The 59584-nt window shown below is 51.7% G+C and overlaps 2 protein-coding genes and 1 long non-coding RNA gene across 7 annotated transcripts; 2 read left to right on the top strand and 1 right to left on the bottom strand.

Annotated features, from left to right (window-relative positions):
• Positions 1-2129: 2129 nt before the first annotated feature.
• Positions 2130-7951, top strand: Dynlt1 (dynein light chain Tctex-type 1). Its single transcript, XM_005065920.4, has 5 exons — positions 2130-2235; positions 4178-4219; positions 6410-6533; positions 7038-7115; positions 7540-7951. The coding sequence occupies exons 1-5, from the start codon at positions 2209-2211 to the stop codon at positions 7608-7610; spliced, it is 342 nt and encodes a 113-aa protein (XP_005065977.1). The 5' UTR covers positions 2130-2208; the 3' UTR covers positions 7611-7951.
• A 2799-nt stretch (positions 7952-10750) lies between these two features.
• Tmem181 (transmembrane protein 181) lies at positions 10751-59369 on the bottom strand. Of its 5 annotated transcripts, none has more exons than XM_040758152.1 (17): positions 59185-59361; positions 39778-39881; positions 33068-33123; positions 30654-30744; positions 29119-29240; positions 24051-24161; positions 23137-23217; positions 21504-21603; positions 20872-21002; positions 20612-20703; positions 19301-19358; positions 17805-17907; positions 17397-17448; positions 15067-15149; positions 13980-14069; positions 13632-13698; positions 10751-12862 (listed from the first exon to the last, which is right to left on the bottom strand). In XM_040758152.1, the coding sequence occupies exons 1-17, from the start codon at positions 59313-59315 to the stop codon at positions 12784-12786; spliced, it is 1551 nt and encodes a 516-aa protein (XP_040614086.1). In that variant the 5' UTR covers positions 59316-59361; the 3' UTR covers positions 10751-12783. The 5 variants fall into 5 exon arrangements, with proteins under 5 accessions (XP_040614086.1, XP_040614088.1, XP_040614087.1 ...); XM_040758154.1 differs by lacking the exon at positions 59185-59361 and adding an exon at positions 47709-47836; XM_040758153.1 differs by lacking the exon at positions 59185-59361 and adding an exon at positions 46997-47347.
• Positions 13513-14378, top strand: LOC121144450. Its single transcript, XR_005881802.1, has 2 exons — positions 13513-14028; positions 14136-14378. It is a non-coding gene; the product is annotated as an uncharacterized LOC121144450 (long non-coding RNA).
• Positions 59370-59584: the final 215 nt, after the last annotated feature.

Below are 59584 nucleotides of genomic sequence, written 5' to 3'. Positions count from 1 at the left end.
AAGAACACCAAAGCAATATTGGGGCGTTTAAAAGCTCACTTACGCTCTAGCCAGCAACTGAGAGAAAAGGCTGGAGAGAAGAAAAATAATAGTTACCCTTTTCTGAGCCAGAACCCAGGGAAACAAGCAGACTCAGATGAACCTCGTTGAGGTGTGGCTCCTAGGGACTGCGGTTGTGGTTGTTTTTTAAATGATACCTGTTTTTTTTGTTTGTTTGTTTTTTGTTTTTTGTGGTTTTTACGAGACAGGGTTTCTCTGTATTGTTTTGGAGGCTGTCGGTCCAGACCGGCCTGGAACTCTGGCTGCCTCTGCCTCCCGAGTGCTGGGATTAAAGGTGTGCGCCACCACCGCCCGGCCTCTGTGCAGTTTTAAAGTCTATCCTGGCACTCGTTCTGAAGGCCAGACTGGCCTTGAACTCACAGAGATCCACCTGTCCCCCACCCCCAAGTGCTGGAATTAAAGGCATGTACCATCACCGCCTGGCTGATCTATTTTGCAAAGTGATTTTTTTACATGGGGTGAGTGATATGGATTTAATTTTGTTCTTTTTTTCCAATCATTAGGGAGCTGTACTGCTGTCAGTTTATTCCCGAGTCTTTTATTTTTTAGAATTTATTTATTATGTTTACAGTGTTCTTAAGATTTATTTATTAGGTATACAGTGTTCTGTCTGAATGTATCCCCTCAGGCCAGAGGGCACCAGATCTCATTACAGATGGTTGTGAGCCACCATGTGGTTGCTGGGAATTGAACTCAGGACCTCTGGTAGAGCAGTCAGTGTTTTTAACCTCTGAGCCATCTCTCCAGGCCGGGAGTCTTTTATTTTATTCACTTATGTGTACATATTTGTGGTATTCTTCTATGGCTATGTAGCATAACTTTAAATCAGGTATCACAACACCTCCAGAGTGGTCTTTTAAAAGCTCAGTATTGCTTTGGCTATGTTTTGTTTTATTTTTTTCCTCCAGAGAAATTTGTTTTTTCTATTTCTGTGACAAATGCCATTGGGATTTTGATGGAGATTTATATAGATCTCGTTCATTATTAGTAAAGTCATTTCCACAATATTAACTCTGGAAACCCGTGAGCATGAGGGCCCTTCCATCTTGTGCCTGCACTCTGTTTCTTCAGTGTTTAAAAATTCTCCTTGTATGCTAACCACGTCAGCATCGCTGCTCTTGGCAGGACAGAAGGGGACAGAGGGCAGTATCTTTGGAAATGTTAGCTTCTTCCTGAAGGACTCCAGTTAGACCCAAATGAAACACCCACATTCTGCTAACTCAGCAGTAATCCGAGTGACAGACACCAACCTTGAGCCCGAGGATAGACAAAAGGGTCACTGAAGGATCCAAGGGAGCCTTTCCCGAGCCTTTAAAACCCCGCTGTTTCCATGGGGTTCCTACGGCTGGCTTTGGGAAAGTCAGGGGTGACCCCTTCAGTTTTAAGTGCATGATAAAAACAGAACACACCCACGCCAAAGTCAAAGCTTCAAGCATCCGGTCCATGCAGGCGGGAGCACACACCTCAGTCCAAGTAGAGAGCTCAGAACAACATCTCGATGCCATGGGTACAAGTAGGCACCTAATGCACTCTGGTTAAGAAAGCTAGGGAGTGGACTTGGTTTTACAAAACGTTCGGCATAAAACGTTTTAAAAAGTGGTTCTTAAAAGGAAAAACTCTCATCGACTGCATATGGAAAGCCTAACGCCTTCAAACTTTGGTTCAGATGGAGTATCTGGAACCTAGGTCCTCAAGGGGAAGCAACCGGTGCTCCTCCGTACTGGGACGGTCGCGTCATTTTACAATTTGTTCCTAGTTGTCAGGGCTTGTTTGAAAGTTTCAATCCATTTCTACAGTACGAGCGGGAGGGCGGGCCAGGACCGTGCTTTCCGACTTAGTCTGGCTTTTGGACCTTCCTTTGGTTTGGGTTGCCAAACTGCTCTGACAGTTTGCTTTGGAAACCGCCTTCCGCAGGATTGAGATCTAGGCCCGCGGCTTGGAGACCCGGGAGGAGCAGCAGGCGGGGCCCGGGAGGTGGTGGGAGGAGCCGCGCAATAGGCGGAGCCCCTAGTGGGTGGGGCCGGGCCCTAGAGCGTGGGTGGCGGTTGGTAGTGGTCAGCCTGGCGCGGGGGCGGGGAGTGGGCGGGGCCTGAGCGCGCCTGCGCAGTCCACTCTACTCGGCGGCGGCGGAGACGCGCAGAAGGAAAGATGGAAGACTTCCAGGCTTCCGAGGAGGTAACGTCTGGGCTGGGTCACGGGAGGGTGGCGGCCGAGATCCAGGCGTGGCGCGGCCCCGCCTGGGGAGCCGCAGCTGCTTCTGCCCACGGCCACGCGGCCCGAGGCTGATGAACCTGGGTGGCGGTTCCCAGCGGGCCACTCCGAGGCTGCCCCGCGTGGGCGGTGCCCGCGGTCGGCGGGGCTGGTGGGCTCTTGGGGCTCAGGTGCCCCGCCCGGAGGGTGACATCACTCCGCCCCGTTTGCGCTGCTGCGGACCCCTGCCGAGGCCCAGGTGGGAAAGGAGGGGTCCTGCAGTGGCGTGCTTGATGACACGGGCGCGCAGGGCCAGTTCCCGGCCCCCGAGGTGGGGGTCTGCTGTCCCCGCTGTCTCTGCCAAGTGCAGACGCGCAGACAGAACCTGCCTTTGTCTCGGTGCCGCACCTTGTCCTCCAGTGCGGCGCTGCCTCCCCACACTGGGTACACTGCATTTCAGTCTAAGATAGTAATGAGATCGCTCATTCTTGTATGTGGGGGGGGGGGAGAATGCCAGCCTCTTAGTGCTCTGGACACTTTTCTTGACGATGTGTTGTCAAAATGGCCTTTCCTTCGTCTCCACACGCATTCAGGAAACAGCTGAACGGACCGACCCAGATATAGTTGCTCATTTTTTTTCTTCCTGAATCATTTTTGTTGAAGCTCAATAAAATACCATCTATTACACAGTTTGTCAAAAAATAAAAACACTTCCTCTTTTGACATTTCTAAGGTGTAGTTCAACTACGGATATTCTGAGGGAAGAGTAAGCCATTTGCATTTATCGGAGACTTTCAGTTTTGGTCTAATTTCTCAACACAAAAACTTTATGGCAATGTCATTCTGTTTGAACGCTGGTGGGGACCAAGTGAATAATCTCAAGGCACGATTCGGAAGCAGCTAGCAAAGGGGGCTGTACCCAGATATCAAACTGACATTTATGTTGTAGTCACAGCCAGTCGAACTTTATGAAAAGGAAATGGCCCCGGGAGGAGAAACCCCCTAAAACTCCGCTCTTGGAGCCGCTGACGCTGCCCACTGGGTTCAGTACAGTTTCTCTTCTGCCTTTTTTGTACTTTAACTGTATGGAAAGTTGTGCAAGGACTTCGGTTTGTGGTTTAGGATCACTGTAGTCACTGGAAGAGTCTTTCAACTGGCTCCAAGACATCACAGGTTTTCACTAGTTCAGGGATTTGGTTTTGTTTCCAAATGACTTTGGTCTGGTCATCTCTTGTTCGTCCTGGAGAGAAAGGGGCAAGGCCCACAGTGGTCAGCAGCCAGGAGCCATCTTCAAGGAAACAGGGCTGCCTGCCTCTCTACCAGGAAGGCAGGGGCCTGGGGGCTGCCAGTGCTAAGGACAGCCCAGAACTTAAGAATAGTTTGTTCTCACATAAGCAGCACACGGGCAGGCTAGTGCCTGGCTAATATTTTCAGGACCTCCTTACACCCACTCAAATCCACTGTTATGTTAAAAGTAAGAAAACTCCATGCTCTGCCTTGCCAGCAGCCCACAGGGTAGAGAAAAGTGATGTTAGCACACCAGCCTCCTACACGATGAAGGTCCTAATCCGTTTACATCAGGGAAGAGAATGTCCCATCTCTAAAATGGATTGCTTACATTTCTTTAGCTTGTTTGTATGGAAGTCGAGTAACTCATACCCTAGCGCCTGTACTGCTAACGGTCCCGACAGCCGGCTGCAAGGGAAGGAGAGAGGGATGTCGTGTGCAGTGAAGCTTGGGCTGCAGGGTGATTTGAACAGTGGTGGCCTGCACGTTGGCCCTGCAGAGAGCTGGCCCTGTGGTACTCAGCTGCTGCACACCTCGGGCTCTGAGTGGTGCGGTCCTCTGCATGGTCGACACGTGCGTTATCTCACGGTGGAGAAAGATTTTCTTCAACCAGACTTACCTACATTTTCTCCCTTAACAGACTGCATTTGTTGTTGATGAAGTGAGCAACATTGTAAAGGAGGTAAGAGGAGACACGCTGTTTTCCAGTGTTTGGGTGATGGCAGTGTCTTACAGTTAATGTTGCTGTAATGAACCGCCGTGACCAAAGCAACGGGGAGGAAAGGGTGTCCACACGTCCACATCCCTGTTCATCACTGAAGGAAGTCAGGACAGGAACTCAAACAGGGCGGGAACCCGGGGGCAGGAGCTGATGCAGAGGCTGTGGAGGCTGCTCACTGACTTGCTCTTTCCTTTCTCAGCCTGCTTTCTTACAGAACCCAGGACCACCAGCCCAGGGATGGCTCCACCCACAATGGGCTGGGCTCTCCCCCTTCAATCACTATTTAAGAAAATGCCCTACAGGTTTTCCTATAGCCTTTTGGAGGCGTTTTCTTAATTGAGATCCCTTCCTCTCAGATGACTTTAGTTTGTGTCAGGTTGACATAAAACTAGCCAGGACAGCATGTATGAGGGAAATGCCATATGAGTCAAAATGGGAAAAATTGCAACAGCTATTGAGCCTCTGTGTTTTGGCATTGTAAACATTTTTACTTACAAATAAGTAAAAATCACTCCCATATCATATACATTTTGTATACTAAACCAGGAAATCTTACATGGCGTTAGAAGGTGTTAAGGCAGATTCTGTGACCTTGTAGCATACAGAAGACTCATGACACAGGGATAAATGTCTCCAGTGTCTGATGAAAAAGAGCAACTGCAGAGAAAATGCAACAATTTGCCACAATTCAGGACCTGGCGATACAGTTAGGGGTTTATTCATAGAGTTTTCTTATGTTCTTAAACACTTGTGAGAAGTATCCAAAACCAAAATGATTCCTCTTTTACGAACACTGCTCAGCACTGGGTGTGATGTTTGCCTTTTATCGTTTCCAGTGCAGTGTTTCCTGTGGAGCAGGTGGGGTGGAAAGTTGTAGGCTAGCCCAGAGCTGGGGGTAGAGCGGGCTCCTCAGGGGTGAGTTTTGCCTCTTGTTTCTGTATCCACTTAGTCAGTTAGCAGGCAGCAGGTGCCGGAAGGACGCGGTAGCAGCCCACAGGGAGGTGGGAGGTGACTCAGCTTTTTGGCCTTGGCGCTAGGTTTGCTCTGTCCTCACACTGTTTAAAAGTGCTCTAAGTGGAATATGAGTGGGTTCAAAATAGAGGTTTCCTCTCTCCCTAAAAACCGAATTTCACAGTGCATAGAGAGGGCTGTCCTTCCTCCTTTGACGGTATTGTGTCTTGACCAACGCAAGACCCCTGGTCCTCAGCCCACAGTGTACTCTCAGCCTGGAGTTAGGCAGAGAATATGGGGCAACTAGGAGCTGTGTCGCCGTGACTGCTCAGAGCCCCAAGTCTGCAGCTGCAAATCATGGCTTATCCATTGTAGGTTTTTATCCCCCAGAAGCCCAGTTGCTGCACCCAGCCTGCAGTGGCAGACCCTGTTCCCTCGCCACTGTGCAGCGAGGGCCCCGACCTCGTGTCTGAAAATAAATCACAACCCCCAGTGAATGCTCTCTACGTTAGCCTGTCATAAAATCTTCATTTTCTGGCTCCTAGCAGGTTATGGGGGCCGGGGGGAGATGCCCAGAGATGCACTGACTGCTGGGGGTGGGGCTGCTGGGAGACCCAGGGAGTCTCTGCATGGGAGGCTCTTGGCCCTAAGTGTAGCAGGGACAGACAGTGAGCTCCGCTCTGCTCCGCAGAGGCCCTGGGCGTGTGTGTGGTGACACGGCCCATAAAACGAGGGCTGAAAGCGCCAGGAGACTGCCTGGTTGTATATTGCCAGTTGTCCAAACAGCCAGTAAAATGTCATCTCATACACGCTGCTAAATCATATATGTTATGGTTTGATGAAAATGTCTACTATACTTTTAAAAAATTGGCAAAAATAAAGTATTTTCAGCCTCCATAAGAAAAAGGGCTGCTTATCTCTAGATATTAACAGTAGCGTGAACATCCATTTGTTTAGTTGAAATGTGGAACACATTAGACAGACTGTAAAACACAGATCTCCAGCCAATGTAAACATAGCTGAGACAGGGTAATGCTGTGAAGAAAGCCATTCTTGCAAACCCCTGAGAGAAAGCATAAGCCCGCATCCTCCGAGGGTCTGCCTTTAGCTCCCAGGGTGGGCCACGGGCCATTTTGGGTGGCTGGTGGGTGGTTGTGGTATCTGGTCTCTCTCCGTGACCTCTTGTGATTTTTCCCCTAGGCTATAGAAAGTGCCATCGGTGGCAACGCCTACCAGCACAGCAAAGTCAATCAGTGGACCACAAATGTTGTAGAGCAGACTTTGAGCCACCTCACCAAGCTGGGAAAACCATTTAAATACATTGGTAATGTATCTTCTTCCTGTGTGTTTTGATACCATTCTTTAAATACTGATCAGAGGTGTCTGGTGGCAGAAGAATGCTAATTTAGCAATTTTTACATAAGCTCCAACGAAGCTCCTGCCAGAACCAGGTCACTCGTGTAACTATGCTCTTCCAGGACAGGCCTCTCGGGTAGTGACTGAACCATGCTCTTCCGGGACCAGGCCTCTGGGGTAGTGACTGAACCATGCTCTTCCGGGACCAGGCCTCTGGGGTAGTGACTGAACCATGCTCTTTGCCCATCAGGCTGATACCACCGTCGCAAGGTTCACGTCAAACAGGAATTTACAGGATTTCTGATCAGACATGTTTAGAATATGTTAAGATAAAGGGAATAATGTAATTTGTCACAGGCTGAGACAAGACAGTCTGCCCTTATAATTTAGAACATCAGCCATGTGATCTGCCTACAAAGCAGGCAAAGTGAATTATGTTGCTAAGTTTCTAACGAGATGTGTTTACTTGAAGTGACCTGTGTGATCATGCAGAAGAACGGAGCTGGGTTACACACTGCAAGTTCCTGCTTCTGGGACAGCTCTACGGACGGTAGGGTTTCCACCCTCTTAGGAAATGCTATGCCCATTCTCTTCAGCCTTCCCACAGCTCCCTGGCCCAGAGATTGGCAGTCCTAAGGAACAGTGTTCTGTGATGTGTATGCTTAGATGTCTCATATTCCCCCATGCATTTCTGTAAAAGTTACCATTGCCTGGTGCAGTGTGCGCACCTTTAATTCCAGATCTAGAGAGGCAGAGGCAGGCAGATCTCTGAGTTGGAGGCCAGCCTGGTCTACATAGTGAGGCCCTATCTTAAAAACAAAACAAAACCCAACATTCTGTAGACACTCGCCCGTTTATCTGTAAGTAGAGCCAGGCAGGGAAGTCACTGTTTGTATGTGTCTGTCAGAGGCAGGCACCGGAGCGCTGCATCCCCTGGGCTCCCTCATTCCCGGTGCCTGTCTGTCTCCCCACAGGGAGCTGCACGGTGCGATGGGAGAACAAGACCATGTACTGCATCGTCAGCGCCTTCGGGCTGTCCATCTGACCTCCTCGCCAGCCTGCGGCTCCGCCTTTCCGTTTCATCCTAACCACCAGCTATGAATCGGGTGATCACCTTCCTCCTCCTTGTGTTGTGTGGCACTCTCAAATGTAGAGAAATAAACCAGATGACTCCGTGGTCACAGGAGCACAATGTCAGGCAGTGGAGCAGCCAGCCACCTGTCACCCGAGGCTGGTGGTGCCACTTGTCTTAACTGTCTCTTCTCAAAGGTGCTAAAAACCGACGTCTGCGAGGAGGAAACTTTCTCTACTTCCTGAAATGATTCAGATACACTAATTTTCCATACTTTATACTTTTGTTAGAATAATAAATTATTCAAAATTAAAGTTTCTGTGTTCGTTGTAGTCTGAAGCATCACACATGAATCTGTTACTGCCTTCAGAATTTTGTTTTTAAAGGTTGTTTTCAGTCGGTGACTGCCCTGGCTGATGGCTTCACGATAGTGCAAGCTCAGGAGCTTTGCTGGTCATGGATCCGTTTCTTTGATGATGAAGCATGGTATACTGGCAGGGCTGGAGAGGTCATGAACCTCAGAGGCATATTAGACACATGTGACATGATAAGCCTCCCTCAAAGGCCTGGAACAATGGCAGATGTCTCTACCCCATTGGTTTGTTTAATTTTGTTTGTTTTTCAAGACAGGGTTTCTCTGTTGTTTTGGAGGCTGTCCTGGAACTCGCTCTGTAGACCAGGCTGGTCTCGAACTCACAGAGATCCGCATGCATCTGCCTCCTGAGTGCTGGGATTAAAGGCGTGCGCCCTTAAATTACATTTATTTGTGTGTGACAGTGAGTAAGAACACGAGTGCCGTGACACACTGTGGAGGACAAAGGACAGCTCGGGGAGTTGGTTCTTTCTCCATCCCTGGCCCCAAGGACGGAACTCAGGCTTGGAGGCAAGCCCCTTTCCCTGCTGTCTCACTTGGTGGCAAGCCCCTGTCCCTGCTGGGCTGTCTCACTGACCAATCAGTTTAGTTTCATTGCGCTGGTCATCTCAGGGCACAAACCAGGAAGAAAAACAGCATAGGAGAAAAAAAACTCCGTGGATTCTTTCCCCAGCTATTGGTGAACAGAAAATGTCTTAGTAGAGGGCGAAAAAACAACAAAAATATAGCACTGTCTTGGTCTCTCGAGTGGAACTGTGTTGGTTTTTACCTGTGGGAGTAGGCGCCCAGGCGTGTGCGATCCTTCATGCTAGTCCCTGCTTTTCAGAAGGGAAGGGTACAAGCTGGCCCAGCCAGTAAGCTCCAGCTCCTGCGTGCTCGGCCCAGCGCCATTACACTGCAGCCTTCAATCCATGGGCTCCAATTTTCACCGCAGCCAGGTGTTTAGTATTGGAGTTCAGAAGACACTGTTAGAAGTACTGTGTTCATAACAAGTGATGCGGTTGCGTGCAGCTTATCCAATGAATTCCAAGTCATGAATCCTAGTGGGAGGGGACCCCAAAGAGCAGGCTGTCTGTTGACTGCTTTGGGGTTCTTGTGGGCCACAGCAGACACTAGGATTGGCATCACCGCTTGCTTGGTGTGTGCGTACATCGGTCTGTGTAGAAGTGCACACTCATGGATGTGTCTCCTGTGCTGTCCTTCTCCAGCTTATTTTCTGAGATGCCTCCCGCTGCACGTGGATCTCACTGCTTCAGCTAGTGCGGCTGCCCCTCAAAGCCCAGGGCCCACTGTCTCCTGTGCCCACTCTCGCGTGGGTACTGGGAATCCAAATTCACAAGCACTCTACCCACGAGCTGTCTCCCAGCGCCCTGAAGAATCCTCTTTGTATTCATGTAAAAAGCAAGTACTATGTAAAAGATGAAAAGTTAGAAATATACTAACGTTGATACACAAGGGGTGTTGTCAGAATGAAGTGGTTGCAGTTGAGTGTGAAATGTCCCTTACAGGCGCCCGTGTCAAACACGGTCCTCAGCTGGGAGCGCTATTTGGGGAGGTGCTGGGAACTTCAGGGGTGGAACCCACTGAAGGAAGCAGGTTACAGCCAGCAGGTCCTGGAGGGCAGGGCTAGGGTCTCCTGCTCTGTCCCATTCTGTCACTGCCTTGCTCCCTGGCCACCAGGAGGTGAGCCGCTTTGCCACACTCTTGGCTCTCCCCATCATAGGCCCATGGTGGCGTGAGCTAACCACAGACCCATGAGCTGAAGTAACTGTCCTGTGGGTCCTTCATCAGGTCTCGCAGCAATGAAAGGTCTAATACAGAAGCCATTCCCCAGACATGAGTCTGACTGCGTTTCCCACAAATAAGCATTTATTTGCACGTTGACTGCCTGTCCAGCGACACTGCTCCTAACTCATAGTTCCAGTTTCTTCTGGACTTAGAGCCTAGTGTTTTAACTTAACAACTATCTACAGACACTGTAAAAAAGGCAGTTTTCAGTAGCAGAAAGTCCTCTGTGCCACAGAATGGAATTACCCCTGTTCCATGTGTGTCACAGAATGGTATTAACACCTGTTCTGTGTCACAGGCTGTGTCATGAAGGGTATTACACTTTGAAGCACCAAAACACCAAGATAAACTTCAGCAAGGTGTCTGACTAAATCAGTTTCCCTTTGGTCTGAAAAATAGTTGCATCTCACTGCCCAAAGGAAATCTAACCACTAAGGCAACGGATTTCTAATTCCTCAAATATACAAATACAGACCAGGTGTTGGCTGTTCCCATGGAATACTCACAGGGAAGACCCTTTTAATTCTCTGTTCATGGTGCTCATGTGTTTCTTGTGAAGATCAGTGACCAAATGCTAACCCGTTCATCGTACCTGATGGTGCAGCACTTGAGGCCTGTTTTGTAAACTCCATCTGGGGTTGGCTTTACACATCTAAACTCACTGCAGTCCGGAACAGTACAGAGAACGCCTTTCGAGCCTCCAGTGTATCTTATATATCCCCTCTCTGGGCATCCCAATGGGGCTTGAAGGTACCATGACACTGCTACAAATATTGACAAGAAATCCAGCAGACTCACTATCCACAGGGACACAAGCTCTCTCAGGGGAAGCCACGAGACATGACTTCATTTTCCAGGTTCCCCTAGATTGAACCAATATCAAAAATACCCAAGGACAGTATTATTCAAACCATTACCCTGAAAGAACTTGTTAGCCCTTTGAATTTGTAACTTAAATTTATAAAACTTTAATTCCCTCAGAGCAAAACAAACAGTCTTCTCATTACTATCAAAAGTTCCTGGCAGAGTTTAGTGTTTGAACCTAATAAATACCCACAGCCTCAGTCCACACACCGAAGTCTCTAGATCTGTAAGCTGAGTTCACAAAGCTTATACTACATGATGTACACGACACTAGGGAAGAAAATGTGAAAACAATTTAATGACTACTTCCCCTTAAGTGCTTCTTGGTAATTCCTATTTCCAACAAAAAAATATTCCCGGATTTTAGTTTCACAGACAGGAGGATCAGCTTATAATTACAGTGCAGGACAGTTTTCAAAAGTCCTCAAGTCTGTACACAAATGCTTAAAATATCTTACACTGAATGATAAATAGCATTCTAAATCACAGAGAATTTCTAATAATGATTAAAAAGAAGTGAACTATCACATATTGGAACAGTACAAGTCCATGTCCATAAATGATAGCTGCAGTGGTCCATTAGAAGTTGTATGTGTTGGTAACAAAGAACCTTCCAGTATCTCTGAGAACACAGAATCAGAGTGATTGCAGCACTGCAAATGTAAAAATCATGTAAACGTGTTACCTTTCCAACTATTGTTTTCATTCAAATGTTTATGTGTGCAAATTTTTTTTTAAACAATGCACATGGAATCCATATTAAAGTACACTGAGGTTTAAGAAGACAGGCAGACAGAATGAAGAGTCTCTAGGCATCCCTGGGGTCCCGGCCCACCTGGGCAGTAGCCTGCAGCTCAGAGCAGATATCTGAGTCGGTGCATAGAGAAGGATCGTGGTGCTTCCTGAGCGGGGTCCACCGCTCTGGGCCTCGGGTTTACCAGGACAGAGGCAGGCAGGATGGCTACCGTTACCGGTGTTCACAAAGGTGTTACGTGTGGGGAGACTCCATGGAATGTGATGGAAGGCAGTGGCACTCAGGGCTTCCAATGCTGAATTTCACTAATGCGGGTGACATCCATTTTCCACAGGGCTCCAAGGACAACGACCTCCAAGTAAGTTCCTTTATCTGAAGTGTTTCCATAACCATTCAAAATGTTTAACTTTCTCTTCATTTTAGTGACAAATGTTAAACTGGAAACCTTTTTGACAATAAAGAATTTCTAATCTAGTAATATTTCGTGTAGTGTTCATTAAAAACAACAACAAAAAACCAAACCAGAGCTCTTTGAGGTCTCATACTCAGTGGAGTTGCAGAAACTTGGAACGGGAAGGGCCACCCTGTTTTCCACCCAGTCCTATAACATAGGCAGACACTTGCACACGGGCCCTCAAAAGCACCATGGCACAAGACCTTGCCCACAGGACTACTGGCTTGTAGACACCTTAGCTTCCTCCTGTCTGAGACACAGACAGACAGACAGACACACACACACCCACACACCCTGACTTCTGCTCAGGGGCAGTGGCAGACTGCACTTAGCCACCCACCATTCCTGAAAGCTCCATTGTAAGTGGTTCACCAAATGCAATGAAGGCCATCATCCCAGATGCCTGGGAGTCAGCATGGGCCCGCCATGTGTCTGTGGAGACGGTGGTCCCCACCGAGGCAGGTGCAGGCCCAGCTTCGCTTTGAGGGTAGAGCACTCAGGAAAGGGGGCATGGGGAAGAGGCTGCCACCCTGGGACCTCGGCCATCAATCAGGCCTCCCGCACACTCAGAGCTGGCAAACTGCTTTGTAAGAGGAAAAGTACATAATTCTTTTTATTAAACTGGGTAATTTCTCGTCCTCATCGCACACAGGCTCCTTCTCGTCCGGTGTCTCTGTGAAAGGGTTTGCCTTTGGCTTCTCCGCCAGCCGGCCTCCTCGTCAGTAGTGGAGCTGCCCCAGCAGCAAACTCCAACCAACCTTCAGTCCATTTGGTTTTTCTTTTAAAAATATGTAAACAAATAAGGAACAGGAAACCTCTGCTTCCAGGAGTCCAAACACACACAGAAGAAAGGCCCAGGACACGTCACTAGGGAAGGCCTCTGGCCCCCTAGCTGTCCCATCTGCTGCAGGGCTCAGTCACTGTCCGACTCTTCCTTGTACTTGGCCCGGATGGCCTGGCCGTTCTGCAGGGGCATTTCTTCGTAGTCGCTCCTGTTGTAAAAGAGACCTTTGACACTCTGACATTCTGGTAGCTCTTTTTGTGTGTGCATGTGTGAGGCCAGAGGGCAGCATTAGGTGTTTCTTTATTTGTCTCTTTATTGAGACAGGGTCTCTTCCGGAACTGGGAGCTCACTGAGCCCCAGAGAGCCTCCTGTCCCCAACCCCCAGTGCTGGGATTATAGGTGTGTACCACTGAGCACTGGGTCTGACTTTTGTTTGTGTTGTGTTTTGTGAGAGATCTCAGTATGTAGCCTTGGCTGGACTGTAACTCAAAGATCTGCCTGCCTCCGTCTCCTGGGTGCTAGGACTAAGGGCGTGAGCCACCACGCCCAGCTCAGAGTCTGGCATTCTGCATGGGTCCTTGGGATCTGGACTTGGGTCCTACGCTTACACGGCAGGGACTTACTCTGTTGCCTCTCCAGCAACACCTGGCAGCCCGTCCTTCACTGCACTTGGCTGCCGCGCTGCCGTACCGGATGAGCCCACCTTACAGCCTCTCTCTTAGGGTCTAGTCACCTGACATGTCGGCTCTTCCCAACTTGACTCCTGGCACCTATTAACTCAGACAAACCTGTTCTGTAGGAACCACACACTGCAGGCGTTCCACAAAAGGAAATGCCACTAAATCCATAGGAGGCACACAAAACAAAGCCACAAAACTCCTGACACTCCCAGTCAACATTCTGATGCCATGGAGACTATCATTTTTTCAGTAAGCAGATAGAGCTAGGCTGGAAGGCACAGGGTGACAGTCACTTACCCGTAAATCACATCGTCATCAGAATCGTTCAGCATGGAAAACGCAGGGTTGTCTTTTAGCTGGGACTCTGAAAATTCAACAAACGCCTTTTTAATGAGAGCATTTTGTGTTATTCGCCAGGGAGAGGTCTGAAGGAGTTAGACCCAAAGCCTCAAGTAGAGTCAGTAGTGGTGTGCTGTGAGACTGTGACATCATAGGTCAGCACAGCTGTGCCCTGAGTTCAACTTGAGGCTACCATCCACCTGCCTTCTCTCTGTCACGGGACCCTGTACCCGGGGAAAACATGAGCCAATGGAAACTCTTGCGTTTCAGCTATCTGGACGGCGACCCTGACCCGAGGTGGCTCACCATACAGAGCATTCTTGGATGGAGAGTACACGAAGGCCAGCGTGTACAGGTAAAAGTTCAGCAGGCCATAGAAAGACAGGAATTCCGCTGGTGGTGTTGGTCAAGGGTGAAGCGTGGGTTTGGACATGTAAGCCTCCGCCTCCTCCCATTTCCCAGAAGCCCTTTCCAGGATGAACCACTGACCAGCTTGAGGAGGGGTGGGAGTCCACAGCCCAGATGCCAGGATGCCTCAGTTCAAGTCATGGCCAGATGTCACAAGGACAGGAAGGGGACTGAGGTCTACTGACATAAGGAGATGCAGAACCGAAGCTCAGAATTCTACCTCCTCCACACTACAGACCCCCAAGTGCCTACGGAATCAGTGTAGAGCTTAGTCACAATAAAAAAGGCCATCATCAATCCCAAGACACACCTGTGTTCCATCTGCCTGACCACAGACAGGGGAGCCAGGGGAAACAAGACATGGCCTGGAGGTGGGCACAGTGGGCATCGAAGCTCTGGTGCTGAGTGAGCCTTCCCTGTACCAGACTCGCGAGCCAAGCTGTCACCATAGTGATGTCACCATAGTGATGCTGATGCTGGCATCTGGCTGCACCTGAGTGATGCTTAGACAATGCCATTGGCACAGAGGTGCACATAGGCCTCCAACCCTCAGTGCGCGCGCGCTCTCTCTCTCTCTCTCTCCTCTCTCTCTCTCCTCTCTCTCTCTGTCTCTCTCCTCTCTCTCTCTCTCCCTCTCTCCTCTCTCTCTCTGAGACTATCCCACTGAGAAGAAAGCAGCAAGGCCTTGAGGATGGTCTAGTGTGGTCATCAGCTTGGATCCAGGCTGTGCACACAGAGTGACTAACCTTGGGCACTGACTCAGCCCTGCTGTGTGTGAGCTTCCGGCCTAACAAGGAGGACGGATGAAACCCACCCTTCCCAGGGCCAACAGGGAGCCAAGAGGGAGGGCAAGGCAGGCCTGAGGCCTGCTGAGCACAGGTCGCTAAGGGGCTGACCCATCCATCCCCTGGTAAATGTCCAAAGTGAAGGTGTTAACCATGCACACAGGGCAGCCGGCAGGCCTGGCTCCCCAGGTCAAGGATATAGTTCTGGTAGTGAGCCGACAGCTCCGCTACAAAGTTGTCTTGCAACACTTGTGCTCCAAACCTTAGATAGAGGATGACGATGCTGGAAGAGAAGGGAACCACGGTGTAAAACACACAAGTTCTCTCCCCATTGGTACTTAACAGGAAACTCATACACATGCCTATGTGACCCCCACAGTTACGGCGGCTCCCAGGAAAAACACAACAGCCACTACATGCTGTCCAAACAACCAGAAGAGCAGCTCTGGCACCTACTGGATGGTTTTAATCTCTTGGAACTTACTCAGGAGTCTGGGGGAGGGCTTTGTGGATGGCAGCCACCTGTCCTGACGGTGGCTTCTCCTTGATGCCTGCTGACAGCCCTTGCCTGGTCCTGTCCTCAATACCAAAGGACCTGGAGGCCCAGACACTCCTCGGGTACACCTCCAAGGGAGTACTTCCCTGGTGTGGATGACCGCGTGTGTTCGGCAGGGTTCAGAGTGGCGGGGTTAATGGCTTCACCAGCCAGGACATTCATGGTGGAACTTTTGCTACCCAGACCGTTATATGACTTTTTATTTGTTTGTTTTGGTCTTTTGAGACAGGGTTCCTCTGTGTAGCTCTGGCTGTCCTGGAGTTTGTTCTGCAGACCAGGCTGGCCCCGAACTCAGAGATCTACCTGCCTCTGCCTCCCACATGCTGGCAGTAAAGGTGTGTGCCACCATAGCCTAGCTGTTATATAACTTTAACCAGGAGTCCTCTGACTTTGTGGACATGTGTGGCCACAGGTACCCTGAAGTAACTCCACAGAGATAACAGATGGAAACACAGTGCTACCTCACTCGAGAAATGAAGTCCTGGGGCTGGGAGAGGCTCTGGGCCTATCATGCCTGTCATGCTTACATGAGGACCTGACTTTAGATCCCCGGCGCCAGGTAAAAGCCGGGAGTGGTGGAGGGCATCTGTAAGCGCTTGGGAAGTGGGGTGGAGGAGTGCAGAGATGGTTGGATAGCCATCCTAACCAATCAGTGAGCTCGGGGTCCCGTGATGGCCCTGTCTCTAAAAACTAGGATGGAGAACTGGGCCAACAGGACGGCCCAGCAGGAAAGATGCCCGAGGCCACGCCCGGCAACTGAGTCTCATCCATGGACCACACTCTCGAGGAACGAGCAGCAGAGAATCCATTCCTGCGTCTTTTCCTCTGACCTCCACACACATGCGCACACCCCAACACACACAACACATTCACACACATGCGCACACCCCAACACACACAACACATCCACACACATGCGCACACCCCAACACAACACATCCACACACATGTGCACACCCCAACACACACAACACATCCACACACATGCGCACACCCCAATACACACAACACATCCACACAGATGCGCACACCCCAACACATACAACACATCCACACACGCGCGCACACCCCAACACACACAACACATCCACACACATGCGCACACCCCAACACACAACACATCCACACACACGCGCACACCCCAACACACACAACACATCCACACACATGCGCACACCCCAACACACACAACACATCCACACACATGTGCACACCCCAACACACACAACACATCCACACACATGCGTACACCCCAATACACACAACACATCCACACACATGCGCACACCCCAACACAACACATCCACACACATGTGCACACCCCAACACACACAACACATCCACACACATGCGCACACCCCAATACACACAACACATCCACACAGATGCGCACACCCCAACACATACAACACATCCACACACGCGCGCACACCCCAACACACACAACACATCCACACACATGCGCACACCCCAACACACACAACACATCCACACACACGCGCACACCCCAACACACACAACACATCCACACACATGCGCACACCCCAACACACACAACACATCCACACACATGCGCACACCCCAACACACACAACACATCCACACACACGCGCACACCCCAACACACACAACACATCCACACACACGCGCACACCCCAACACACACAACACATCCACACACATGCGCACACCCCAACACACACAACACATCCACACACATGCGCACACCCCAACACACACAACACATCCACACACGCGCGCACACCCCAACACACACAACACATCCACACACATGCGCACACCCCAACACACAACAACACATCAGAGAAGTAGTTGATATAGAAAATAGGTGGAAAATGAAAGAGGAAGACACACACACGTGTGCACACCCAGACACGCATGATGCATACCCAGGCACAGCCTGACAACAGATGCACACATGCACGCCGTCTCCCACACACAGTAAAGTCTTACCTAATAACAAGCACGACAAAGGTCAATGCAGTCAAAAACTTTAACCTGAGATCTGAAAAAAAGGAGATGCTTCCATTAACAAACTCCTCCTCACCTCAGAGTCTCAAAGACAAAAACAAAGCCACCAGGGGGCAGGCCCTCTCCCTTGCGTGCTCTATGCCTGATCTACCGTGGCTGGGGAAGACCACACACAGTGGGCCCTAAATGCTGTGGCTTGCCCAGCCGGTAGACAGGGCTATTTATGGTCATATAGGTCCCTGGCAGTTCTAGCCCCGAGGCACCATGGACCACTGCTTCTACTTGAAAGGCTTCTCTCCAAATTGCCGATCCTTCCCGAGGGTTCTCTAGGGCCTGCGGCTTTTGGGGGTGTGGCCCCTGCTGCCCCATGCTTCCCAGAGTGGCACTCACCCACATAAGGCATGTGACGGAGCTCGGAGCATGCCCGCACTATCAAGAACAGGAGGTATAAAACGTACAGAGCGGCCACCACCATGAAGAAGACCTTCATACCCTGTAATAAAGGAGACAGGAGAGGCTGAGACTAGGCAGTGGGGTGTGTGTCCGTCCGCACGCACAGGTGTGGAAGCCCAGTGGGATCAGAGGGGACGCAGGGCCTGAGGTCAGTCCACTGCCCCGGCACCAGGTCACTCAAACTCACACACCAGAGGGCGCTGGGCAACTGGTGGCGGCCACTGATGCCTTTGCCTGGGGTGGGGCCTGGTCCCTGCACTACTGAGGACAAAGGGTATGCTTGCTGATAGGATGTAGGGCTGGACCTGCCTTGTCCTCACACAAGCCTTGGCGTTGCTGAGAAAGGAGGGCTGAGTGGAAGCTTCTGGGAGAACTAAGGTCTGGAAGCATTCCTTTCCATTGCTTGAGGATGGGAGAGCCCTTGTCTGAGGGCCAGGCCAGCAGCTCTGATGAGAGGTGACATGCTCTCCTCATAGAGCCTTCTTGCCTATGAGGTTCTTCTGGGTGGGAGCTCGCCCCTTTCCTGACCTCCCTGACGCAGAGACCCTCTCTCATGGTGCAGCTGCAGGTCAGGGACCAGGGTTTTCTTTTGCTGTGCAAGGACCGTCAGCCTGCACTCAGTCGTCACAGGGGGAGGGGCAGGACGGCTGTGCCCAGCACCCAGCAGTCTCGGATCCCTGCTGTGTCCTTCAGTAAAGGATGTGGGCTGCTCTCTGTTCTTGAGTCTCACAGCTGCACTCCAGACCGTGTGGCTGGGAAGGGAAGGGCTCGCCAACAATTCAGGATGGGAGCCTGATCTGTGACATCTGGCCAAGAGCTCTGCATTCCTTATATGATGTGGGAGATTCCATTATTGACCCATTTTATAGATGAAGAGACAGCCACTGCTTGAGCCTGTAACGGCCTAGGCTGCATACCCTTGTACTGTGGCTCCTGACTCTGCCTCAGTTTGCCAGAAACGACGAGCCAGGCCCGACAAGCGCAATGGCAATGGCAGCCTAGTCCATCACCACCAATCCTCCAAATCTGCAAGTGCCACAGTCTTAGCTGACTCTCCTGTGAAAGGCCACAGCCGCTCCTTCCTGGACCCACCTCCCACCCAGAAAACCCCTTGAGGCTGTTGCCCTGCCTACAGCTGGCTTCAACACCCACCACCACCCCTCCGCCACCCAATAAGGACTCTCTATCTGAGCTAAGCTCCTCCCAGGGCGCTCCTCTGGTCTCCCCAGATCCTAGACCAGTCTCTTTTCCAGTCCAGCGCCCTCTCTGGCTGAGGTCCTCATGCCTGTGTGGCAAGTTCCTTCCACTCCTCAACTTCCGTATCCGTTTGTGAACAGCCTCTGAAGCTTGTACTAACGGCGTGAGCAGAGTTACAGAACCAGCCACTTCATAAAGAAGACCAACCAATGTGAGGCTTCACAAACAGTGCTTACCTGAAAGTTTCCCGTGTCAACGCGATACTGGTACATGGGGTCGTGTAGTTCATTAAATCTAAAAGGATGGTGTTAGAAACACAGACTAATAAGAAAGCTTACTTTGTGTTTCACACTTTTCCCGAGTCAGCGTTTTCTTTCTTCTTTTGGCTTGTAAAGGTACAGTAGTTGCTACCACCACTGGAGGATTTTTAAATAGCAACTCTGTATTTTACACTGCACTACGCTGGGCATAGGGGCACTCGCTCATCGGCAGGGTCAAGGTGTGGGATTTGTTTCTTACAGATATCCCTTACACAGTTAAAGAGCTATCTTCTATAAAAGATTTGCTTTTTTCTTTTTTCTTTTTGGTTTTTCGAGACAGGGTTTCTCTGGCTTTGGAGGCTGTCCTGGAACTCACTTGGTAGACCAGGCTGGTCTCTAACTCACAGAGATCTGCCTGCCTCTGCCTCCCGAGTGCTGGGATTAAAGGCGTGCGCCACCAACGCCCGGCTAAAAGACTTGCTTTTTAATTATGTGTGTGTGTGCCTGGGAGATGATATGTACACATAAGAGCAGGCCAGAGGAGCCAGAGGCGCAGGTTATAGGTGGTTGTGAGCCACCTGGTATGGGTGCTGGGAAGTGAACTTGGGTCCTCTGGAAGAGCAGGACACCAAGTGCCAAGCCATCTGTCGGGCTCCAGGAGCTATTTCAATGGCACACGTGGGCATGTGAGATAGATGGAGGCAGAGCAAGAAAAATAAAATAGAAAGCAGCATGCACTTGCATGCACTTCAGTTTCAGAGTGAGCGCTGGGAGCTAGGCTGGCAGGGAAGGAAGTGATTGGATGGCATGAAGGCTAGTGCCACTGTGGCACGATGAGGCATGAACTGTCGCAAGACCCACACTGCGCCAGGTACTGAGCAGAGTCTCTGGGGCATTCGGCAGTGACGCGTAGCTCTTGGAGCAGAGCTGTTTCTCAAAAGCCATACAAGCCTAGCCAGGCTCACGTGAGTCTAACCAGGGTCACGTGAGTCTAACCAGGGTCAAGCTGGAAGCTATGCAAGGGTAGACAGCCTGAAGATGCAGGTGGGGTCTCCAGTGTCTCTTCTGGGCAGTCCTGGGTACTGTCCCAGCAAACCAAGTCCTTTCTCGCTAAAGAAGTCTACGGTGACACAGGCTTTCTCACATTCCACCTCATACTAGGAAACCTTCTGATGCCAAGCCCAATTCCTTGGATCTGCTTGTCTGACTACAGGTGAGCCAGGGGAGACGCTATAGTCTGGAGGAGATCACAGGGGCGACCGTTCCTCACCCAGCCGCAATACTCACGTCTGCCATATTCCCAGTGTGACAGAAGCCAGCCACAACAGTCCAACGATGAAGAACTTAGGCAAATAGAAAGTTAAGCATTTTCTTTCTCCCTAAAAAAGAAAACAAAAACTAGGAGAAAAGTAAGAAACACAGCAAATAATGACCCCAAGCACTCCTACACAGCATGCCCCTGCTGTGCAGCGTAGGCTCGGAGAGTCTCAGGGCACCGCTCATCTGAAGGATGATTGGCATCAGGGGACGTCTGTGTGCCTGCTTACCTGGACCCGTATCCCATGGTACACGCACAGCCAGAAGAGCAGCAGGGCGCACAGGAACAGAGACTGGAAGAAGTCGTCCAGCATCCCCGGGAGCCAGCTGTTCACCAGGAAGGAGAGCGGGAAGAACGGGTCTGGAAGGCAGGAAACAAACATGGGCGGCCAGCACAGAACACTCCGCCTCTTTCAAGCTCAGAGCTCACTGCTGCGCTTGCTCCTGGTCAGAGCTGAAGGGCACGGGGCAAACCAAAGGCGAGCTTGTTTTCTGAATGTCTTAAACCACTGAGCAGATTGAACACAGTGGCCCTGACAGAGAGAGCGCCATCTGCTCCTTCCACAGCCTGAGAGCTCCCAGAGCGGCGGCTCAGGAAGCAGATGCTCTCTGGGATGAGGAAGAGATGACCGCACGCTCGCGCACAGACGGGCAGCTCGGTCCAGGCTCCCGCTACCCAGGCCGTGTGTGTCTGCTCAGTATCTAAGCATCTGCTATGGCTGTGGAGCACGGTGCCCGGGGGGCAGGGGTGTGCCACACACATCCCTCCAGGGACTCCCTGCGGACACTCCTGGCAACCTTCCAGGATGACCGCCAGCTCTGAGTCTGAAGGGGGAACGTGCGGGATGGAAACGGCACCCACCGTTGTAGAGCAGCAGCAGTGGCAGGAGCACAGACATCCACTTCTGCTCGATGCCCCAGTCTCTCATGGAGAACTTGCGCAGGGAGTGCGCGAACAGGCACTGCAAGGAAAATGGCCCTGTGACTGTCTGCTGGGCCCTGTCCCCCAGCAGGGTGAGCCTCACCCCCTCACGAGGTCAGTCTGATCCACGGGGTCAGTCACTGGCTGGTTAAAGTGACCACCGAGGTCCCACCAGCTATCCATGATAAAAACGTGTAATTGCTGCATGGGGCCACAGGTGACGGGCCGCATGCTGCTTCCGCAAGGCCGTGAATTCTCTGCAGACAGAAAACAGACCCACGCCTTGCTTTTCTGCTGGGCTGCTTCAGTCCGGCCTGTTCCCACACGGAGGCTCATAGGACCTCCCAGAGCACAAACACGTCTGTAGATGCCACCAGGTCACCTAACCAGCAGCACAGTTGACAGATGGCACCACGTCCTAAGGATATTGAGATCCCCAGGAAAAAGCCAAGAGGCAAAGCCATGCGGCAGTCAGAGGCTGTGCGTGTTTTCAAACACCTCCACTGTGTGTGGAGCCCTTGGGAGAGATGTCTTTAAACAGCTTTCAAACACTGCACAACGTGTTACACAGAGGCTATTTTCTTCACTGTTACCTAATATCAACTAATAACTTTCTGGGCCCCTAAAATTTCCTGGCTGGGGGCTGTTTTTCCCCAGAACAGATTATCTGCTGATGTTCAGGCCCTTCCCCATTTAAAAACAAACTTAGAGCTGTGATTACCAATCTTTGGGCCCCAAGAGAATCCAGATACCAGGTAGCCCTCAAAAATTTTTTTAAAAAATGGAGGATTTCTGAGAGACCAACTACGAGCCAGGGGTGCACTTCTTTCCCTATGGCGCCAGGCATGCAGGGCACAGCCACCCCAAGGCACCCGACTCACGGGTCTGCGCCCTGCATCTGCCCACACCCTCGGGGCACGCCTGTGTGCTGCCCTCCGCTCCGCTGCCAAGGTGCTTAGATGCCAGCCGAGAGGTCACCTCACACTGCAGATCTCATGCCATCCTCCTGTCAGCACGAGGGCACAGCAGCTAACAGCAGAGCGTGGCTGCTGGGAGTCAGCCAGGCACTAAGCAGACGCACTCTGTGTCGGATTTCTACATCCCTGTTCCTGCAGCTGGGCTTTGGGCCCCTCTGTCATTTAACATTTCCCCAAAGCCAGTGGAACCGGGGGAACCAATTCCAGGTCCCAAACGAACCAGCAGTTTCTGTTTGTAGAACCATTTCTCCGCAAGCTTTTCCTTCAAAAGTCCCCCAACTCAAACCTCCAGAATACTTTTCCAAACATAAAAAATCCAAGAGAAAGCTGCCGAGACTGTCCCTCCAACAAGGCCAACTCCTTCCCAGGGGGGTTAAATGACCCTATCCCTGGGCTCTAGCCCCAACCCTAGCCCTAACCCTAAGCCATACGTTACATTAAGGCGATGGGTATTTACTAGACTCCAGTGATCATCAATTCTTATGCTAACTACACAGACATACCCACGGAATGATTCTCCTCCATCCTTTCTGCAGCAAAGTGCCTCAGTGTACCCACACCACCTCACCCCACTCCTCCCGGCAGACGACACTTACGGTGACAATGAAGGTGAGAACCACAAACACAAACCGGAACCAGATCTCCAGCTGGGAAAACGCAGGGTTGTATGTTTTCCACTGGAAGAGGAAACAGAAAGGCGTGTGCAGGGTGAGGAGGGACGGGACAGGTTGGAACGGGACTGGGGTCTGTGTAACCTGTGCAAGACACCAAAAATCAGATCTACACCGGAAGGGAAAATACCTATCAGAAACAGTATCCCACGGGAGGGCACAGGGAGACACACTAACCATGAGTAACCATCACTGAGGGATTTCAAATGCTTTTTCCTTTTGTTTTCTCACAATGTCGTAAAATTTTAACAAATTTTATTTCAAAATTAAAGAACAGATAAAAAATCTGGGAGGTGGTGGCACACACCTTTAATCCTAGCACTCGGGATGCAGAGGCAGGCGGATCTCTATGAGTTCAAGGCCAGCCTGGTCCACAGAGTGAGTTCCAGGATAGCCAGGGCTACACAGGGAAACCCTGTCTCAGAAAACAAACAAAAGAACAAATAAAAAAATCTGAAATACTAAAGACTTCTGGAAACGGTTTTAAGTGGTGAATCTGGCAGATAAATTATTCTATAATTATTATAAGGACATCTGAATTTTAAACTTCCTATCAAAAGTCAGCCTTGCCAATCTCTGTGTGAAAAGAAGGCAGACTTGTGTAACTTGTAGGTGTGAGAAGTATTTCCTAAAATACCTTAAGGAAAGAATATAAATATGAATCTGCAGCCCTAATAGTCACGTGGGCCGTGCTGCCTGCGTGGGCCCTGGCTTCTCCAGTTTCTATGCTGTTAAGCTATTCTTGGTTCCACAGACTTAAAAAACAGGTTTTCCAAAAGAAACCATATGAGGCACAAATGTTCCCAACCACCTAACGAGGGAGCCACAGAGGTGCTCACCGTGAAGTTCATCTCCTTGACGGGCTGGTTCAGGTGTTCAAATCCCACGGTCACTGTGTACTGTGTGTAATTCAGATAGCCAAGGTGGGCCACGATGATCTCTGCACATTTCTGAAAGAGAGGAGGTTCATGTCGCAAAGGCAAGAGGAGCGGGACCGTCCCTCCCACAAACCCCAAGTGACTCGTTCCAACAGCAGCTGAGCAGAAGGCATCATCTCGGAACTCGCCCAATGCTCAGAGAAAGGCAGATGCCAGCGGAGGACGGTTCCTAGAAAGCAGGCGCCCAGTGGGCATTTCATGACTAGCAGTGACCATCCCACTGCGGATGACGAAAGACCAGGTATCACACACGCCTGGCTCGTCTGCAAATGTGCTGCCATGCAGGGAACTCCACACTTAGTCAGCAGAGCAGGCCTCAGAGCCTGCCTGGCCTGGGCCCACCCTGCGAGGCCGTGACCATGGGCAGTCTAGGAGTACCGTGTTTTCCTCTCCTCGATTCCAGCCTTCTGTTTCCTACGGACCTCCCTCCCGCATCCCTTCCCCACAACGAAAGCCAAGGTTGCAAGCAATGACAAGCGGGTCCTGTGGATGGCAGAGTGGACACTTCACGGGCTACTGAGTCCCGCTGCACGGCAAACCCTCCCCCAGGGGGACTGTCATCGCAGCTCTGCCCCGACCCTGCCACACGACCCTCAACTACTGCTCTATCATCCAGGCGGGTGGGCAGTCTGTCTCTCTGTCTCTCTGTCTCTGTCTCTGTCTCTTTCTCTCTCTCCCCCCTCTCTCTCTCGACAAGGTTTCTCTGTGTAGCCCTGGCTACCCAGGAACATGCTCTATAGACTAGGCTGGCCACGAACTCACAGAGATCTGCACGTCTGTTTCCTGAGTGCAGGAATTAAAGGTGTGAGGCACCACTGTCCAGCTGTTAGAGATAGTTCGATAGTTCTTACAAGTAAAAGAATCCTTTGCAATTTTCATGTTGAGTTTGTGTTGTGTGTGTGTGTGTGTGTGTGTGTGTGTGTTTCATTCACGTGCACATGCCCAAAAATGTCAGAAGAGGGCATCAAAGCCCTTGGAGCTTGAGTTATGGAGGTTGTGGACCACCTGATGTGGGTGCTGAGAAGTTGGGAAGTGAACTTGGGTCTCCGGGAGATCAGTAAATGACCTAAATGACCTTCACATGAACTCTCTCTCCAGAGGCTTTTTACTTGTTTGTTTGTATGTTTTTCGAGACAGGGTGTCTCTGTGACTTTGGAGGCTGTCCTGGCACTCACTCTGTAGACCAGGCTGGCCTCGAACTCACAGAGATCCACCTGCCTCTGCCTCCTAAGTGCTGGGGTTAAAGGTGTGTGCTGCCACCATCTGGCCATCTCTCTCTCTCTCTCTCTCTCTCTCTCTCTCTCTCTCTCTCTCTCTCTCTCTCTCTCTCTCTCTCTCTCTCTCTCTGGCAGAGGCATTCTTATTAGGAGTTATAGTTCAGTTCGTATGCACTGTCACAGACGACATAGTGAAGCCATCTGAGGATTTGTAGGCCATGCCAGAGGACCAAAGCCTCCTCCCCGTGGGGTGCGGGTGGTGTTGGTTTGTTTGATAGTTAGAAGCGAAGGCTGGGGAGGTGAGACAGCGCTGGCCAAGCGTGAGGACCAGGGTCGGGATCCCAAGCAAGCATGAGGACCAGGGTCGGGATCCCAAGCAAGCATGAGGACCAGGGTCGGGATCCCAAGCAAGCATGAGGACCAGGGTCGGGATCCCAAGCAAGCATGAGGACCAGGGTCGGGATCCCAAGCAAGCATGAGGACCAGGGTCGGGATCCCAAGCAAGCGTGAGGACCAGGGTCGGGATCCCAAGCAAGCATGAGGACCAGGGTCGGGATCCCAAGCAAGCGTGAGGACCAGGGTCAGGATCCCAAGCAAGCGTGAGGACCAGGGTCGGGATCCTTGCCTCCTGCGGTTCCAGACACTGGAGGAGACGGGATCCCTAAAGCAAGGCTGCCTATGGAGACTGAGCTCTGGGCTCAAGTGGAGGACCTAACTTAATACACAAGATGCTGAATGAGTGAGGGAGACGCCCGACACCCAACCATGTGTGCAAACACACACACTTCACACATACACACAAAATAAAAAGATTTCAAAAGTGCAAGAGGGTGGCAAATATCCAAGTCACATAAAAAGACCTTGTTTTCTTGGGTTGGGACAGTTTCCTTGCAGCATAAGGAAAGTGCCTCAGGAACAGAGGGGAGATGTTCTCAAACAGTGACCAGCATAAGCCAAGCAGGGTTACCCACATGGGCAGAAAGGCCCTGCAGAGGCGCTCTGAAGGTCTACTTTGAAGATAGCTGTGACGGGCATGTCCTGGGAGCAGCCATATAGCTCAGCCCCTAGACAGCCCACTCTCCTTGAAGCCAAGAACTGAACGTCCTGTGTGCTGGGAAACCCCTCAGACAGGCCAGCCAGGGTGACCAGTCACAGTGAGCAGCTGTGTACCACTCCGTGGCCGAGGGAGATCTCACTCATTCTGGCTAGGAAGAGGTCCCTGGGACTGTCACACATGGTCCTCATTACCTGGCAATACTGACCGAGTGCCTCCTGCACAGGGACGGTACGGACACGGGGGACCCTGATCCCCCACAGACAGGAATACCTTCCAGAAATTGGCTCAGGCTGCTTGCTTAGGTGGGAAGAGGGACACAGGGTGAGGGGGTGGCTATGGTTGCTGAGGTGACAGCCACCACTGTCACAACTCCACCGGACAGAGCCCAGCCCCCAGCACAGTTCGCTCTTCTACAGCTCAGCATCCTTAGGCTGGGGTTCTGACCCTTCGAGTCAGCAGAAAGGAACCGTGAGAAGGGACCAGTCACTGCACGGGAGTCCTTCCCTGCTCGGATCCGCAGAGTCCTCACTGTCAGTAACTGAGCTTCTGGGAGGGATCAGCAGAGTCCTCACTGTCAGTAACTCAGCAGGATGTATGTATTAAAGCCACACAGCCTCCTTCCGGATAAAAGAGCTCCAGCTCAGATCCTGTCCCTCCCACTTAGTATCTGTGTCAACCTGGACAATGGCTGTGACCTCTTGAAGTCTGTTTCTTCTTTTATAAAGTAGAACCTGGTAGTAGTTTCTACCCTGTGGACCTCCTGTGAGGATTTAATGAGAGGCACACAGAATGTACCCAGTGTGAAACCCTGCAACCCACTCCAACAATCCTTGTCTAGCTGGGCCTCTAATCAACACCCAGCCTGTTCTGACCCTCACCAAGTGCTCCTGGCTGCTGTAGGGATGGGGTCTGATTCTGAACAGAGTACAGCACGGATGAGTACAGGTGCCAGAGCTCATTCTTAGGCTAGATCCCCCAGCCACACACTACATCCCACAGCAGATCCTAAAGATGTGGTTGCTGACCCCAAAGGGCCTGGGAACTCTGTCCCCCATCTACAAAGGGATCAGAGCATCCAACACCCAGCATAAACCACCTAAAGCCACCATGACCAAGACTGATCCTGAACAGCAGCAGAGGGTCGGTCACCTGAGACCCGGCCCTCCACATCGCCCACCAACAGCATCATCAGGTATCACATGGGCTCAGGGTTTGTGGCAGACTGTGTGCCTGCTGCATATGTGTGTGTGTGCGTGGGTGTGTGCGCATGGGTGTGTGCATATGTGCGTGCATATGTGTGTGCATGTGTGTGAGTTCATATGTGTGTGCAGGTGCATGGGCAGGTGCGTGCACGTGCATGTGTGCGCATGTGTGTGCATGTGTGTGCGTGTGAGTGCATATGTGTGTGCACATATGCGTGTGTGTGCATGCATATATGTGTGTTTGCAAGTGTGTGTGCGTGCACATGTGTGTGCATGCATATGTGTGTGCATGTGTGTACGTGCATGTGTGCATGCGTATGTGTGCGTGTGTGTGTGATTACATGGAATTAAACACTTCTTGTAGCAATGGTGAAGAGAGACTACAGAATGGTGGTGGTGCGTGAGGGTGGAGGTCTTTGCCAACTACACATCAGCCAGGGGATTAATATTTAGGACAAAGAACCACAAAAACTAAACACCAAAACTCAAATCACCCAATCAGTAAATGGAACTAGAGAACTGAACACACACACAGTCTCACAGGAAGAAACATAGATGATCAACGCTTCAAAAAGTGCCCAGCATCCGTAGTCAGCACGGAAATGCAAATCAAAAGTGCTTTGAGATCCACCCTGTCCCTGTCATGGTGGCTATTATTAAGAAAACAAATCCCAGCTGATGCTGGTGAGGTGGGAGTGGAAAGAGGAACCGCATTCGCTGCCGGGAGGAGTGTAAACTGCAGCCACTGCTGACATCATGCTGACATCGGTGGGAAGGGTCCTCAAAACCCGGAAGCTAGAGCTGCCGTATGCCCGAGCTGTAGCAGCCCTGGGACATGCCGGCAGGACCTAAGTCAACACACCTTCGAGACATGGCACGTCATTTTTATTGACAGAGCTGGGAAATGAAACCAACCTAGGTGTCCATCAACAGATGACGAGAGAAAGACACCGCAGCACCTACACAAAACGGGATTTTACGTAACCGGAGGGAATGGAATCAGGAGACAGTGGGCAAGACTGGAAAGCAGTGTGCCACAAAACAAGTCAGATTAAAAGGGACACGTGGCATGCTTTACATGCAAAACCAGACTTAAACTTATGTATGGGAGTTTACACATGCATATCCGTGTGCGTTGTGTGTAGGTCAGAAAAGTAGAATGAGGGTCATGAGAGGAAGCAATCTTGAGAAGTGGGAAACAGGAGACAGGACACACTGTAAAAAGGAAGAAAGAGGGTCTAACAGGGGTGGGCGGCTGGGGGAAGGGATCCAGAGTAAAGGGGCCAATGGAAGGGAACGGATGAGAATCAAGTATAAGGGCACGCGTCGGCAGACTGCATGAGGAAACCCATTATCTGCATGCTAATCTAATTACTATTTTAAAACCCACTTTTTCAGCCTTCACCGAGCTGTGCCCGCTGCTGGACAAGCAGGTCTGTGGCAGCATTTGCAGCTGACCCATGCCTAGCTGTGGAGACATCAAACACACTCACCCCTGCACACGACAGCATCCTTGTCCGGTTGTGAACCTTGTTATGAACGTATATCGTGGTTCCATCTTGAGCCACACCGTTGACTTTCACAGTCATGGAAAAGCTGGTTTTAATAGACGTTTCTACAAGAGAAAGAAATTCAGTCTCCACATTGGGTGAGACCACACCAGGCACCTCCCAGCAGCAAAGGCACCGCTGGCAGACACATAGAGACCGCCCAGGAGCACGCTAGCTAAGGCTACATAACCCCCTGCATGTTTGAAAGTCTTGCATTGTACGGCAGAGCAAAGCCTTTGCCACCTCCCAACACTGCAGAAGGTCCTGTGTTATGTTAAACCTGCATTTCTGGTCATCCATTTCACTTCACGTCAGGGTGCATGGGTAGGAAATTAACCCTTTAATTCTCACATCCTTTATATACCAGGACAGAATCAGATCTCTATTTCTGATTAAAACTAGTCTAATTATATTTTTATTATAAAAAAGAGAACAGGGCTGGTGAGACAGTTCAGCGGGTAAAGAAGCCTGCGGCTAAACCTAGCTAACCACGGCGGTCCCACACGGCGGAAGGAGAGAACCAACTCCCTGAAGTTATCCTCTGACCTACTTTCTCTCTAATGGATAAATGCAATAGATTTTTAAAGAGGGAGAGAGAACTGTTTGGAGGGATGGCTCAGTGTTTAAGAGACCTTCCTGCTTAGGACTGGAATCCAGATTCGAGCAGCTGTACAAGTGTCCCACATGTGCCTGTAACCCTAGCCCCTTGCAGAGGAGATGGGGAGCTTTCTGGCTTCCAGTGCAGCCGAGAAAACATGAGCCCCAGGTTCAGGGAGAGGTCGTGGCTCAAAAGAACAGGCAGAGGGTGATGTAAGAACACAGGATGCTGTCTTTCGGCTTCTGCACCAACACACAGGAGTGCACCTCCCCACACACAAGTACTTAAACAAATAAAAATACAAACAAAAGCTTTCCCATCCCAATAACCACAGTTAACGTTTTTCTGTCCATCTTCTTCTAGGCCATCTTCTAAACTTGCTGCTTCTTACTTCTTTTACTATGGTCAGGGGATGGTCTTTAAATTCTTTCCTGGAGTAATGCTTGTGTCAGGGCAGACTCTGTCTGCGTGTGTCAAGGCTAGTCTTTGAAATCAAAGATGTCCCAGGGCTGGGCTTCTCACCCCCCCCCCCCCGCATGCTGTACACTGTACACGACATGCTCGGGGGCAGCCCTGGCCTCTCTCCATGTCAAATTGTCCCCACACATTACCAAGTATCCCCGGGGATCAAAAGCATGCCTTGGGGCATCGGGACGTGATTCTCCCTCATCTGCACTGAGCTCAGCTGTCCACACCCTACAGAGATGCACCCTGACGCCCACTGGGGCACGGCAGAGGGGCTTCGAGACTTTCCTAGTGTCAGCCCTGGCATCTTCCTGCACATGTCTGCAGCGTGTGCCCCGGGACCGTAAGTCTTTCTGCCTCTTCAGAACGAGTTTAGACCACACACGACACGGCGCTCTAAAGACCGCCCGCATACCTTCTGAGGGCTCCAGCTCCACCACGCACGTCAGCCACAGCTGTTGGTTATATGTAGACAGCGGGTTTGAACTTATCTGAATTGGCTTTAGCTGAAGCAGAAAAACAAAGGAAGTCATCTCATGCCCTGATCACAGAATCCCTGAGCACCTCATCTTCATGTATAAAACATGTTTGTTTCTTTGTTTTGTTTTGTTTTTCCAGACAGGGTTTCTCTGTGGCTTTGGAGGCTGTCCTGGAACTCACTCTGTAGACCAGGCTGCCCTCGAACTCACAGAGATCCGCCTGCCTCTGCCTCCCGAGTGCTGGGATTAAAGGCGTGAGCCACCAACGCCCTGCTTTATAAAACACGTTTTGCACCCAGCTGGGATCATGAGCCCTGAAAGAGATGAGTGGCCTCCTTTTGCACAACACAAGAATTGGCCTCCTAAAGAAAGGGCCAGCTGCACTACCCACACCCCTGCACTACAGTGCCCACACCCCTGCACTATAGTGCTCACACCCCTGCACTACAGTGCCCACACCCCTGCACTACAGTGCTCACACCCTGCACCACAGTGCTCACACCCTGCACTACAGTCTGCATAACCATGTCTGTAGTATCGGCGGCCTGGGAATGCCGCTGGCTGATGCTTGTTACTTCTAGGGTTGGAGAAGTCCTAGCCTGCCAGCAGAGGAAAGTGAGAGGACTCTGTGACAGTGGGCACGCTGCCTCTGCAGTGACTCCTGAAAACACGGCAGTCGTGACTCATGGCAGCCGCTGCGGGGAGCCGGGGAAGACGTCTGCCTGCACTTCCAGAGCCAGCGCTGTTTAGAGGCCTCAGCTGTGGATGTCTTGTCTTGTTTTCAGGGTCTGCAGCAAACTCTCTGGTATCACACGTGTGAAAGCCATGGGGAGTGGCAGCTTTGGGGGAGGGTACTATCTTTCTGAAAGCAAGATGCTCGCACAGCCCTGGGTTCCATGGATGGCTGTTACTGCCAGAGAGGGACCCTGAGAAGAGAGGCCAGGGCTCCATGATTGTAGGTTTGCTCATGGTGGTGCCTCTCCAAGCCAGGCCCTCTGCCCCAGAGCTCAAGACAACAATGGATACGAAGAAACCTCCAAGCCTGGCCACCCAGAGGTCGCTGTAAGGCAGTAGCAACAGCTAAAGGCACAGTTTTTCTCCTTGCCCATTTCAAAACCATAAGGAGAGCCAGGCATGGCAACATATTCCTTTAATTCCAGCTCTGGGGAGGCAGAGGCAGGAGGATGTCTGTGAGTTCGAGGCCAGCCTGGTCTACACATCAAGACCCAGGCTAACTGGGGCTACAAAGTGGGACCTTAACAACAAAACAAAACAAACAAACAAAAAACCAAAATATTGTAAGAGGAGACCGTAGAGGGTAGGCAGGAGAGAGGAAGGGAGGTCAAACAACCACCCTGAAACCGCACACAGCAGTAACCGCACACAGCAGTAACCGCACACAGCAGTAACCGCACGCAGCAGTAACGCACACAGCAGTAACCGCACACAGCATGGCGCTGTGAAAACGCCGCGGCACTTGCAGTTTGCAGAGACTGGGTATGGCTGACACACAGAGACCCTGCTGTCCACTTCTCCAGCTCAAAGAGCTGGTTTCCATGAAGGTGGTGGCGATAAATCAGGGTGCATTTAAAGGGGGAGCAGACTTTCATTTACGATGAGCTCATGCAGGGGATCCCAACCAGCAAAGAGAGCAGCTGCTATGGGAACCAATGCAGAACAAGTCCTGCCTTGGACAAACACAGCGAAAAAGTCCACAGAGCGCTTCGCCTGCAAGTGTGACAGCCTGAGTTCTGCCCTGGTGGCATCCACTGGGCTGGGTGCCACACAGCTGTAATCTCTACGCTGCGGAGGCAGAGACAGGAGGATTCCTCCTGGGCTCACCGGCCAGCAGCCTAGCTGGCAAGCCCAAGTCCAGGGAGGGACTCTTACCTCAACAAACAAACAAACAAATAAATAAATAAATGAAAGGTTGTCAGCTCCTGAGGACTAAACCCTGTGGTTGACCTCTGGCCTCCACGCACATGCACACACACGTATAAACACCCAAACTAAGCTTTGTAAAGGAAGGGTCCCACGCCTCAGTATCATTGTTAAAATGTGAGTGCACCAGGATTTTCTGACATGAGCAATCAGGACAGGTTACAGCAACTGGAAGCGAGCTGTAGTTCTTTCTCTTAGAGGGAACAGCAGCGTCCTCACACCACCACCCTTCCAATGACACCCAGGTCCCCAGAAGTGGGAATTCAGATGACGAGAGCCTGACCGTGAAATGAGAACTGTGTGTTGCTCGAGCAGGGTAAGGGCAGCCGACCCTCAGACCCTCCCCGCAGGGTCACATCTCAGTGACTCCAAGTCTATAACGAACCCCTGATGCTTATGTGCCTCTTACCTTTTTGCTATTATTCAGTGAAAAATTAGCAGCGGAAGTCTGGATCACTTTGGGTCCTAAGAGTAAAAAAGAAGAGAAGGGGAAGGGATCGGGGCGGTGAGCTTACTGATTTTGTTTTAAATGCAAGAAAGACTTACATAATAGACACAAATGATCTCTTGTGCTGGTCTTTTTTTTTTTTTAAAGAGATTTTTATCTGAGTAGGTAAAATACCCAAACGAGGAATAGATGTGCGTTCTGCTGGGAGACACAACTTCCATGCACACTAGGGCAGAGTGACCAACAGGCCATGTGGGATTTCCATAGACTCCCTCCCCAAGGCTCTCCTCTCCATTGGACTCTTTCTATTGTACATGGCCCCAGTGAAACTTCACTAAGAAATGAAGCTAACGATTTCATCCAATTAACCCAGTCTTCCAGAAATATTAATCAGAAGTGACAAAGTGACAGATACCCTAGCATAAGCTTCTTGAAATAGATGCTTTATTAAGTTCTTTCTTCCCCAACCTTACTGCGATTAAAGCACACAAAGAACTTACTACTTTAAGCATTTAAGAGTGCAATTCAGCAGGATCAAGCAGTGTGCAGACATGGCCATCCGTCTCTGTAACGCTTCCTGTAAAACCCAGTCTGCCCCAGCAGCCGCCGTGGCACTCCACCCTCTCTGCCCTGGGAACCCTCTGCGTGTACCTTGGGTGGATGGAATCACACAGGGTTTATCTGTTTGTGACTGGTCCTCTGCTGCAATGTGTCTAAACTGTCTAATTTTTTCCTTTTTACAATTTGTGTGTATGTGTGCCACAGTGTGCACACAGAGATCAGATGACAACTCAAGGTAGTTGGTGCCACTGGTTGTGTGACAGTTTCCAGCAGGGCATCTCTTTAAACAGAAAGGTGAACAACTCAAACAGCTTTAGGAAGTCCCTGAAACTAGCCAGATTCACTAGGCCCCGCCCCGCCAGAGTCAGAAAAAAAAAAAAAAGCCAAGTCCTCAGAGGAAGGGAAGCTGAGGTAAGAAGAGGCCAGCGAGGAGAACAGCTGCAGAGTCTGAGGCTGTGCAGTGTGCTCCAAGTTTCTCACTTTTTCATGACGCTGCCTTTGCTTATTTAGAAATCACAGGGAGAATGTGCTAATCATCGGATATTATTTAGAAATCACAGGGAGCATGTGCTAATCACCTGATATCATTTGTGTGGAATATTTGTTCTACCTTTTCTCTCCAACCCATCTGTTGTCTTTGGTTGGACAAGAAGGCTTCTATAGACGAAATACAGTCTGTGTCATATCTGTGTATGCAATCATATGTGTGCTTGTACGCACGTGTCATGGAGCATATGTGGTGTGTGTACACACAGAGGGGAGGTGCATATATCTATGAACATGTGTGTGTGTGCAGAGGCCAGAGAAGAGCGTCTCATGTCCGTCTCATGTCCTCCTCTGTCACACTTGACATTAGTCCTCTGAGGCAGGGTCTGCCTGAACCTGGAACTCACACTTTTCAGCTAGGATGGAAGCCAGCGGCCCCAGGGATCCTGTCTCCATCTCCCCACCCCCCACAGTGCTGGGGCTGCAGGTACACACTGGGATTTGAACTCAGCAAGCATTCTTAACCTCTGAGCCATCTCTCCGGGCCCTCATGCTATGTTTTAAACTATTCTACCTACTTCTGCCTTTTAAATGGAGAATTTAATCAACATACATTCAGTTACTGGTTAGGAGAGCTCAATTCTGCTTCCTCTAAGTCTCTGTTTACTATGCATTTGCTTCCCGTTAGTCTCACAGCTTTTTGTTCTTCGATTAACACCCATGAGTTGTATTCTGATTGGAGTTTATAACAGTTTAATATGGACGATACACAAAAACTCTTTTATCTTTTGACAACTGTGACAACACCATCTTTAGGAACACACACGCATATTGCACATTATGGAGAGGGGCATGCTGAGGCTCAAACCCATGGCCCTGAACATGCTAGGTAGTCAAATACTCTCTCACTGAGCTGCATTTACAGTTTTTGTTATTTTATATCCCAAGCATTAAAACACTGTTAATGACGTAGTCTCTTACGAAGGAAACAAGGTGTGGTCTTGCAAACTCACAGTAAGAGCAGCTTTTATATTGTGCACTTTTAAATGCCAGCCTCCAATACAGAAAACGGAAAGTGGCGTTCACACTGACGTGGGAATAACGTGAGCTTTTACAATTCAACAGTCACCTTTGCTGGACTACATGTGTTCCAACCTGCAGGCTCCCTTCCAGCAACCTGCAGCACAGAGCTGCTGGCAGCCACGCCCTCAGCCGTAGTTTGCCTGGGAATGTCCTACTCCGGCTCCCACATTTCCATCTAGAGACCCGGTCTCACTACGTAGCCTCGACTGACCAAGACCACACGATCCATCCTCCGATCCCAGACATCCAAGTTCCGGAAACACGGGCATGCGTCACCACACTCGGCCTCTCCCCCTCACTTTTGAAGAACATTTTTGCCAGGCGGGGTTCCTGGTTGAGAACTCTTTCAGCCTTTTGAATACATCGGTCTGTCTTTCTCCCCCAAACAGTTTAGGCAAGAGCTGGCAGTCTCACTGGGGACCCTCTGTCTGCAGTGAGTCCCCAGGGTTCCATCTGGTTCAGGCTCCCTACATAGTTCAGTTGCAGTGTCTTGGTATGAGACTAAATTTAGCCCCCTTGAGCTCATTAAGCTTTCTGGATATATATTTTTTCACTGTTCATCAAATTGGGAGCTATTCTCCCTGCCTCTTCTCCTGAGACTCCCACAATGTGTGTATCTCTCTACTTGATGGTGGCCCCGAGCCCCCAGAGGCTCTGCTTATTATCGCGATCATTTTCTGATCTGCTCCTCAGAATCACCGTGCCCGCCACCCTACCCTAGGTCTACAGACGCTTCGCTTTGCTGTACTGATCTGCTTTTTCCTTTCTGTGGAGTGCTCAATTCAACTATGGGCCCTTTTAGCTCCAGAATTTCCTTTTGGTCTCTCTCCCTTTCCTGGCGTTCCCACCATGCACTGCCCTCTGGCTCCTCCACATGGTCCTCTTATTCTTTAAGACAGCTATCACAGCCCTTGAGTAGATCTGTCATGGGGTTTCAGGGACAGTCTTCATGTATTTACATTTTTTCTTTTGATAGGCATACTTTATTATTTCTTAGTTGGCTTTGTCTTTAAATATAATACTGTGGTGCCCGGAAGTCAAGGCCTTCCCCACTCCCAGAGGTTGCATTTTTGGCCTGGTTGGCTGTTGCTACTGTGGACTTGCTGAAGAGCAGCTATCAGTGTTAACTTAAGGTCTTCTTGGGTTTGTCTTCTTGGCGACTGCATAATTCCCACCGATTATGCTGCTGAACGTTTGGTTCCCAAGGGGAAGAAAGGAGCTCCAGGAAGCGGGAGGAGGAGGGCTAGCTCTTTAACTCCCTGGGTGTTGCCTCTGCTGGATGGGGTAGGAGTACAACAATGCTGGTCCCGGGCACATCAGCAATGGCTGCGTTCCCTGCTACGCCTGTGACCAGAAGCAGCAACTGAGGAGCAGAGCTCAGGTCTCCAGTTAGGGAGGACCGAGTCCCTCTGTTCACTTTGGTTCCCACAAGCTACGTGCAGACCCATTCAGAGCCTGAACCAAGATGCCTGCTTTAGAGCCAGCACGGGAATGAGAGGCTGCCACAGCACTCCCTCAGGGCCATAGTGGCTAAAATCAGTCACAGTCTCGTGCCCAGCTGCCACCCCAGGAGTTACAAACCTCCAGTTGACCCCAGGATCCCAAAGTAGCTCACTAGCAAGGTTGCACTACTACGGCTGGTCTACGTGTGGAAGAACATTCCTTTCCACACTACCATCTTCCCAGAACCCTTAGCATCTCTGATTCTTACTGAGTCATCTGTCAGGGCTTTGTCTTTCAGTGATTTTAAAATTACTTTACAGCTGGATTTGTCTAAAACATATTATTCTTGCCAAGTATGGTGGCATATGCCTTTAAACTCAGCACTTGGGAGGCAGGGGCAGTTGGCTCACTATGAATTCACATCAGCCTGGTGTACATAGCAAGTTTTGGGCTAGCCTGGCCTACACAGCGAGACTCTAGCTGCCCCAGCCTGCTGCCAACAGTCCGGTTATAGTTAGGGTGTGTACCTTAACCAGCACAACTTCCTGCCTTGGAGCCACAGCAAATGCTGCAAGGCTGTCTCCATGTAGGAAGAGGGCCACTGTGCAGCAAGACTCCTAAGACCAGTGGACTCTTATTCTGGCTTCTGGGAAAGCCTTGAGAACCAACACCTGGACTCTCGTTAACCAGGCACTCTGGGCCTCAGTTTCCACATCTGCAGGATAAAACAGTAACACAATGGTCGCTAAACCCCCCTCTCCCCAACTCTTCACCAGAAGAGAGCAGAGTGCTAACAACAGCTACTTTCATGTGTTAATCTGGGCAGGGGTGAGGTGGGGGGCACAGAGTGTTTGATTAAACACTGCTCTCACATGACTGTGAGGACTTCCTGGGTAAGATTCATGCTGCAGCCACAAGTCTGAATAAAGCAGAATGCCCTACTCAGGGAAGGCGGGCCTCCTCAACGTGCTGAGGTCTGAATAGACACACTAAGGAGAATCTGGTCTCTCGGTCTCCAGTAGTAACCTGAGTGTCACCATGACACTCAGGCCTGGACTGGGGCTCACACCGCTCACCTCTTGGTTCCCAAGCCCCTGGACCCCGACTGATGCACTGGTTCTGTTGGTTCCCACTTGCTGACTATAGACCCGTGGATTCCTTAACTCCAGAATTGTGTGAGTCAGTTCCCTTACTTTAGATATAAAAATAATATCACACATTATATAATTATACAGTATATACCACACCTCATAGTTATATTACATACTTAGATCTAATACTATTAATAATTATTTATATTATAAATCGTTTATACCTTGATATAAATACAATTGTTTATATTTACAAATATACTATGTATTATAATTGTATGCAGTAATGAGATCTAATTATAATAATATAATGGGTACACATACACACACGCACACACACGTATTCCTTATTGTTTGTTTTTCCAGAAGATTGACAGTCATCTGAGTGAAGAGAGAAAGTGCCGGGAGCCTGACATAAGCCCTGTCTTGGCCTCGGGCATCAATTGTCATCTTGCTTTCAGAGCCAAGGCTGGGTACAACCATGTTGTTTGAGGCAGAGTGGCTCGAGGAAGCAAAAGCTGGCGTCTATCCCACGGAGCTGCTGCAAAATTAGTGCCTCCTCTACCAACAGGAGAGGCCAGTTTGAAACGGAGATAATGGGCAAGCCCTGTATCATGACTAATATAACTTTAATCCTTGGGGATTTAACAGGAAGGGGGAGTCGCCTATAGTTGCTATGGTCACAACAGTGTCATTTTCATTACCACAAGGTACAAAGCATCCCAGTGGCCACCCTCTAGGCACCCAGCAGTCTAAACTTCAGTTGAGATTAAGACACCAGCTTTCTGAGGCCCAGATATCTCTGGGATATAACTAAGCCTTACTGCTGCTCACACTCAGTGCTAAGCTTATCCGTCACTGATAACAGCTACCACAACTACCCTCAGTGAACGAGCTATCTTACTTTAGAAGAAAAAGAAACAGGGGAGTACTGCCTCGCCAAGGCTGACTTCCTGCTGCCCATGTTGGAGATAAGACAGAGGACGGGGACCCCAGCCTCTGAAGCCTTGTAAGGACCACTTGGCTTCTGTGGCTCTGATTCATGACTATTAAAAAGGAAGTTGGGGGTGGGGCGGGGAAACGGCTCAGTGGGCAAAGAGCATGAGGACTGAAGTAGCTGCTGAGCGGTACAAAGGCCTGCTGTAATCTCAGGGCTCAGAGGGCGGAGACGGTCCCCAAAGCAAGCTGTGGGGTTAAGTGAGAGAGCCTGCCTCATCGTGTAAGGTGGCAAGTAACAGAAGAAGATATCAACATCTGGATATATACACACACACACACAGACAGACACACACACACACACACACACACAGACAGACAGACAGACAGACAGACAGACAGACACACACACACACACACACACACACACACACACACACACACGAGACAAAAACAAGACAGGTCAGCCTTCCTAGAGGTCAAAGATTAAAAATCACTAAGATGTGGTTCCTCTGCTAGGACAGTTTCTACTGCCTGGTGCTCTTCACACAGTCCAACCCCCTACACCCCGAGTCCTAGTAACCCAGACTTTTACATGGTCTGTCTCCCCCTTAGTCAGTGAGCTCTGGATCTCCCAGCACACAAAATGACTCTAGAAATGTTTGGGTGGGCTACCATAGCAAGTTCAAAGCCAGTTTGGTTTATTTTGAAAACAGGAGAAGGGGGGGGAGGAGGAGGAGGAGGAGGGGGAGGAGGAGGAGGAAGAGGAGGAGGGGGAGGAGGAGGAGGGGGAGGAGGAGGAGATTCTGTGGCAAATAAAGGCAGGCAGTAGAATCTGACCCAGGCTGTTTGCCTGACTGTGGAGGACGGCATGCCTACATTACCCGACGTGCCTGCAGTACCTCCTGAGAAGTCAAGGTTCAGGGCTTGACCACCTTCTGCCCTGTGGGCTCAGAGAGAAGGCTCATTTCTCTTCAGACTGAGGCCTGGCTGGAGTAAGAGGGCCCAGCTGGATGACAGCACCAAATCAGTGTTGCTGTAAGTGGAAAAACGCTTAAAAGACAGACTTACCCTTGATCCCAACGAAGACGGTCAGTCCGAAACAGAGGAAGAAAACAACAAACACGAGGACAAAGTGGCGCTTGGAGAGGGTGTAGAGCCGCATGGGTGCGAGCCTGTGGAGTGGAAGCCAGAGTGAGGACGGTCAGGTCTCCCCAGGCCTCCCCGGGCCTCCCCACGTCTCCCCAGGCCAGCACCACTAGCTACATGGGGCCGTCAGGTCTCCCCAGGCCAGCACCCCACTAACTACATGGGGCCGTCAGGTCTACCCAGGCCTCCCCAGGCCAGCACCACTAGCTACACGGGGCTGGCTTCTCAGCCTAGGGCAGCCTCCGAAGCACAGTGCTCTAGAACCACCCCTTACTGAACAGTCCGAATGGCCCTCGTGCCCTCTCATGAGAGGACCAACTGCATGCTTCACCAGAGCACTGCCACTCTGGCCTGCCTAATGCAGACCAAACTCAGCTCTTGTCGTTGGAGAATGAATGGACTGTTGTTCCCATGCCAAGGAGAAATGTCACCATGCCACAGGAGCGACCTAACCTAAAACATAGGCCACTTCTAGCTGCCAGGGTAGAGTCACAGCTCAGACCGACAAGGAGCCCCACTTGGCCGTCAGCCATGACTGCCACGCCCAGACTGAGAATACCAGGGACCAGAGGCACTGGCCATTTCCATCTGGTCTACCTCATGCTCAGAGTCCCTCAGACTTCTGCTGGAAGCAGAATACCACAGGTAAACGCTCAGCACTCCATGTAGCATACTAGGCAGGCACACCAAAGGAGTCTCCCAGTACCCTCAGCTTTGCAAAACGCTGGCAATCTGTAGACACAAAGCTTGGCCTCCAGAGTGGCTGCACGCGGACAGGGGCGTGGCCTGCAGAGCCAGGGTAAGGTCACCGGCTGGTGCTCACACCCCTTCCTTCCACATGTGCCTGAGACTCCAGGTGGCAGGAAGTCAGTCAACCACGGGGCTGGGGCTGGGGCTGGGCAGACTCAGGGCAAACACAGGTGAAGCCTGGGAGCCACTGACGTGGCTCTGCTGACTAAGCAGTGCCCGTGCGGCCACCTGGGGGGCCTGGCTGACTTTCAGGGCACCGTCCATGCATTTGTGAAAGACACAGTGAAGCCTGGGACTCTGGCCCCAACAGGGACCCATAAGCCACCTGTTGATAGGACAGGAAAAGCTGTGAAGCCATAGGGTGCTGCTGGCTTAGAGGAGGGGCCCCGAGGGGCTCGAGTATCAGACACAACCGGCCTCTGGGAAGGAGTCGGATTTCTCCGTAAAGCAGAGCTCTCCCCAAAAGGGCATAAGAGAGAGCATTCTGAGTTAAACATGAGTGACCATGGCCCAGGTACATGGATTCATATTACTTTGATGATAACTTCCACCGTGCAAGTGGTTACATCAGCTTTTATCAATCAATACATGTAGCAGACACATTAGTGGGCGGGTGATGGGAAAATGGGCGTCTCTGCTGTATGCTTCAGGTGCTGTCTGATGGTGTGCTTAGCTTTGGGACTGGTGGGACCTAGTGGCTGTGTCTTAGTCAGGGTGACGGTTGCCGTGATGAAACACCATGACCAAAGCAACGTGGGAGGCAAGGGTTCATGTGGCTCGCACGTCCACAGCTCCGCTCATCATCAGAGGAAGCCAGGGCGGGGGCCTGCAGGCAGGAGCTGATGCAGAGGTCATGGAGGGCGCTGCTACCTGCCTTGCTCCTCACAGCTTGCTCAGCCTGCTTTCTTACAGAACCCAGGGCCACCTGTCCAGGGATGGCTCCACCCACAACAGCCTGGGCCCTCCCACATTGATCACTAATTAAGAAAATGTCCCACAGGCTTGCCTGCAGCCCGATGTGATGGAGGCGTTTTTTCCCAGCTGGGGTTCCCTTTGCTCTGATGACTCTAAGTTGTGTCGGGTTGGCATAAAGCAGCCGGTACAGCCTGTTACTACGTGGCAAAGGTTTCACCTGACGGCAGGAAGGATGTTGGAACGAACACAGAGGTGGGTGGTAGGTAGCTGGCGAATGGGAGCTGTGATGGTGACCCTGGCTCTCAGTCACCCTGCGGCCCTCCAGGCCCACCGTCATCTCACAAAATCTTCAGCACGGGTGTGGCTTTTCCAGGCTCACACCTCGGGTTTACAGATAGGGAAGCTGAGACCCAGAGGTGACAGACCTACCCAGCTTGTCATAGCCATGCTGTCTGGCAGCCCCTGTGGCTTCCCTGGAGGGAAGCTTCTCACCCTCCAGCCTGCAGGACTCAGGCTGGATCCTCTGCTCCTGGATCTCCCTTCACCTTTGCTGCCTTGGGAAACAGGACCCAGTTACTGCCCATCTGAAAGGGCCCTGTGGAATGTGAGTCCTGGCAGAAGAGCAAGTGTCCCTCTTGTCCCTCTCTGTGACCCGGGTTTATTTATTTACACAGTGTGTTTGGACATGCTTTTGTTTTAATACTGAAAGGGGGGATGGTTTCTAGGCAACTGCATAGGGCATTTCCATGTAGAAATCACAAGGCTAAATGGACTGGGTGCTGGAAACAGTGCAAACAGAGTTAGCTCACAGTATCTCACAGTGTTAATGATGCCAACGGAAACAAGTGTGCCAGGTCACATGACACGCACGGACCAGGGGAGGCTGGAGGAGAGTGTGCAGGGACAGTGTCGTCTTTGCTACTGTCCTACGAATTGAAAGTGGCTTTCAGAAATCTCAGAACCATCTGTCAACTACGACCGCACTGTGTTCAGCGTGAACCTGATCCTCCTGCTCGTAGATCAGAGACCAAGCTAATGCTGATCCTGCTCGTAGATCAGAGACCAAGCTAATGCAGAGCTCGCTGGGCAAAGGCTAAAGCAGAGGCCCAGTCGGAGGCAGAGAAACCAAAGCAAGATTAGATTTGAAACCTGGAGTTAAAAATGCACCCCTTGGCCAAGCATCGTGGCGCACGCCTTAAATCGCAGCCCTCAGGAGGCAGAGGCAGGTGGATCTCTCTAGGTTCGAGGCTGAACTACATAGCAGGCATGAGGACAGACCCCGCAAACAAGCAAACAAGTGTACCACCGACATCCTCAATGCGTGGTTACTTAGCAGGTGAGAAAGGGGCAGGACAAGAAGACGTTGACAAGGGCCTGATGACACAGGAGGCTAAGTCACTTTTCACAAGCAGTCAGATGCTCCCTAAGGCTATGCCCATCCTCCCCCCAGATCCCAGTCAAACAGAATTAAAAAAGAAACTCGAAGTGCTAAGTCAGGCAGGCACGGAAGGCCCCTATCTCGCAGCATCTGAACGTGCGTTGACTCAGCTATAGGGATCCCTGCCAGCAGGCCTTGCCCTGCCCACTGCCACTGACTCATTAACCAGTGCCAGCTCCCAGGTACCCCTCTGCCTTGAGAGAGGCCGGCCACTACTGGAAGAGCAGGCCACCTTCCAGGGTCTCAGGGTTTTTACTGAAAGTGACCAAGTAGTCACTCTCATCTCCACCCCACCCCCAGCCCGGAGCTGTCTGCTGCTGGAAGTGCGTGCCCTGTGCGTGATAAACGTATGATTCCAGTCTCTGCTTTCTCTGCCCTGGTCAAATGGGTTCTTCCTTTGGGTTCTACTACATTTGCTGCTATGATGAACAAACAACTACTGTAGATGTAACTGTCTTCTCCCTAGGTCGCCTTTAGCGGCATCTGGTGGTTTTGTCTTCTACACTGCAGGCGGGCAACTTTGGTCCAAAGGCCATCAGACTAATACCCACACAGTCCTCCAGGATCATGATGCTCACCAGGCACACGGAGCATCCTGGCTTGGCCAACTGGAAAGTCCAGTGCCCACTGGCCTGGCTGAGTGGCTCCACGTCCCTGTCACCACCATTGTGTCCACTAAGCACTTCTGTCTCCCATCCAGGCCCCTCATAGCCCATAAAACAGTGGGCAGAGAGGACAGGAGACAGGAACAGGCTGTAAGTCAACGACAAGGCCGGACTCAGCTGCATGGACTACGAGAGAGAGAGAGAGAGAGAGAGAGAGAGAGAGAGAGAGAGAGAGAGAGAGAGAGAGAGAGAGAGAGAGAGAGAGCGCTCCTCACGGTGCTGGCTTTACCGCTGTGGGATATTTAACTGTGTGTTACGTGTGTTTGTGCTGTATCTGTTTCACCTTGCCTGCCCAAGGCGCCCGAATGGTTCAATAAAAACCTGGGTGTCCGGTAGCTAGGCAGGAGCGGCAGAGAGAATGAGTAGGAGGAGAAATCTAGGCAAAAGAGAGAAGAATAAAATAAAGGAGAAAGAGAAGGACATGCCCAGGACCAGAAGCCAGGCAGCCTCTGGCCAGACACAAGAAGCAGTGATAGTAAGATGTACAGAAGGAAAGAAAGGTAAAAACCCCAGAGGCAAAAATGTAGACGGAGGGAAACAGGCTAAGTTATAAAAGCTAGAAAGAAACGAGCCTAAGCTAAGGCCAAGCACTCAATACTAATAATAAATCTCCGTGTCACAATCTGGGAGTTGGTTGGTGGCCCAAAAGAAAGCCTGCCACACTATACGAAGAGGGAAAACCCATCACCACCTTTACAGACCCCAGAGCATCACCTGAAAGAAAGCCAGTGGACTCCCAAGATTTCTCTCTTCAAGCTGCTAGAATGGTGGGGAAGACTACAAGGCTGGGGGGGGGGTGGCTTGGGTGGTAAAGCACCTGCCACACAACCATGAGACCAACAGAAATCCACACACGGCACACACCTGGAATCCCAGCACTGGAGAGGCAGACTTCGGTAAATTTCTGACACCATCCTAGTCAAATCTGTGAGCTGCAGATTCAGTGAGAAAGACCATCTCCAAAGGTAAAGGGTGGAGAGTGGCTGAGGGAGACAGCCAGGCTTGACCTGCAGCCTCCACTCGAGCGAGCGCCTGTGCAGGCAGACACGCGCTCGTATAGAGACCAGAGACTGGAAAGAGTACACAGGACTACCGGTTGGCTACTTGGCCAAACGATGCCCAGATTCCCCACTTCAGTAGGATCTATCACCCCACTTCCATTTTAGTGGAGTCCATTTTCCCCCCCCAATCGGCATAAAAGCAATCTCTCCTTTGGTTCAAGGTACTGGCTTGGTGCCCTCAAGCCTGGATTCGCACTTTCTACCATGCGAGTGACATTTTCTCCCTCTTGGGATAGGGGTAAGTGGAGTGCTTGGAAGGCTGTTTTCCAGGTTGTGGAATTATCGAACAAAGGTTTTAGAGTAATGTAATGAAAAACCTAACACGATAACCAGTCGCATTAGTTATCAGTTGTGCCTTTGTTTCTCTGCTAGTGGGGGGCATTTCTTTTGCTTTCTTATAATTTATCTATTTTTTTTCCCTCATGTAGCCCTGGCTGACCTGGAGCTTGCTATGTATAACTCTGTGACCTCAACTCAGGGATCCACCTGCCTCTCTCTTCCTGGTCTACCCTGCCCTACAACTTAGTTCATTTTTCAAGCAGGATTTTAACTGGCTGTCCAGGCTAGGCTCAAACACCTGGGTTTAAGAGATCCTCTCGCCTTAGCCTCCCTGTCACTACCAGAACCCCAGCAAAGATTCGTCATGCCCAGATTCTCTCCTCATTTTTGAAAAACCAAAATTTCGACCCTGGCACAGATAACTCTGAAAGTCGTGCCTCCCCCCGCCATGAGAGGACAAACTGGCATTTCCTGTGTACCTGGGGAACAGGCATCAGCAGGCCGCTCAGTATAGGGAGAAGTGGGGGGGTGGGATTGGGCAGCAGGAGGTGGAGGCAGCATCTGAACCCACAACACGCATGGCATGACACGGGCTAGCTAGCTTTGGGAAGGGGCCACCACCTCCTCACACTGGTCCCTTACCATTGTCATCTCCTTAAATACCCGATACTTGACAGGAAACGCCAGGGGGCAACCTGAAGGCGGAAGCTCCAATCGGCTAAGTGGAACAGACTGCAAATCACCGAGCAGACTTCCAAAGGGGCAGCATGAGGCCATTCAAGGCCTAACAACCGTACACATTTTAGCAAAAGAAAATGGAGCATGAGTTTGAGTTCGTTCTTCCTGGGCCACAAGCCCAGTGGCTCGCACCCAGATACATGCTGGCCAGGTCACCGAACACCCTCCCAAGTCAAACAGCAGCAGGAGGAGGAAGAGGAAGGTCAGACAGGGATCACACAGATAGGGCAGTGCCAGGTTGTACAGCCCAGAACTCAGGCAGGAAGGCCCCTCCACCATGGGTCAGCAGGGTGACCTGGGGCGATCGCTCTGTCTGCCTCTCTGCAATGCGGGGCCCCTAAACTGTAGCATCCAGGAAAACAGGCGCCCAAAGTTGCCAGGAGGATGAAGCACATTGGCTGCCATCTGCTGTCAAGAGTGCGGGCTCTGGAATCTGGCTATGGAAGCGACCATCTCAAGGAGACCTAAGGGGTTATGTGCGGACACTCGCTGGCTCCTATACACCTGTTTCCCTTATTTGTGGCTTGGAGTAATATGAGTAACTCCCCTTCAGGAGGGTAGTGGTGAGAAAGCTCATAAAACAATGGGTGTAAAGTAACCCAGCAGGGGCTGGCCAGGAGCCTCTGGAGTTAAGAGTGCTATCCTTCCTCAGGACCTCCATTTGGATCCCAGCACCCACATCCCGTCACAAGCACTTGTAACCCGAGTTCTAGGGAGCCCAACATCTTCCTCTGGCCTTTTGGGGGCACCAGTACACACATGGCATATACTCGCACATAAATAAAACAGAGTTTTAAAGGGGATACAATCGTCTCTACCACACAGTTAACATTCAAGTTTTCTTTAATTTTTTTTTAGACATCATTTTCATTCAGAAAAAAAAATTACCCAAGAGACACACACCACTCTCATCCTCTTGCCTATCATAGCCTAAGGCCTGCCTCCCAGGCCGACAAACCCTTAACAAAGCTGCAGTTTGCAACAGTTCCCGGTGACCTCCCCGAGTTATGGCTTTCCTCTGGTCCAGTTTCTTGTCCTGCAACACAGTGTAGACTCCTGGGTCTCAGACCTGGTCAAGGCCCACTGTCCCACATCCTCTGCCTGCCCCCCCACCCTGCCCCGGTGATGGGGTACTGCCAAACATATCCAGGCTTGGGAAAACACCCCCTGAAGCATGCAGCTGCCCCTCTGCTACAGAGCCGGAACCCCTGGAGAAGGCACCATTCCCAAGAGGCGAGAAAGCCCACCCTGGAGCGCTGCCCTGCAAGCTGTGCAGAGACCGGGCGCTAACTCACCTCCAGCTGGCCTCTAATTCACCCGAGTCAGGGTTTCCTCCATGGGCTGAAGTGACCCAAGTCAAACTTCTAAGGAAGGTGGGGGAGAGACCTCTTTCCACCGTGGACTCTTGCATCGAGAAAACGCTTCCCGAGTTACCCTGCTGCCTCCAGAACCCCGAAAGAGCCTCAGAATGGCATCCGGTCGCCCGAGGCCACCTTTCAACCTCCACGCTGCCCCCGACTCCGGGCACTCCTTCACCGCTACTTGGGTGCACACCCAGGCGACAGCTGCGTCAACAGCAGCTTTAGGGACGGCGTCCCTGGGGTTCGGGTTTTCCTCGTTAAAAATCTCCCGCACTTCACAGAGCGACTCGGGCCCCAAGTCAGCAGACTGTAAAACTCGTATAAAACTCAGCAGCCGAGAGATCTAACGAGGCTGTGCCAGCCCCGGCGTGCCCACGTCACCAAACGCCACCGAGAAGCGCGTCTGGGGCAGCCGAGGACCCCGATCGCAGCTGGCGGGGGAGGTTCCAGCTCCAGCGGGCGGGCGCGCCAGCCGGGGCACCCTCACCGACCCTGGACGCGGAGCAGCTACGGGCCAGCCCTCTCCGCGGGTCCCCGTGAGACCCATGAGACCCGCTCGCCCGGAGCCCCGCGGCGCGCACGAGCCGGGGACCCTAACTTCAGGTCCCCCGGGGACCCCACGCCCGAGCCACGGCCCGTCACTTACGGTTCCATCTCGGAGCCCCGGGCCCCCGGCCCCCGCCGGCGCGTCCCGAGCCCGCCCGGCGTCCCGCAGCCTCCGCAGCCGCAGCCCGAGCCACCCGCGAGGCCGAGCAGCCGGCCGCGGAAAACGCATCAGAGCGCGACGCGCAGTCACGTGCGCGGAAGCGGCGGGCGGGCCGGCGGGCGAGCAGGGCGGAGCGGCTTCCCGCAGCACTCGCGCCCGACACCTGTCACGTGGGTGATCCTCGCCGGGAAGCCCACCTCCGAGGCCGAAAGCCACCCAAGGGCACGGACCCCAGAGGCCCTGTCCAAGTCCCCAGACGTTCGTCACGGCTGTTTCGTCTTTTCTTCGTCTCCGAAGGAGAGGGGGAAGTAAGCAAGGAGCTGTTAGCATCTCTCTAAAGTTTGCTACTGTGTGAAGGTGTTAACATGTGCCAGGACCTTGTGTCTCTCTAGCAACCATGAAAACCAACGCCCAATCCAGGAGCTGAGGGAGACCAGCATTCCCAATGCGGCTTCTCACCCTCCAGCCTGCAGGACTCAGGCCAGCTCCTCTGCCTCCTGTGTCTCCCTTCACCTTTGCTGCCTTGGGTGACGCAGGAGTTTGCACCCATCAGTCCCAGTCTATCAGGGTGAAACCCACTCCCCACTTTTTATGTGCCCCACGCTCTCCAAGATTTGACAGCCTCGCACGGAAGGCACTGTGCACGCGAGCATTCGCCAATCGATTCACGGGGATTTGCTGACTGACTGGAACTCTACCAGTCTGCCTAGAAATTGGGAGAACGGGGAAGCCTTCTCGAAATGGAATCAGAGACGAGGAAGGCAGGGTCCAGTGAGTGCCCTCACCTTCTGACTGTGGTGAGCTGGTGTCTCTGCTTGACCCGAGACTTTTCATAGTACAAACACTGAAAGTGCCACACATAGGGGAAAAGGGCCAGCCAAAGAAACACATCCTGAGCAGAGCCAAAAGCAAACAAACAAACAAACAAACAAACAAAAAACCAAACACTTTGGCCCTGCAACCAGAACCAAAGAAACGCACCCTGACCCTGAAACCAGTGCCAAGGAACACACTTTGTCCCTGGAATCTGAGCCAGTGAAAGAAATACACCCTAGTCCTAAAACTAGAGCCAAACGGCTAAAAAGAACCAGTGAAACCAGAGCCAAATCTGACCCTAAACCAGTGCAGAAAACCAACCAATCCCTGAGCATGAGATCTAGCCAATCCAAGCTCAGGGATTTGAAATCTGACCAATCCCTACCCTGGAAAAACTCCGCCCCCACAGCTTGTGGCTGTGGTGCTGCCCGGCTGTCGTCTACCTTCCTGGCAGAGGGCAGCCACTCTCCTGGATTCAATCTCTTGAATGAGCTTTGGGTGAGACCTTTCCTTAGCTGGAATGGAGCCATGGAGCAGAGGAGAGAAGTAGCAACTTTTCCAGGAGCCAGAACAGAGAGGAGCCAGCTGAGCAGAGCCACAACGCCCCCCCCCACACCTGCGTGGAACTGTAACAGCCTCACTGGGGAAACCCTCTCCTGCCAGAGCAGAGCTGTTACACTGGAGAAACCTACCTTACTGTGATCTGTGGTGTATTCTGCCACCCCTCAGATGCAGGCAAAGCATGAGAGCAAGTCACAGCCTGGGCACCGCCTGGCTTTTATTGTTGTGGGCTGTTTCTGTGAGTTACCAGGAAAACCTGTCTTAACATTAAAAAAAAATATATATATACATATATATATATATATCCTTAGTTTGGTTCCGTCAAGAGCAGAGCTAGGGACAGCAGTCTCCGTGTTAACTCCATCAAGAACAGGGACTTGGAGAGATGACAGAGGGAGGGAGGCAGAGTGCACGGGGAGGGTCTGAGGTGGCTGGAAACCTCACCACGCATAGCTGATTGGCCTACAGGATAGTGCCAGAGAAACCGCCAGAAACAGAGTCCAGAAGACACCATCTCTCGCCTGGTCCTATCACCTGTGGCCCATGGACCAAGGTTTTGCCTACACATCCGGTATGACTGCTCGTCCCAGGCAAACAACCTAGGGCCAGTGCCTGTAGGTACCAGGGAGCCTTCGAGAGACTAGTGACCCTCCCTTGTCAGCACTAGTGAGTGGGCCAGGATCCGTGGTGGCAGAGGCTGGAACCATGTGCGCTCCCACCAGGACAAGGGAAGCAGAGTGGTATGAGGACCAAGGGGGGAAGCCAAAGCAGGGGTAGCATGAGTTTGGATGCGGCCAGGTCTGGGAAACTGGCCGAGGGGACCCTGCACTAAGAAATGGAGGTTGCTATGGAAACACTAAATGAGACATCTGGGGATGACTTGAGCAGTCCTTCGGGGCTTTCTTGAGGCTCCAGCTGAAGGTGGTGACCTTGTCTCCGAGGCAACCTCAGTGAGAGCCTTCCTGAGGGTGGGTTCCTCCAGCAGAGCAGGCAACCTGAGCACGTGCAGGGGGATCCTAGTACTGATCCAGGATTGGGGGCGATGGAACAAAGGGGGCAGATGGGCAGATTAGCTCAGGACAGCGGGTCACAAAATGTGCTGAAGCGAGACCACTTGGGGAGCTTTAAGAAACCTCAACCCAGCTAAAGGAGGTCTGAAGTGCAGCTTGGGATGGGTGCTTTGTAGGGCCCCTCCCCCAACTCTTCCTGGATGCCAGCAGCATCTCTCAGCTCTGGTTCTATGGATCCTCTCTGTATCCTCATAAGAAACCCTTTAATGCTGGAAGCCAACAGTCATAAACGCTGTGGTGCCATCCCTGCAGAGAGTGGTGGTGAGTGCCGCCAGCTGTCCCTGGCGTGGGCATGGCTCTTACAGCTGGGGACTATGACCAAGCTCCCATCTCACTGCCCGGGGAAGGACAGTGATTTACCCTGCAGGCCCCAGGATACAGAAGCTGGCTACCTGCAGAGGCATCCAGTCTCCACAGTGGCCATGAGACCAGGCAGAGGTCAACCTGCCCTTTCCAGAACATAGGACTGCACCCTAGGATCATCAGGGCAGTCACAAATCGAGGAACAAACTGGGTCGATGGCACAGTTGGCTTCGCTTAGAGACTGAAACCCCGCCTTGGAATCCTGCTGAGGCTGGGTGGGGAAGCACAGCAGAGCATTCGTTGCTTGATATGGCTAAAGGGGTTCTTTACTGGTCACTCGCGGGTGCGTGGAGACAACAGACAACACAGCACAGCCTCCTCAGTCTTTCCAATTCTCTTTGGCTCCTTCATTCCTCAAGGAGCAGAGCAAGACAGGGAGTGTCCACTGGCTCCCACTGCCCCCTCCCATTGCAGAGGCAGCACTCACAACTGGGGGGGCCTCTGGTGGGGGAAGAAGGGGAGGGGGGCGAGAGCAAGAACAGACAGGCACAAGAGCCTGTGCTTCTGATGGATGGGTGGTCCTCAGCTCAACCCGTCTCCCGTGTAACAAGCCAAAGGCTGCTCCGTCAGATCATAACGGTCCACAAACTGCTGAGGTGGGCCAGTCCTAGGCACAGGATGGCTCTGCCCAGCTATAGAACCCAGCGTCACGAAGAAATCCTCTGCTTCGGCCTTGAACACACAGATGGGGTCTTTCCCTTGGTTTCCTGGCTCTGGACTAAAGCAAACAACTCAAGAGCACACAGGGTAGAGGAGGGTGGAGTACAGAAAGTTCCAGGGCAGGCACAGCACCGACCTGGGCCAACAGACCCGGGGGACTTCTGAGAGAGAACCTAAGTGGTAGTATTAGAGATGTCACCCGCACGCAGGGCCGAAGACGGTGGCTTGGGGAGAGCTTGCCTCCGACACCTTCCCTAGAAGGGCATTATGGTTCAGATGCATCCGTCTGCTACAACTTACTTTTCATACATTGCTCATCTGGACCACATTAATCTTCCAAGTTATGGAGGTATTCTTGATATTATTAAGACATTTCGGAATAGGCAAAGAGAGACCATGAGATGACTCTTGTTCTAGAAAGAGCCTTGGGGGCTGTGTTGATGACTCAGGTGATAAAGGGCTTGCCACACAAACATGAGGACCTGGAGTCAATCCCCCAGAATCCACAACGAACAGTCAGGCATGGTGAGTGTGAGTTTGTAACCTCAGCTCTGAGAAGGCAGAGACAGGAGGATCCCTGGGGCACACTGACCAAGTCAGGCTAGGAGATGGCTGGTGATAGGTGGTCTCCAGTGAGAGATACTGGAGACAGGGGAGAGGCTGGGGGAGCAGAGAGATGGCTCAGTGGGTAGCAGTGTCTACTATGAAAAATGAGTGCCCAAGTTTGGATCGCAAGACCCATGTAAAAAGCCAGGCAAGAAAGATCATAAAGTTGGGTGGTTAGGGGCGGGGAGGATACAGGGGATGGGGAAGGGAGAGACATTTAAGAAAAAAATTAAATTAAAAAATTAGTTAAAGAAAGCCAGGCAACACTGTATACACAGGTCCTTGTAACCCCAGCCCTGTGGGGCGGAGATGAAGAATCACTGGGGCTTGTTGGCCACCAGCCTGGCTCCAGGTTCAAGGGTAAGATGGAGAAGAGGGGACAGGACAGCAAAGTCCTCCTGAGGCTTCTGTGAACACACGTGTGCACACACCTGCACAATACACCACAGTTACACACACGCCACACCTGCACACACATACACCACACCCTCACAATGCACCACACACTCACACATACACATATACACTACACCCCCACACACCACACCCATACACATACACCACACACTCATACACACACCACTCACATATACATACACCTGCACACACACCACACCCTCACAATGCACCACACACTTACACTTACACCACACACTCACACATATACTACACCTGCACACACGTACACCACACCCTCACACATACACCACACACTCATACACACACCACACATACACCATACCTGCACACACACACACCACACGTTTATCCCTCCCACACACTTCAAAAGTGAAAACACACACTCACACATACACCACACATATACCACACCCTCACACATACAACACACACTCATACACACACTCACACTCACACACCACACCCATACACATACACATACACCACACATTTATCCCCCCACACTTCAAAAGTGAAAACACACACTCACACATACACCACACATGCACACATACAACACACACTTATCCTCCCCCCCCCCACACCTTCAAAAATAAAACATCCAGCACGTGGAAGGCAGAGGAAGGCAGATTTCTGAGTTTGAGGCCAACCTGATCTATGTGGTGAGTTCCAGGCCAGCTAGGGCAACATATTAAGACTCTACCTAAGAATAAATAATAATAAACAATAACAAAAATAAATAAATAAAAACAATGTTTAAAAAAGAAAAACCAAGGCCGTGTCTTGTGCCTGTAACACCAGTACTGGGGAAGTTGAGGCAGAACAATCATGAATTCAAAGCCAGTGCGGACGGCAGAGGGTTACAGGTCGGGGACAAGTAAATAAATACGGTGCTCACCCTAAGGCCCTCACAGGAACAGTTAAAGTCGACTGAACCACCAAGCAAGAGGTCTGATGATCGCTGCCACTGTGGGCGCGGGCCAGGCCCAGGAGGCGTTACGGACGCGCCTGTAGCCTAGCACTGCACGTGACCGTGTGAGCGTGCAATTGGAGAAATGGAAGAGTGCAACGTGAATATGGTGGGTGCTGTGGTCCCAGGAGGCTCAAGTCCCAGGGAAGCACATTTCACCCCCTTCCCTTCAGCCTGGTCCTTCACCTTCCTCCTGCCTCCGTGGCTTGGGGCAGAACGGGGAAGTTGTTCAGGGAAGTCCTATCCAGGACAGTGGGAAAGGACAGGAGCCTGCTCACGCAGGGGCAGAGGGGTGACAGACCCGCCTGCAAACAAGCCGCCCGTCCTGGGGTCTGTAGATTGTTGGGGGGCACTCCACATACCGAACAGAAACCTTCGCCCCATACGGGGGGACCATATGTCCAGTACTTGTGAAAGGGGTGATGTGGGGCTGTCCTTCAATAGTAGGGTGCTTGTCTAGCACGCCTGGGGCCCCGGTTCCATGCCCAGCATTGTAGAAATCAGGGCGCACAGCTCTGGGCTAAGAGGTTTCTTTGTGTGTTTGGAAGTCCATGGCTGAGGGGGCACGCCACATACCGTGCTGCAGTGAAAACTGGGCAGCAGAGCTGGGGTCTCCTGCATCAGTAGGGAATGACTCCCATGCTGGAGCCTACTGGGTTAGTGTGAGCCCTGCGGGTGTTTGCACGCACATCACTGAGTGCGGTTCTGGACACACCCCTGCCACTGAATCGGAGAACCTCCTCCGATGTTTTGTGATCTTTGGGTCGCTGCACCCGACCCTTGCCACTCAAGCCTTCACTTCCTCAGGGGCATCTCTGTCCTCCCTGCTCCCTCCTGCTCCCTCCTCCTCCTCTTCCCTCCTCCCTCCTCCTCCTCCCTCCTCTTCTTCCTCCTCCCTCCTCCTCCTCCCCCCTCCTCCTCCTCCCTCCTCCTCCCCCTCCTCCTCTCTCCTCCTCTTCCTCCTCCTCCTCCTTCCTCCACTGTTCTGTGGTCTTTGTGTGTCTGCACCTTCAAACACCCTGTAAACTCTGGTGTTCTACCCAGTTGTGGACACAGGACTTGGTTACACGGCTTGGATCACAGCAATTCTTCTTGTATTCTAAATAATGGCTCCTTACAAACTACAGGCACAGAAAACACTCTGTTCCACTTGCAGCGGGCCCGCGGTAGGCGTCCAGAGGCTCCTGCTGCCGGCATCCCCTCTTCTCCCTCCCTGCGGACGCCGATGGACGTCACACTGCTCCCCCCCATCCAGTGAACAAACAGTGGATTGAGAGAGGAAAGCTTCGCCTGGGACTGAAACTTAAGCTTCAGCCACACCTGAGCGAACTATTCTGGAGGCTGCGCACCGCCCATTGAGAAACATCTCAACTGCCCCTGAGGCTGAGCCAGCTAGCATTCATACGCTGTGCCAATGCCAAAACAAGAGAGAGGGACACTTGGAAGTCCTGGGATGGCTCAGGGCAGGTCCAGAGGCCTAGACCAGAGCTAGGTGATACTAAAGATGCTGTCCCACCTCTGGCTTCAGGGAACCCCTGCCCAGCCTCTCCCTTTGATCCGGAAGCTGCCAGACAGGCAATACGAGTTATTAGTGCCTGGTTCCAATACTATAACCCTCCTCGATTCACACACCCGCATGAAGTCCCTCTGTAACAGGTAAAACCCAAGCAAGCAGAAGCACCTCAGGCCCTCTTACAGGGGGTTTGGTTCCTCCTACAAGGAGTCTGACGGTTCTGTTTGCTTAAAGCAAACGAAGGGTCCACTTTGATTCACACAGCAGCAAGGAGACCTTGCCAGAGATGCCAGAGAGTCTGTGGAATCATATGGAGGGTAAAGAGTCATTGTAAAAGGCGAAAGATTTATACGATCTGAAGAGAAACCAGAGTATACCAGTCACTCCAGCAGAGGGCAAGTTCTAAGTCTAAGCAGGTCCCCCTCAGGGTGAAACCCTTCAGAACACAGGATCCACAAGGCGCATGCTTGGGCACCCACCGGACCCTGGCAGGGGCAGTATGTGTGTGCAGCCAGCTGATGGAAAGAGGCACAGGTAGTGGGCTGCCCAGCCAACTTTTCTGGGTGACACTCGGGGTTCTGGAGCAGTTGTCTCTTCTGTGGGAGGCCCTTAGTGTCTAGCTGAGAGATTCTTGCTACGTGCAGCTGGGAAGTGTCTATCACCATATACTATTTAATTATGGAGCATGTGGTATCTATCGCCATATAATATTTAGTTATGGAGCACTCGCAATGCACCCATCTCTTCCCTGTGGACGAATATTTAGTTGACCTCCAGCTTAGAAGCAGCCCACTGTAGCAATGTCAGTACAAACCTGTTCTGGTAAGAACAGCTTCCTGTCTCTTGATGGGTCCCTGTCTGTGTCCCTGCAGGACTTAAGCCTATTCCTGCTCTTTTGAAGGGCTACATTCACGGAAAGCCAACCATTCCTCCCCATGAACATGAACGAGAAGCAGCAGTCCGAATGGCTAGTAGCCCCCATGACAGTCAATAGCTACCAAGTCGTCAGACTAAGAAGTGGCCTGGCCTCACTGTGCAGGCTGACTTGTGCTGGTGTCTGTCATCTCTGGCAGAGTATATCTCTTGTGCTGGTCTCTTCACATGGAACATCTTTGTGAAGGCGGCAGCCGGGGCCTTCATTTTTCTGATGCGATGCCATGGTGGAACCCAGGATCTCAGCTCCCCAGTTTACAGGGAGCACGATGTCCCCTCTCATTCTGTGGAGAGACGACCGTCAGTCCTCTGGTCACATGGCTGCAGCTTCCACTAGGGGGGCAGATCTTGCCACTGTTCGTCACACAGCCATGCCAGCCGAAGAAGGGGCCAGCCATCATCGGGAGACAAGTCATTAACAGTTGTGTTCCTTGCCTTACCCTGTTAGAGGAAAACTGTCAACCATGTGAGGTTCGTCCCTGGTCCTCGAGGGGTGGGGGGGGGAGGAGTAGCGTGCTTTAGTCATTAATTATGAGTGAGGAAAGAAAGACGGGCCGTCTGGTGAGGCAGACCCAGCAGCTGTCACCGTAACCAGAGCGTTCCAGCGGGGGTGCGAAGGAGTGACCCACTGATGTAGAGTTTCATTGTGGCAGCTGAGGATAGTCCGGTGACCTAATAAAACACTCCCTGCTACAGAAGCCTCTGCTGGCTCTCAGTAAAGTGCTCTGCTACATAAGACAGTGAGAAGCACCCTGCTGTCCGCTTGCTCTCATGGGGGGGGCAGATTCAACCTCTGCCCCAGCTATAGCAAATTTGTCGTCAGACTTTAACTCGGATGACAAAGTCTCACAAGGCAGGCAGCCAAACTGCTTGTCACTGGCCCCAGTGACCCTAGTGACTTCACGCTGCTGTTCTAATGTATTCATTGTGTGATGGTTAGTGGTAACTGTCAGCGTGACAGAATTTAGAACCATCTGGAAGGTGGGCCCCTGGACATGCCTCTGTGTGTGTGTGTGTGTGTGTGTGTGTGTGTGTGTGTGTGTGTGTGTGCAGTGTATTGACTGAGGTAGGGACCTCTGCCCACTGTGAGTGGTACCTTCCCCTAGACTGCATAAATGGAGAAAGGTTGCTGCACACCCGTCTCTCTGTTGCCTGACTGTGGCTAGGATGTGAACACAGCCAGAGGTCTCGACACCCTGGCTTCCCCGCCATCATGAACTATACCCCTGCGAGCCCAAATAAGCCACTCCCCCTTCCAGTTGCCTTTGCCAGGGCAGTTCACTCGTTGGTTTGGGCTTTTTGTTGTTATTGTTTTGTTTTGGTTTGGTTTTGTTTTTCGAGACAGGGTTTCTCTATATTGTTTTAGAGGCTGTCCTGGAACTTGCTCTTGTAGATCATGCTTGTCTCAACTCACAGAGATCCCCCTGCCTCTGCCTCCCGAGTGCTGGGATTAAAGGCGTGCGCCACCACTGCCCGGCTTGTTGGTTTGTTTTTATCACCACAACTGGTCTTACTTTCTGATGTCAAAGCTATACTCTACCCGACCTGCTCTAAGACAGTCTGTAACCTCTTGTCTTCCGTCTGTGGTCTGTGCCTTGAACAGATCATGCTTGTATGGCTCCTCCTTCCTCTTCTGTCATTTTCGTCCACGATGCCCATTTAGAAAGCTTCTCATTCCTCTTAGGGACTCTTTCTGACCACCTGGCCTGACGTAGTTCCTGCCCTACTATCGTGTCTCCCGGTTTGTCTTGCTTGCTTGCGTGGCAGCGGAAACCCCACATTTCTGTAAGCTTCTTTTTTTTTTTTTTTTTTTTTTTTTTGGTTTTTTGAGACAGGATTTCTCTGTGGCTTTGGAGGCTGTCCTGGAACTCCCTTGGTAGTCCAGGCTGGTCTTGAACTCACAGAGATCCGCCTGCCTCTGCCTCCCGAGTGCTGGGATTAAAGGCCTGCGCCACCAACGCCCGGCTCTGTAAGCTTCTTGATTTAGTCACAAGTCTTTCTTGCTCACAGACACGTCCCGCACATGTAGAGGAGCCACGGGAAAGACTCATCAACAGGTGGATGTGTGGACGGAATGACCCAATTGCAGATTAACCACACGTGTGACTTACTCTCTTCTCTGCTACTGAGTGTAGACCGCACACAGATTTGCTACCCCCTTTACCAAAGATACGTTCTCAGTGGACATGGAACAGAATGGTGGGGAAAACACTCAGGAAAAGATGGGAGATTATCTTGTTTCAACAATGCGATTTGAAACTCCCATGAGCACCTTTCCCTGCCAGGTCTCCCGGGAGGTCTCATTAGAGAGATTACCATGAGGTTCACGGGGTCTCAGCACCACATCACTACATTACGAAATATTTTTCAGTTTCATTATTCTATGTGTGTGCACATGTGTGTATGGCGTGTGACATGCAGGCACATGTGTGCCACAGCATGATTGTAGAGGCGGGAGGATACTTTTAGAGCTGGTTCCACCTTTACATGAGGAGCAAACTCAGGTCATCAGGCTTGCAAGGCAAGGGACTTTACCCACTGAGTCCCTCACCTGCATAATTTTTTTTAAATGGCCTTTCCATTCAGTAGTAACTGATACAGCCCCAGGAAGCCACTGGGCTTTCTAGAAGATTTACTTGTGACCCAGCCTTTGGAGAACAGTGTAACTATTAGCCCATCATACAGCGCAACATCCTTTACCACCAACCGTGTAAACTGTTTACATATTAGACTCCACCCCTGCAGCAGCCTGGCTCAAGCTGTCCATTTCACGGGTGAGGGATCTTGAGATTCGACTCGCCGCTCACACAGCTACTCAGCAACACAGTCAACCTAGGCCTGCACCTCTGGACCCAGAGAAAGTCCTTTCCCTACAGCACCATGCATTAGGTATGCAAGGCCTTTGACTACATACACACTTCCCCACCAGAAAGTACAGAGCGACAGGAAGGGAAAGGTGCCCTTCGGCAAGCATCCCAAGTATCGGCAGGCTCCACCATTGTGACTTCTACTGCAGGTGAGGGTACAGAAAGAGCTCAAACAAACCCACACCCACAGCTCCTCTGAACGCTCGCCCATACGTGGCTGCTACAAGCATCTTCTCTGAGAAGAAGCTGGGGCTTGAGACCATGTGCCTGGGCCTGAGCACCCCAGCACAGAGGCAAAGGCCCACCCTGCTCCCGGAAACTCAGGTGTGTGTGTGTGTGTGTGTGTGTGTGTGTGTAAAGGGGGGCGGCGGCTCCCCAAAGCAGGGCTTGGCTAGGCCCCTGTGGCCACAGCTAGGCAGCAGACGTGGGGGACCGGAACATGAGGGCGGAGCCAAGCAGGGACTAAAGCCTAGCCTCTCGGGGATTGAGAAGGGCCCAGGACCAGGCCGCTTGGGGCCGCCTTTGACCTGGAGTAGTCAAGCGCGCACAGCCAGCAGCCCTCGCCCTGTCCCTGGCTCTGCATTCCGCGGCTGGGGCGCGGCGGCGGGGACACAGGGCTGGGGCCCTCCGCGCCTACCTGTAGTAGCGGTCATCCTTGAACGGTGCGAGGTCCTCCTTGAGCTCGCGGTACGCCTCCTGCAGGCGCTGGCACAGCTGCTTGAGGCCGCTGCAGAGCGGAGGCTCGAAGGCAGGGTACTCCGCGTCCATGCCCGCGCCGCCCCGTACCGCGCCGCGCTCCGCCCTCCAGATCGCCGTCCTCGGCCCCTCTCCACTGCCAGCTCCCAGCACGAGCCTCGGGCGCACTTGGGCGGGACCGGGCAGGGGGAGGAGCAGAGGCCGGGAGCTGGGGAGGGGGCGCGCACGGAGACGCCGGCGCCGCCACGCCAGCCGAGGCCCCAGCCGCCGCTCGCCTGCCAGGGGTCCGCCCGAGAGAGGGAGGCCCAGCCCAATATCATCAGCCGCCCGGTACCGCCCTC

Source organism: Mesocricetus auratus, unplaced genomic scaffold (genome assembly GCF_017639785.1).
Source record: "Mesocricetus auratus isolate SY011 unplaced genomic scaffold, BCM_Maur_2.0 Super-Scaffold_100018, whole genome shotgun sequence".
NCBI classification, from domain to species: domain Eukaryota; kingdom Metazoa; phylum Chordata; class Mammalia; order Rodentia; family Cricetidae; genus Mesocricetus; species Mesocricetus auratus.
This window is presented reverse-complemented; position numbering and strand designations above follow the sequence as displayed.

Excerpts from the sequence above, each read along its gene's own strand:
- Dynlt1 (XM_005065920.4), top strand. The coding sequence starts at position 2,209 with ATGGAAGACTTCCAGGCTTCCGAGGAG. Across the intron at positions 4,220-6,409 it reads TGAGCAACATTGTAAAGGAG|GCTATAGAAAGTGCCATCGG; the intron begins GTAAGAGGAGAC and ends TTTTTCCCCTAG. Across the intron at positions 6,534-7,037 it reads AAAACCATTTAAATACATTG|TGACCTGTGTGATCATGCAG; the intron begins GTAATGTATCTT and ends GTTTACTTGAAG.
- Tmem181 (XM_040758152.1), bottom strand. The coding sequence starts at position 59,315 with ATGGACGCGGAGTACCCTGCCTTCGAGCCTCCGCTCTGCAGCGGCCTC. Across the intron at positions 29,241-30,653 it reads GGAGCTGGAGCCCTCAGAAG|AAACGTCTATTAAAACCAGC; the intron begins GTATGCGGGCGG and ends TTTCTCTTGTAG. Across the intron at positions 17,908-19,300 it reads TTGACACGGGAAACTTTCAG|GGTATGAAGGTCTTCTTCAT; the intron begins GTAAGCACTGTT and ends CCTTTATTACAG.